We start from the raw sequence: 72089 nt of genomic DNA on the forward strand, positions 1-72089 counted from the left end.
AATGTAATTGGAAATATATAATTTGGGAAGGTTTGTGTTGTCTTAAATTTTTGTAATAAATGATGACATATTTTATTAAGGTTCTGAGTTCTAAAAACAAGGGTCTTTGCAACGGTTTGTCAAAGCAGTGATTGATGTACAACTGAATATATGGGGTATGGTATATAATGGACTGTTACAGTAAAATTCATCTAATTATATCAACATTTTTTGTGTTTTCTTTTTCATGAGATGTTTATTAATTGATTAAAAGCAATTTTACTTGCATTTCTTAGATAAATTTTAAAGGCAGGAGCTAGCTTAATATTAGTAAAACAATCAAATAATACAAATTTATATTTAATGGTTACATGTATAATATCAATAAAAAAACAAAACAATCCACTTCGGTGGCATAACAGTATTTTATGAACTCTCTCTCTCAGATATATTTAATACTCCATTTTCCCACTGAGTAAAACAATTATATATCTTCATACAGGATATAAATTGTCTTTGATATAACAATAAACCAACAACAAACAAAATAAAACAATCGAAAAATAAAACAGAGTAAAATAGCATAATACTAACAAAATGGTGCCAAATATATGCAAGTGACATTTAACAATCCGCATTCGCGAGTTCTTGTGTTGTTTTAACCAGACCAACAATTAAAACAATTGTTAAAACACACACTGTGCCTATAGTAGTACACTGAAAAAACATTTGTGTCCCTAGTTTGATATTATTTTTTAAACGTCATTCCCAACAAAAAATGATTGCGTTTTCACATATCTAAAAATATGTGATAATAGAAACCTTACATGATAGTGTTAGTACTAAATTATATATGACCCTTTTTTATATATAACTTGATTATATTAAAATAGCCACGATCAAGCATGTATACAATGTATGTGATATATACTATAATAAAATTACACGGTTAACCGACTTTGAGGGATTTTCAGATAATAAAAAACGTTTAACAGAAGATTTATTAAAAAATAAAAGATTCCTAATTAAATATACATTAAACCAACACATAAAGATATGAATATTATATACATATTTACTCTTTCGCTAGATACAACGCAAGATAATTGAATTTAACCATTTAAGCCATTTTCAAACACGTATTTTAGATAAAGAATGTTTACATGTACTTGAGACAATGTGTGGCGACGATCAGGAGAACAGCTGCATTGGTTAGGGGCCTTTGAACAACATTCACCCCTGAAAAAAGGGAAATGTATATTTTGCATGTGTTATGATAAACATGTATTAATATGTGATGCTGATGACAACAACTTTGATCGGAATTCTTTCCTTTAATTGTATCAAAAGAAAACTCGTAACAAAAATCAGCTATTTTTGTTTGTTAAATATGATTGCGTCTTTATTCTAATGCTACTGTGTTTTACGGATATAATATAAAGAAGATATTTATTCATAGAGCATTTGGTCAGTTATTCTCAAAAGTTTATATATGCCTCCAATATAAGACTAGAGTATAATGCGAACAAGCTCAACATCTAAGCGATTAGTACAAACAAAGAAAGCATACCGCTGCTCCTGTAGGTTTCTTTCGCTGGAGTTGTGCTTTTTATGTTTCCATGTGGTGTTTCAAAGCGTTTTCTGGTCGACGTGGCGATACTCTGTATTGTTGGATTACTTTTAGTTGTTGTAATTTTGACAAGGAGTGTTTGGTTATTAGTTGTCGTGCCTCTTTGGGATGTTACAGGCATATGTGTCGTTGTTATGATATCTTGTGACGTTGTCGGTGACTGTGTTGTTGTTGCTATGATATTTTGTGACGTTGTCGGGGACTGTGTTGTTGTTGTGATGATATCATGTGACGTTGTCAGGGACTGTGTTTTTGTTGTTGAAATATCCTGAGAAGTTGTCAAGGACTTTGTTGTTATGATATTTTGTGGCGTTGTCGGGGACTGTGTTGTTGTTGTTATTGGAGCGTTTTGTGAGGTTGCTGAGCTTTCGGGGGATGTTGTTAAGCTTTCTTTTGAGTTACTTGTGGGCGTTGTTGAAGTTATCAATGGTGTTGTGCTGAAATGCTGTGTTGTTAAATTTTGCAGCAGTGTTGTTGTGATTCCAGGTGGCGTCATACTTTGTACAGGGATATCATAAATCGCGCCATCTAATATACACTGCAGTTCTTCACCAGGAGTGTACGTTATATTGCACTCTATTCCATTTGGTATCCCTGTAACATTCATTGTGTTATACTATTAATGACCAGTGCTGTTGTATTCGTTGTTGTTAACATTTGATTGTTATAAAATTACGTATGGTTTAGCAATTTTGACATCAGTAGATTTGAAAGATTGTTATGGTAATTTTGTTTTAAAAATAACAAACTGTAGTTTCCAAATTTTTTTCCCGAAAAATTTACGAATTCAAATGTACCTTAATTTCTTAAATAAACGCCGTTTTAGTCTAATATTCTTTGAAAACAAAAGAGAATTTGTGAAGCGTCTACACTCTAATTTTATTTTCTGATTATTATTTCATACTTGCGCAGCCGTTACAGCTGTATCTTGAGCATGCGCCGTAGTCGTTTCCCCCTTTTACTTTAATTCGTATTGTTGAACTGGTGTAATTGAATGATGAATGCTGACATCTAGCGTTGATGAAAGATTCATTATGAAAGGTCACATTTACAGTGAATTCTGAAACTAGAGAATTGCATTTTATGAGAACCCTGTCATAGATGATTTTTTTTTTACTGAATATTTCAGTCTGTAATCTATAGTACAATCTCTAATACACCATAAATTATCAAGACCATATGAAATTCCCATGAACTATTTATGATTTTGACTACATGTATTGTCTTCATTTCCGTATCAATAACATGCCTCTGTTACAACTTTTTATTTTTTAATTTAATCTCAAAATAACCAGAGTGGTAAATGATCCCAACTTATCAATAAAATAATATGTTATTATATTATAACCTTAGAAATAAATAGCAATTTAAAAAATGCTGTTTATTATTCAGCGGAAGACCCTTCTTTTATTCTATTGTTTCTTTTTCACTTTTCTTTATTATTCTTTTTTTTTCTTACCGATTTTGTGCAGACGATATCTCGGAGATTACTGGATCGATTTCGCTCAAAATTTCAATATTAACGTGTTTTTATCTAAAGCTGATAATTTTCTTTTTTATTTTTAAAAATACACTTCCGGTCAGAAGTTATCGTCCGTTTAAGATTTTAAAAAGTCAATTTTGTCTGTCACGTTTCTCAAAAACGAGTAAAGATAAAAGGCTGAAATTTTCAGAAATGATAGATCTACTGTTTTTCTGGTGCACCTTGGTCAAATGAATGTCCGCCGTCACTTCCGGTCGCAACCGGACGCAAATTTGGAAAATTGAATTTTTCGACTTTTTTATTTTTTAATATTATTTTTTGAAATTTTAACACCTTATAGTGACTCTTTTACTGATTCAGGATATGTAATTTGTTTTAAAATCGATCAAGGCATTCTCGAGAAATTAAGCGTCAAAGTTCTGAAGCGAGAGTCCGAGTAGCTCAGTCGATAGAGTCGTGGACATGGCCCAGGCGACCCGGGTTCAAGCCTCGAGTGCTGCAAATTTGTTTTTACTTTTTTTCGTTTAGATCTTCGGTTCTTTCTTTGAATCGATAAGTTTGATCTAATCTATTCAAAAATCGGACGGAAGACCCACTCGTTGCTCGCAACGAGATCGTGTCTAGTTACTTATATTTACGTTTGAAAAAGAAAAATCGTCCAGAACGAACTGAAGTTTATTGTGACGTTATGAAGAAGTTCATACAGAATTGAACGTTTTGGCTGTTCAAAAGGTTCATAGACGGACGCAAATTTGCAAATGTAAATATACAGATATAACACAAAAAATATAAGAGGAACTTACTTATTGTGATAATAAGAACAACTTTAAAACAGCGCACGAGTATTTGTCAATATACAATGAAGTATCGAAAATTGTACATAAAATATACAATACCATCTATTGGTTTTAGGGTTGATATCAATGCGGATCCTCCTGACGTTTGCGTTCCTGGTAAAGTAGTCATCACGGTATTTCGTTTTGATGTTGAAAAAATACTAGATGACGTAAGCATGACATTTGGTGACGTTTTAATTTCACTCGGGGAGGTTGTCGTAATAATTGGCGACGTCGATGAAATATCAGGCGTTGATGGTGTTATATTTCTTGATGTTAGTGAGTTTTGTGACTCTGTTGTCCTAAAAATATGTTCAGTTGTTAAGTCTGTAAGCCCGGTTGTTAAACTCTGTTCTGTTGATAATCTCGCAGGCGAAGTAAATGTTTGTGTTGTTGAGCTTTCCCGTATTTTTGATGTCATACTTGTGGTCAAAGAAGAGTGATATTCTGAAATCGCCGTGGTCCTCTCTGATGTTGTTGTGGTCCCTGGTAAGGTTGTTTGGGTAACTTGATTTGCTGGGATGCTTATGTTGTAGACTGTACCATCAAATATGCACTGTAATATCTTACCAGGAGTATATGGCACTATGCATTGTATACCTTCTGGTAACCCTAAAACAGTGTATGTAAACAATGCTGGGAAGTTTAAACACCACTTTTAGATCTATATATTTCACTGAAGACATATTATTCTACAACAAAAATCTCTGAAAACTAAGAAGAGCAGTATAGTCCATGAACATGATTAAAACGGACTGGTAGTGCGAGTTATTTGACTGTTATAAATGTAATTCGTTATATTCGTTGACAACGCAGTATGTTGAAAACCAACGGAAAACAAACATTGCTGAAATAACAGCGTCAATTCATTAAAAGCGTGTTCACTAGTAGCGTGTTTTACAGTATATATGAAGTAAAATATGCTTTTACACAAAACATATTTCTTTAACTATCAAATACATGTATAATATCATTTACAATAAACTCCTTTGTGTTGAACAGTTTTTTTAAATAGATAGGTCGTTAGTTGTAAAATTGATGATAACTAAAATGACGGACTGTTTTTCAAACTTTAGTTTTTGCAAGTTGAGATCGAGTCGGCAAAAGTTTTAAACAACAGTTTAGCATTTAAGTCAAGTCATATAAACTGGTTTTTTTTTTATGAAAAGGATAAAACCCTTAGAAAAATTATTCCTTCTTACTTTGGATACATATCGGAAAACTATATCTGTTGTTTCCACTGTGTTTGTTTTTCAATTAAGTAACAAAATGTTCTTACTTTTACAACCGTTACACATGGTTTTGAAACATGACCCGTAGTCGTCCCCTCCCTCTGATTTGATTCTGATCACAGAGCTGGAATAGTTGAACGAAGTATGTTGACAATTAATGATGACAGAAGTATCGTTGAAGAAGGACGACTGTACATTAAATTCTGAAACTGAAAAAAAATATCAAATTTAGGCGTTTTAAAACAAAAAAAACTATGACAATAATCAAGTTTAAAATTATACTTTATAAGGAGTCAACAAATCGTAAGGAATGTATATGTACGAACATTTCTCTCAATTTCATAGGTTTATAATTAAAAGTTCAGTGACATAATTTGAATCATCAAGTTCATACACAGCTAATTGTGCCACATACGTTTCACAAATGTTTGAACTTAACACATGTGCAACATACGTTAAACATATGTAACACACATGTGAAGTCAAACCATACGTTACACATATGTTGAGAAACGCATGGTTAACATACGTGTGATAACATACGTTCATCATCACATATGTTTAACATACGTAAGATTTTACATATGTTAAACGTATGTGAACCATATGTTTTACATATGTAGATCTCAACCACATGTTACACATATGTTAATAAACACATGGTTAACATGAGTTCTAAAAACCATATGTTACACGTGCGTTAATAATATATGTTTTACATATGTGTGAAAGCATGCATTTGAATAACTTGACATAAAAATTATCTGTATGCGCGGATCAAAGGGGGGGGGGGCTGTGCCCGGAGGGGTCCCAACCCCTCGGAAAATGAAGTTAATGAAATTTACACAGTAAAATTATTGCAGATATGCCTCTGACCCCCCCCCCCCCCCTCCTCGGGCAAACACAATTATCCTTCGGACCCCCCCCCCCCCGGAAGAAATTTTCTGGATCCGCGCATGATCTGCATGTTGCTTTATCATTCATGTCTCTGAAATGAATGCATGTGAACATGCATGTATGAAAAAAGCCTTGCTATTGTGCATGTTTATTGGTTTAAACTTTATATGTAGTTATGCATAAATAAAGTTGTTTCACAGAAGCCAAGTGTCTTCTTATAATTAATTCGATAACGAATCCGGAATTAATACGAAATCGGTTTTAGTTTTGTCGATGACAAAATATACGTCACATTTTTACGTCACGGAGGCAGAAGATCGAACTGCACTGCAGGATGAATTTAGCAGAGGTAATGATTGTCAAGCATTCGTTTTTATTTACTTGCATTTGAAAATTATATCGTACAATTACCAATGGCAAAAGAGTAAACATGTAGCACGGAGCTGTAACTGTGTTCTCCGGGAAAATTTGGGTTGAATTAATGACGATAAAAATGATGTTTCCCCGGAGAGCTCCTACTAAGCTATTTGGTTTAGTTAATTAAGAAGAATCGATACTTATTGAAAACTATAAAATATATGTCGATCTTGGATAAGACGCATTTGAAAAAACTGAAATATTGAAAGAAGAGAAAAACTAAAGCAAAGCCTTTTCAAAGTAACGAGTAGGTCTTCCATTGCAACTAAGTGAAATGATTACAGAATTTTCTCTATTAAGTTGTATTCTTATTGCATGGTAATTGAAACATTTTTATAGGCATGCATTGGCTGCTTGACATATCCCTGGAAGAGGACATAAACTAGCTATAGCACAGTCAATGACAGATGTCTCTTTGAATTGCTAAAACCATAATGTAAATACACATACCATTGCATTTCACAATTTAAACATCTTTTAAGGGTCATCTGTTGCATGAAACCTACATTTGTATTTCTTAGAAAGTAAGTGTAAAATTTTGATATATCTATTTATCTAATGCATGTATTATATTGTGTAGCAAATGGATATAATACAGAAGTTTCAAAGATCTGTTTTGATGTAGCCTGAAGATTTTGTAATGAATGATCCAGGATTGAAAAGTTCTTCGCGGAGTTCAAAGACAATTGCAATGTGGTTGCTAATTTAGTAACAGATTAAGGTAATTCAATTTAGATAAGGATTAATACAGGCATGTATCCAGTCACCCCCCCCCCCCACCAACCCCATCCCCCCCCCCCATTTTTTTGTTGCAGAATGTGTAAGTGTACTTTAGAAATCATTTCACCCTAATGATTCAAGCGTATTTGCATAGAAAAATATTTACCTGTATACGTTGTTTTCCCCTTACATGTATAAATTATATTTTTATCATGTATTTAAAAAACTCTAATGATTGTATGTACTTAAGATTGTATTAATATTTTAGAAAAAAGTTTGAACAAGCATTGTCATGGGAAAACAGTAAAAAGGAAGAAGTTGGAGGTGGACAAAAATCAGGATGAAGATACTAGAGGTAAAAAATTATTTTGTCAAATTAATATTTGTGATTGACCTTCTATTTTGCCCCCCCCCCTCTCTCTCTCTCTCACTCTCTCTGAGAGCTTGCAAATAAAAGACAAAATTATTATCAATTGTAAACTTTCTTCATGTTGTATTTGCAATAAAATCTAAATGGATCCTGTTATTCTTTAACACTATTGTTAAATAAAAACGCAACTGAGGCATTTGTAAATTTTACTTTATCATAAAATGAAATTTAATGTTAAATTCTACATATTTTTTTTCAGAAACTATTAAAGCACAGAAAAATGACAACAAAATAAATCTTAATGTAATCATTCAAGGAATTAAATTCATTTTTAATCTCAAACCTGTCTTTTTTCTGTAACTCTAATTTTAGATTAACAAGTAGCTGGAAATGCAAAATGGATGTTTCCAAACTTCAAGTGAAGTTACTGGGTAATAAATTGAAGTGATTTAAGCAGCAAGATATCAAGAATGAACTGAAAAATTAAAAAATGTTCAAGTAATTTAATTTTAAGCAATTTACATGTCACACGTATGTAATTCATATGAAAAACGTACGTTTGATCCACATACGTAAAACGTATGGAATGTATTGCGTAGTCTAACACACGTGTAACATATTTTTCACATAAGTTCATTAACGTACGTTAAACACACGTGGTACTTAAATCACGTTAAACAAACGTGAGGTCACATACGTATCACACATGTTTGACGTATGTGGCACACTTTGCTGTGTATCCCCAGTTAAATGTGATTTATCTAAATGTTTTAGTTAAAATGCTGTTCATCGGAAGCAAGGCTTTGTTAAACGAAATGTTTTAAACAATGAAATTGCTATCCTTGTTTTCCTTCTAGTGCCAAAATCAAATGAGTCACAGTCGTAAACATATATAATGTCATTTTAAATAAACAATTCCCCTTTTGTAAGTAGCAAACATATATAAACTATCCTTCGCATATTGGGCATTTACTCATTAAATCATCAATCACAAACAAAAAGTTGTATTTCGCTGTGCCAAAAAAAATATCATAGTTTAGGCATTTCTAAATTTAAAAGGAAATCACACACACACACACACATATATATATATATATATATATATATATATATATATATATATATATATATATACACACAAATGTATATTCTATATAATATAAATGGCATTTATTTGTATTGATTATCCTAACAACCATTTGCCGTTGCCAATCATTTATTGACATTTTCATTAAGGTCATAAGTTAAATATAGTATCACCAACTTGTGCAAATGCCATGTCTTATAAATTTTTTTACCTTAAATATGTACAATTTTCTTTCTTTTTAAAGATCCTTATAAATGAATGATTTCTTCTAAATATTCAGCAGAATCATGAAACTATTATACATATATACATATTATACATATATTTGTATATTAGTCGTAAAGGATAAAACATTGTGATTTATAATCTGAAAGTGATATAACATCGTCATGCTGTTTTGAAGATGCTTTTAGTGTCGGCAAAGCGTCTGACAGCGACCAAATTTTGTAAGTTGCTATAAACAATAATATTTCTGCCTAGTAGAAAAACATCAACAGTTACTGCTTGAATTTTGCAACAAGCGTTATAAATTCAATCCCCATTTCTTCAATGCGAAGCAAAGTAGTTCATGGAAATTCATGCGCATTATATTTGTCCAAAATGCATAGATTTGTTTTTAAAACACGTAATTAATTAGAATTAATTAATTAATTAATTAGAAAACTAAAAAGACAATTCTCTCGAAATTAAAAATAAAACAAACAAAAGAACTAACACTTTTGACAAATCTTGCCTCTTTGTGTAACTATTTGGTATAGCGGAAGCTTTTACTTTGACGCTGTTTGGTTTTTGTGTTTACTTTTGAAGTAGTGCTATTCATAGTAACATTGGCGATTTGCCTGCCTACAGCCAGGACTCTGTTTTCAGCAGAGCCCATCTAATAAAAAAAATCAATGTTTTACTAAGCTAACAAGAGGCATATGGGCCACATCGCTCTCCTGGACAAGTTCCTTGTAACATTCTATTTCATGGCATATGCTATCTATTTTAAACTTTGAAACCCCTTTATGGGGCCTAAGTATTGGTCGGTGTTTTAAAGTTAGCTTTAACAATTTCTTAGGATGCTTACATAGTAATCTCTTAAACTGTAGCTTTGTAGTTCTCGAAACAAAATTAAACATTATCAATGATATATCCTTATTTTTATGTTAAATTTGAAACCCTCTTTGGTCCCCAGTATTAGCCCAGTGGTCACAGCTTGAGTGATTTTGAATATACATTATTTAAAGTTGCGTGCATAGTAATCTCACTAATTGAAGCATTATACTTCCTGAGAAGAATACTTTTTAAAAAAATTCCTTTTACATATATTAAAAAAAAATTCAACCCCATCGCCGGCCCAATTTTTGTCCGAAGGCCACGATTGTTTCACTTTATAAACAAGGTTTTGTGTAAACATTGGCATTTCTGGTGCAGAAATTCTGGAGAAGAAATTTTTTAAACATTTTTATGTGTAAATCTATATTAAACTTTGAACCCTATCCTGAGCCCCAATTTTCGTCTGTGTGTTACGATTTTTTTTTTTTTTTTTTTTTTTTTTTTTTTTTTATAATTTATTGTTTTAGTTCCATACATACTAGTACTAATGTTGACATTATTAAATTCAGTTTTTATAAATTTTATACACATGCATACTCACTCACACACAAGTATAATTACATACATTTTTCAATATTAGTGGTAAATGGTTACTTTGCTTCCAAAAAAAGAGAAAAAACCAAAAAAAAATAAAAAACCAAAAAATAAATAACAAATAATAATACGAATAGTAATAATCATAATATCATAAACTAATCTAAAATGTTTTTCCATGTAAGCCACAATTTTTCAAAATTGCGCAGCTTTTGATTTTGGATAGCAGCATATCTTTCTACATGGTATTTTATTCTTAAATGACTGAGTAATCCAAGAAAATTTGGCATTTTGTTTTGCATTAAGGATATAAAAATATAATGTTTAACATATAGAATTATGAAGTTTATAACCCTGTTATTGTTTGACAATGGTAGATCACCGAGAATAACATTCGAAACATTGAAACCAACTCTTTCAGAGGTTTTTCTGTATATATGAAGACTTAAATCACTCCAGAGTGTTTGTACTTTATCACAAGCAATGAAAACATGTATTATTGTTTCAACATTTTCCATACAAAAACCACAACAATCAGAAGTTTTAATGTTAATTTTCTTAAGGTATTTTCCAACAGGAACAATTCTATGTAAGATTCGAAATTGTAACCACTGGGCAGAAGAATCACTAGTGGTTTTATAACAAATTTTAAAAACATCTTGCACTGATATTGTGTCTACTCCATATGGCCTAAGCTCTGCCTCCCACTTGCTGATTGAGGTTGGAATAGCCTCATTTTTATTCAAGAAATTATAAAAGATTTTTGAGCATTTTTCAGAAGATATGAGAGGTTCAAAAAATAAAGGTACATATGGATTAGGAAGTCTTTTGAAAGAAGACCTATCTATTGATTTCAAATATTTTGAAATAGCTGTAACAATGCTATTGTATTGCATCACACAACTATCAGATAGATTGTATGTGTTTTTAAGAACTCCAAAGTCTAAAAGATTACAATCATCATCAAAAAAATCTTGCACAACCTTTATTCCCTTTTCATACCAGGATTTAAAAAAAACTGGTTTGTTGTTAACTTTTATATTAGAGTTATACCACACTGGAATATAATGAAATTTGTTTTTAAAGTGCGGAGAGTAAGTAAAAGATTTCATATAACATGACCAAGCAATCAAAACATCTTTCCAAAAGGCGTTATTTTCTTTTAACAAACAATCAAACACAAAACTATCTCCAAAATCATACAATTTCTGTAAAATATCATCTCCATTGAGAGCATAGAAAATATCCATCCATGGTTTATGTGAGCAAGTTAACCTTTTAATCCATGTACATTTAAGTGATGTAATAAAACTTCTAACATCTACCATTTTCATACCACCTGACAAGTAGTCTTGTGTTATAAGAGACCTTTTAACTTTGTCTGTTTTGGATTTCCATAGAAACTCAAAAAAGGCTTTGCATATAAATGCTACAATCTCCTTTTTGGGAGTAGGAAGCGATATAAATAAATGATTTAGTTTTGGAATTAACAAACTCTTAATGACAGTGACACGACCAATTGGAGTAAGAATTCTTCTTTTCCATTGTTCCATAAGTGCAATGATTTTTGGAATTACGGTGTTACGATTTTACAATTAAGAAACTCTATAACACTATATATACACTTTTTGTGTAAATAGTAGCATTTCTGGTGCAGTGGTTCTTAAGAAGAAGATTTTTAAAGACACACTGCATTCACTGTTATATTCACTGTTTCGCGATTACCTCCCTTTTAAAAAGTGTTATGCCCTTTATTTTAACGATTTAAAATCCCTTTTTCATAGGAATACTGTGTATCAAGTTTAGTCGAATTTGGCTCAGTGGTTTTAGAGAAGAAGTTAAAAAAATGTAAAAAGTTTATAGACGGAAAGACGGACGGACGGACAACAAGTGATCAGAAAAGCTCACTTTTACCTTAGGTTCAGGTGAGCTAAAACATTACAAGATCTTTCCGTGGTCAATGAAAGCAGCTGTTATTGGTTTTTTATTATATATGCATGCAATACGATTCATAAATATTAAAATTTGAACCTGTTTAACGTTTTCTTTCATTTCTTAAAAGTTGCTGTCTATAAAAAGTATGAATTGGTTTGAATCAGAGATATAAGGATTTTTTTTGTAAACAATGCAGGAGTCATTGGCTTTGAAATGAATCTGAATGGCAATTTTTATCTACCATATACATGTTTACTCATTATGAAAAAAAAATTTCTTATACAAATATGCTTTCAATATGCCTTGAGAAGATGGTGTGTTATTTCTAAATCTTCATCACAAAATAAATTTATCTTCGAATAACGTCAAGCATATTTGGTGTAGTTGAAATTAAACCTAGTATCCAATACATTACTAGATTCGTTGTACTTTCCGGTCACAAAACCATCATCATAACACTTCCACATAATGTCACTGAACCTCGAACATGTCAAAAGATTATTCGCGTAAGGGCCATTTACACTTGCTACCAGAGACAGTTCAACAAATGCACAACCATTTAATTTGCATCCAAGACATTACTGTATCTCTACTTCGTTTAGATGACATAATCCTCGATCGAAGTCATTTTTGTTGATTATCGTGATTGTTGCACCGTAGATAACGACAAATAAAAAAAAAATCAACAAACATGATAAGCTAGAGTATTGTAATTAAATACCTGATCTTAAAGACAGTCTTAATTCACATACATTGTATATTACATTTTAAAAATGAAATTTAAAAAAACAACAACATTTTTTACAAAAAACAATAACCCATACCCCAAATATTTAGCTGTTCTCAGGTAGGTGCATGCACTTCAGTGCTTGCTTCATAAACATTATTATCATTCCAAAGGCAAACAAAAAATAGTTTGAATTATCCGTACTTTTTACAGTTTGATAACAAAAGTATTATTCTTACCATCTCTTGGAGCTGTTGTTATAGTTTTCGTTGATTGTATTGACGTTGATTCAAAATGTGGCGCACTGGTTGTACTTTCAACGTTTTCTCGTGACGTCGATGAACTTTCTATGTCGTCCTGTGACGTAGAAATCTCTCCAGGTCCTGTGCTCTCTGTTGTTAAATGGTCTTTGGAAAACGTAGCTTGGCTATTATCTATTAACGTCAAATTAAACGTTTCAACAATTGTGCCTTCCGATGATGTTTTTGTAAATAAGGTGTATGCTGTTGATCCCTCACTTGACGTAAGAAGTCTATGTGACGTTGTTGATGAGCTATCTGTAGAAGACAATACGCTTTTTTCTGACACTGTTGTGTTTTCTGATGCCGTTGTTACCGTTTGTGAAGAAGACACGTTTCGTGGCGTTGTTGTTGGAATTTCTGGCTGCGTTGTTGGTAGACTTATGTTATAGATTGCACCGTCCAACACACACTGGTATATACTTTCAGGGTCATACAATACATAACATTGTATACCATCTCGTAATCCTGTAATACGAATAGGAACATACAAGGATAGTTACAGTCAGTTTAAGCATATCTTTTACTACATACAGCATAGCATAGTATTGCATTGCATTTAAATATTATAGCATTGAAATCCCATACAATAGCATTTGAGTCTCATACCATAGCATGCAATCTCATAGCATCACATTCGTCATAGCATATTATACAACATGATTTAAAAAAAAAAATGTTCACATTGCAGATACCAAACTTTGGCTTCTCGTCATTTTACTTCGAAATATGTGGAACTCTTCTGTGTATGAAAGTGTTTTGTTCGAATCTCGTACCATACCATAGCATATCATAGCATACCATATCATTAGGTCCTTTATGTCAATTTCTTATTGCATAGCATACAAATCTTATAGCATTGCATTTAAATGTCACAGCATATCATTAAAATCGCATACTAGTACCATAGCATAGCATGGCATTGTAAAATATATGCATGAAATGACTGTATGTGTATTTACAAAGGCCGAATTAAGACTTTTTTAAATAGAAAACACGACTTATATAATAAAGTTTTCAGTGTGTTATAAAAAGAATACCGTTGACTTTTTCATTCTGTTTTTGGCTTTCGCATTTTCAGAATAACATCTAATCTGTCACTTAACTGTGATATAAAACTATCAGTCTGTATCTGTTTACCTTTGTATATCATAATATTTGTTGGAGTTATGAAAGAATATGAACTTGGAAAATGTCTTTTGTGTTTACATCTATATTTCTATATTTTTTTGATATGTTTCGTACTTTTGCAACTATTACAGCTGATTTTGGAACATGCCCCAAGGTCGTTGCCTCCCTTTAATTTGATTCTGATCGGAGAGCTGGAGTCGTTGAATGACGTATGCTGACAAATGATGACAAATGAAGTGGCATTGTAGAAGGTAGCATTAACTGTAAATCCTGAAACTGAACAGTTTACAACAAATAAAGGTTAATATACCTTGTGTTGGTACATAACTTGAACACGTTTTTCAAATGTGATTTTTCTTCTTGAAAAATCTAATTTTGCTTTCTATTTCAAAACATTTATTATATCAGCTTTAAAATAAGTAAAAATGAATCGTTATTTAGTTCAACAACCTTACCCAGTACATAGACTAGACCAAAATATTGAATGATTGAGCATTAAACTTGGTTCATATCTCGTTGTTCAAGCAAGCAATAGTTGAATTAAAAAATACCAATCTTGATTAGTAATGCTGTTGAATATCATATAATTTATATGTAAACAAGCAACAAAGAGTTTTTTAAACTTACAACATGGTATAAGATGAATATGCTTCGATTCTTGGTTTCCATCACATGAAGATGTCAGCCTTACATAATATCCTGCATGGATCGTGAAATTGAATTTAAAATTTATATCTAATATACCACTAGATGAATTGAGTTTCCCTGTCATAATATCAAATCTGGGACAATTCCACGTGCTGTCATTAGACCTCATGCAGGTCAAGATGGTGTTTGGGTTGGTTTCATATTTGCTTGTCACTATAGCCACAGTAATGGTGGCAGAGAAAGGTATGCCGCAGTTAATGTACAACTGAATGTTGACGTCCTGTTTATGGCAGAATCCTTGATCGATTATGTTCTGATTGATTATCGTAATTGCTCCTTCAGCATAAAAAAAAATTATAATGAAATAAAATCATTGACAAAAACTTATGAAAAGGTTACTTATTCGAGTGTTTATATTAATTGAAATATTTCAAATCAAGTTTATATTCTATAGGTACTTTAGAACAATTTAGACTGGAAAAAATACACCTAGGACTGTTTTATTTTATTTATCGAAGACGATAATGAAAATAAATTTATACCATTTGATGAAGCGTTTGTTGGCTTTACAGTCGTTTCTAAATACTCAGTTGTCGTTTCTTCGTTAACTCTTCTGCTTCCGATTGTTTCCACAGAGATTTTTGAATCTTCTGTGGACGTGACGATTCTTTGTTCTGTTGGCAAACTATTCGTAGACTCTGTTGTCATATTTAAGGATCCTGTCAAGTTATCTGTTGATGTAATACTATTAGAGGTTGATTGACCTTCTGTGAACATAGCGATATCTTGTTCAGTTGACAAACTTATCGGATACTCTGTTGTTATATTTGAGGATCCTGGCAAGTTATCTGTTGATTTTATACTTTTAGAGGTTGATGGACCTTCTGAGAAAGAAACGGTATCTTGTTCAGTTAACAAACTATTCGGATACTCTGTTGTTATATTTAAGGATCCTGGCAAGTTATCTGTTGTTATTATACTTTTAGAGGTTGATGAACCTTTTGTCAACGGTGTTGTTACATTCTGTTCACGTGACATGGAAGAATTTTCAACCGTTGTCGTGATTATTTTACTAGATGTCGCTGAGCTTTCTGGTATGGTTGTCACATTTTGCAAATTTGTTGACTTTTCGGTTGACGTAACTCTACCTATATCTAAATTTTTAGTTGATGTTGTTGGTAATTCGATTTCTGGTGACGTATATGAGGTGTCTTGTGTCATGTATGTGGTATCTTTTGAGGTGCCTTGCAGCGTTGTACTTATAGTTTCTGTTGTTTCTGAAGTTAAGGCTGTTGTTGCAATATCTGGAGCCCTAATATTGTAGACTGCCCCATCTAATATACACTGTATTGCTTTTCCTGGAATATACGGCACCATGCATTGTATGCCATCTGGGAGCCCTATAACAACACAAATAATTCGTTTTGTATTGCTTATAAATGTACCCATATCATAGATAAAGTAAATGTTTAACATGTGGCAATACGTGTTATTATTCAGGTTTTCTACATATTTTATAATAAAACAGAAATAAAATAGGGCAAAAAGTCTTTTAATGTTTTAAGCAATATAATTTGGTATACACATTTCAATTACCCTCTAGGTATCATATTTGATGATATATAATATATAATATAAACCACATTTGATGGTACATAGTGCATTAATTGTTTTTTATTTATTTGCAAGTAAACATAAACAAATAGATACCAAAAGTATTGTTTAACCTGATTACTGCAGATTTGCGTTCATACTACATCCCTTCGACATATAGAGTTAAATTTTGCTAGTTTCCTACCTGTATTTATAAGGAGTCTGAAGGGGCCAAAGCTGTGATGTTGTAAACAGCTTCATTTTTTTGTTTCAACACTTCTTTTATAAAATCTTTATTTAACTGTGTTTACATGTCAGTGCACTCGCAATGCTCTCTAAAATCGATTCATATATTACATACTCGGTGACTGGTGACTGGCCTTACATGGCTGACCAATTCAACCTAATTGATCTTTCATAGCTGATTGTATAAGTTAAATGTATATATTTAAATGAAGCAGCTAACATGAGTAAGTTCATCAGAGGAAATTTAGTGTTTGTGATTGTTTTTACACCTTTTATACCTGTATACACCAAAACACTTTTCTTAAATAATTGTTGTTAAAACTAAACTGTGTTCTTACTTTTGCATCCGAAGCAGCTCATTTTTGAGCAAGCGCCAAATTCTGTTCCGTCTTCAATCTTTATTCTTATTGGGGAATTGGAATAATTGAAGGACGAATGCTGACAACTAACAGTAATGAGAGACTCATTATAGAAGCTGGCGTTTGTTGTAAATTCTGAAACTAAAAAATATCAATATAACAAAGCATGAAAGAACAACTGAACAATTGCGGATATATGTTTTGCTTATATTCTTACAGTCATTTGGTCAAATACTGTATCCAAAGTGTTAAACCAAGAAATGTTACAATTTACTACTGAATTTTTTGAACATATGTTCTACTTTCTACTTGTGAGAAACTATAAACAACATCGTATGTTTACACATACAGCCAACTGTGTAGCTTCCAATATTATATATCTTAAAATAATGTAAGAGTCAATATTATCCAATGAAATATTACTTACAGCAAGGTTTCAGTAGGATTTGTTGATTTTCTTGACTGCCGTTTCGTTCACGTATTATCCTTAAGTAACGGCCACCATGAATTGAATGATTGAATATAAATCCTATCTCTAGTGTATCACTAGTTGTATTGTAGGTTTCTGTCATAGAGCCAGAACAAATCCATTGAGGTGTCACACAGAATAACTGATAGGCCCCATTGGGGTCGTTTTCACCTGCCACTATTGTAACTGCAATATAGTCTGGAACACCGGATCCACAATAAACGCAGAATGTTACGTTAAGTTTTTGTTCATGACAGAAACCATGGTCATCGATGTTTCCTTTAATTATTGAGATTGCTGCCAGAAAGAGAAAAACAATTATAAAAGAAATTGCATATTTATTTTGACCTTGATATTAGCGCATCTTCTAAACGTTAAAGTGTTATAATTCCGAATTATTATTTGTAAGCACCTAGTTAAGATATGAGTAGTTTTGTATGTAGCTAGTTTGGAGTTTAAAAAAAACACCTTAGAACTTAATATAACCTTAAAAATCACATTGTATTGAAGGTAAAATAGTAAAAAAAATGATCAATGTTTTTCGTTTGGTGCCGCATAACGTAAAAAAAAAAATAAAACTCAACATATGTACATATATTTTATAACTGTAACAACTACACTAATCACTGGTATGCAATTATATCACTCAGAAGATCGAGTAACATATATTAAATCATTGCCAGCAAAACCATACATATGTCCTGAAAGCAGATATGAAAGCGAGAAACACGTTCAATATCAGGAACAAGAGAACGGTTGTTAATGTAACAGCAAACCGGTTTTTTGTGTAAAAAGTATCTATGATCCATTTGTCTACCCTGATCTGATAAACACTACATATCAAGATATATATAGGGTACCGTAAGTTCAACAGGTGGCATTTTTGGAAATACATTCAGTAATCAAAATAGAAAAAAAAGAAATGTGCACATCTTAGATATAAATATAGTTGATCAGAAAAACAACAACTTCGTGTCTTAAGAAATGTAGGATGAGTCATCAGTAAAAAGAAGTACTCTATATGCAAAATATTGCGAAAAATATAACTAAGTTGGAGTGGTGTTATTACTCTTTATACCCGCACTTTCTAAAAAAAAGTTCGGGTATAGTGTTGTTACCCTGCTCGTGGGTCCGTCTGCCACATTTTATTTTCTCAAACCGCTCTTGCATCTTATAAACCAGCAAACTCAACTCTGGGAGTTTGATTTGGGGTGTAGTGTTGTTTTGTAAAAAGGTTTCAAAAATTCTTTTCTGGTGGTCAAATAATTGTTACAATGACGTTTTGTCGCAAAAAATCTTCTTTTTCGAACCCCTCCAACAATATTCAACAATAGACAAATCATCTAGCGGAATATGTTTTGTGATATCTTATAGATGCGCAATAAGGTTTCGGAAATTTCAATTTTGCCCAGGGGTCATTTGGTAGCTGAAAAATTGCTTCCTATTTTTGTTTCCAAAAACTTTGGTTACAAAAACGTCAACATATTTTGCAGTAGCAAAATGATCTTCTAGAATATGATTTGAGGTGTCATTCTTCAGTGTGATCATGTTTCAGAATTGGTTTTTTTTTATAACGGGGATCGATGGGCAACAAAATTTTTTTTATTGCATAACAAATGTTCCTAAAACTCCTCTTTTACCTTTTGGAGCATCATTGTCATCTTTAGGAATAAGATTGGGGCTGTCGTGTAATTGTGGAAAGTTTTAAAAAATCTCAATGTCATCCAGGGAGTCAAATAATAGCAGAAAATTGACGTTTACCACTCCTAAAAAACCATAGATTCCAGAACTCCTCTGATGATTTAATGAATAGACACACCACAACTTGGGATATAATAAGGGCTGTTCTATGGATATGCAATTAGGTTTTAAAAATTTAAATTTCATCTAGGGAGTCAAAATAAAAGCAGAAAAAACGTCGTTTATTACTCAAATAAAAATAGATCTCAGAACTCCTTTTGATTTAATAAATAGACACATGATATCTAGTGATATAAATGGGTCTGTCCTATAGATAAGCAATCAGGTTTTAGAAATTTTAAATTTTATCCACATAGTCAAATAATAGCACATACTTGACGTGTATATCTCCAAAACAAAACCTAGATTCTAGGACTCCTCTTATGATTTAATGTATAGACTCATTATCTTGGGATATGGAACGGACAGTCCTAAAGATGTGCAAAAAGGTTTTGAAAAATTTAATTTATTCTTGGTAGTCAAAAAGTAGCAGAAAATTAACATTTATCCTAGGCACGGATATGGAGGGAGGGGGGGGGGGGGGTCAGGGAAGGGTAGTCAAGATATCCTCTCCGAAATTCAAAATGGAAAGTTACATGACATTTTGTATCAAAATATACTGAATTCCAAATTCAGAGTGTGGGGGGGGGGGATCCGGAGGGGGTGGATGGGGGTTATTTAAAGACAACTCCTGGGGGTCATGAACTTAGATGAGATAAGATAAGATGTTTATTTGGTACTTAAAGGCCGTTGCCCACTGTGCCTCTAGGCATCATATTTATATGCAACATAAACATGTTATATATATAATGCATATACATAGAGAATTTGTAAAAATACTGTATGTTTTAACATAGATTGTCATAGAGTTAGCTTTTTTTGTCTTATTGACAGACCTTTTTTTATAAAAATTGCTGTTAAAAAGATGATCAATACAAATTGGAATATATTTTCTTTCTGATGGACAGTGAAATAAAATGAAAGAATTTCTTTTTAAGTCTTCTAACATTGGACAGTGAAATAGAAAATGTACTTCATTTTCAATTTGTCTTAAATTACAAAGTTGACATAATCTATCCGCACTATCAATTCCCTCAATTCTATCCTCTTCAATACGTAATTTATGTAAGGAACACCTGAGAGAGGCTAATGCCTGTTTTAAGGGGTAGCTTAGAAAGGACTAAAACAATAAAATGGACAAGATGAAATCCCATTCAATTTTTACAAGTATTCCAACAAAGAAGTAGGAAACCTACTAAGGAAACTTTTTAACCAAATATTTAATTCAGGACAGTTTCCAGAGTTTTGGTTCAAAAGTGTGATTATTTCTCTCTTTAAAAAAGGAGACAGAGAAGACCCTATTAACTATAGGAGAATCTTACTATTTGATTCCTTTAGCAAAATATTCACAACAGTTCTGAAAAAGAGACTCAATTTATGGTCTGAGACCATAGGTCGTATTCCCGAGGAACAAGTAGGATTTTGTCATGGATATTCCACAACTGACAATATTTGTGTTTTACAATCTATAGTGCAGAAATACATTACAGAAAAACGAGGGAAGATCTTTTGTGTCTTTATAGACTTCTCCAAAGCATTTGACTCTATCGATCGTAAAAAACTATTTTATTGTCTTATCAATAAAGGTATACGTGGTAAGATGATCACAATATTACAGTCTATTTATCACCGTGTGTTAAGTTGTGTTAAAATTGGATACAAAATTACTGAATATTTTACATGTAATGTCGGTGTTCGTCAAGGATGTCTTTTAAGCCCATGGCTTTTCTCGATGTACATAAATGAATTTACTGAGATGTTACGTAACTCTCAGTGTGAAGGAATCCATATTACAGAACAAATATCGCATATAACAGCCCTCCTGTTTGCTGACGATCTTCTTATGATATCAGACACTGTAAATGGACTACAAAAGAAACTAAACGTACTACAAATAGACAAATCAAAAGTAGTGGTTTTCAAGAGAGGTGGAGTAATTGCAGGCAAAGAACAACGGATGTTCAACGGGAAGCCTATGGATGTTGAGTCTTACTACAAGTAACTTGGTACCACATTTTCCTGTCGACTGAAATGCTGTAAGTCACTGGCACTACAGGCACGAAAAGCATTACATATGTTAAAACATTCTTTGAAAATCCTGAATAACCGTGATCCCAAGGTGTGTTTTAAACGTTTTGACAGTATTATCGTTCCTATTCTAACATATGGAGCAGAAGTCTGGTGAACTGATATCAACGAAGAGATTGAAGCTGTGCAGAATAAATTTTGCAAATGGATATTGTGAATAAGCAAAAAAGCCACCAATATAATGGCTAGAAGAGAATGTGGAAGACTACCCCTTTATGTTATATACATGGATAAAACCAGTGAAATACTGGCTGAAAATACAAAAAATGGAAACTTCAAGATATCCAAGACAATGTTTCGAGATGATTTATAATTTGGATTTGTGCAGCAATCGTTCAACTCCGAACTGGGTATCTATATTGAAATCAGTCTTAAATAACTACGGCTTTGGGGTCATGTACTTTGATGCATCATAATGACATTAGAAACAAGAATATATATGGTTTGTTGGTGGGAATCTCAACAGTTTTCAAAATATTTGTTATTTTCCTGTTTCATGGGGTCAGAACAATCCCATTGCGTCATGACCTATATTATATTTGATGCATTAAAATATGTTAAGAAAAAAAGATATCTTCCTTCCTATTATAACTCATATAAGTCTCTACTCTTACTAATACACACAATTAAAACAAAATGTCAAAGGGTCAATATGGGGTCAACTCAACAGTGTAAGTCTGACAAATGAAAATTTAACGTTTCCAATTAAAATGACAGAAACTGTACATGTGTACAAAAGCAAGAGGATAAGCAGCGATAAGTTTATTTAAATATAAAAAGATGATGATACAGTATGCTAGCAAAGGGAGATTACTTATTTAGAAAGTGAAAGTAAAACTTACTTATATCAATGTCTCATAATGTTGTGTTACTACATGTATAAACTGTTTTGCTTACCACTATTTGTCAAAATCATTATGAAATCCAATAAGATCACACTAAGAATCCCTTTAGCTGATCATCACAAACAAAACGTTTATGCATGTAAATAAATCCTATTCTGCTTATAAAAACACATACCGGTATGTACATCACGTGAAAGCAATCTCATCGAAAAGTTGGGTAAAACTAGTACATGAACCACCTAATGCGAATGAATGATAATCCAATTCAAGCACAATAATGAATTCCTTTAGCTGATCTTAACTAATCCTTTTCTGTATATGGAAAACACATACATGTATGTAAAACTGTATGTATACACGTGAAACCACCTAATCGAAGAGCTGGGTAAAATTATTACCCGTTAATGAGATCTGCAAACCTGTGTTTGGTACGTAACAAAGACAAAGATCAGTTATTTGTAACATGCATGTACTTTTATGACCTATTTTTCAAAACCCTTGCACTATTTTATTAGGTAAATAACAGCATTATAAGGTGGTGCAGGACACCTGTATATTGCGATGTATACTTCCTATTGAGATAATAAAGTATAGATATTAATTAAATATTTATCCCCCAAATAATGTTACCTAACATTGAAGTGCAATGGGTTAGAGCTTTTACATGTCTGTTAGAGCATTGGGGGTATTTTTGGTAATTACTATTGATATAAATAAATTTCCATGGGGGGGGGGGGGTCTTGACCCCTCACTCCTACCCCTTCTTTTAATCTGTGCACACGATGATGTACTTGTAGGCACACAGAAGCAAATCTAAAACCGACAACCGCCACGGGGAGGGGGCATAATTTGATTTTTAATTTTGTTTGTAATAATAATATAGACCATTATACTTTCTATGACATTAGTTGTTAAGATTATTGATTAACTGATAATTCACTGCAAATAGTTCAACCCCAAATTGCAGATAAAGTGCTGCTCATATTATATTAAATATATTACCGGAGATTGCATGTGGCCTTCATTTTTAATTAAACTGATACATAACAGTGTTATTTAGGGGCAAACACTGGGTGCGGGTATTACTGTCTAATGACAGCATCTAGTTTCAAATTGTCGAAAATCAAATTCTAGGTAATATGATTGATGTACATGTGTATTAATGTGCAAAAAACCCCAACTTCCTTGAAACTTGCAGGAGGAGTTAATGTACAATAGAGGTACCCCTTTGGCAGTTGCCCGCGATTTTGTCAATTTCAATAACTGGTTTATTTCCTTTAAAAACCCCTTTTTAAAAGTGTACCGAAAACATTTAAAAAGCTATTCATTGACCGATTGAGTAATCTCGCAAAGGACACGAAAAATTGGCATTGTATACAATACATTTGTTTCGATTTCTTTCAAATTATTCTTCAGATCCCAATAATTTTCATAGCTTGGTATGCGAACGGTACACAAATCGAATATATCTCTTTCTAGCTAGATACTATTTTATATAAACAAATATTTTAATCATTAACTAGATGGTTTTTTTTTATTTTCAATAGATATACAGGTATAATATATATCAGCTAATATGCTTTTACACCTACCTACTGCATTTGAATAAATATAGATGATATTTCTTTTCTTTGATTGTGACTTGAATTAGTTAATAATTAAAAAAAACACCCTGTTTAAAGAAAAGGAAAGGTAATAAAATCGATATAAATCTATAGCTCATAAGTTTTACGCTATCAAACAATATTGTCAGAGTATCCGTGGTTCTAGAATTTCCGTTGATTGTGAAAGTACATAAAGGTCATACGTCATACAGAAAACATATAAAAGTATGAGATTTATTAATTATTATATTATCAAATCTTATTAAAACATGTAATGTAAACAATGTGAACTGTATGTACGTGTATATGTAAATGTTTAATTTCTAAAATTGTCATGGACAAAGAAAATGATACTGCACATTAAAAATGTTATAATTATAAAAACAATAATTATCAAAAATAAAACAAAACTATTACCTTGTGAAAACAGAAAGAATCTTAGAATTACAAGAGCATGCATCGGAGATTCAGCTTTCCGTAATATTTGGTTTCATCCGTACATCAAATTCTTCCCGGATGTAGAGTTTCTACATGATTACACACAGGTATGCAACGACTAAAAATAGGTAAACATATGTATACCACAAGTCACAATGTTGAACGGTCTTTCCTGATTAATTTCCACAAAAAAGGCGTGCCCGATTCACTTCGATATTTCCTGTCAAATTATTATTCAGCACTGCAGATACAAAATGTAAACATTTAGATAAAACAAGCCTGTTGAATAGATTAACCTATTATCCAAAAACATTTAGTCACCTAGCATTTCTCTACCCTCTGCTGCCCTTTAGGTATGCTGGGTAGAAAACATATATTGATTAACACTTTACCTAATTAACTCTGTTTACAACACTATTTACAATAACTTAGATAGATTTACATCTCTGGCAGTTAAGGAAAGCGATACGAAATCAACACCATGATTACCATGTCTTTCATTAATATATGAACCATTCAATAATTCTCTTTTTTAAAATCTTTTTATTGAATATCCCACACAGTCATGAAATGCATTGTGTACACGTCTAAAAGACTAACCTTTAACATGGAGGGTGATTTAAATCCCTCCATAACTAACAGGCCGTATATTCGATGTATAAATCGATCGATTCACGTCCTAGTTTTAACAAAAGCTTTATATAGAATCATTTTCTGAGTTGAATGTTTTGTGTAAGAGTGAAAATCTGGAATATTCTTTTACATGTATTGTTCGTTCGCTGGATTGAGTAATACAGATTAGATGATATTTTTGTTGCTGTAAAGAAAAAACAAATAGACCTTTGATTACGTTTGAAATAAAAAGGCGTCGTCAATCATATAATCTTCCGTAATTGTTTAATAAATTTTCTAGCCTTATGATGGCCAGCGTTATTTAATATTTCATTTCATAATATTTCAACGACATATATTAATGATGATACAAACATTAATTATAAAACATTTCTTTAAGACATGAATGTACTTTCCATGTCATCGTCCAAATTTCATTCCCAAAAAATCCTGACTATTATGCGCATTTCATACGGGACATGTCAATTTTAACTTAACCAATAACAGACAATGTTTAAAGCATCTAATACAATACAATCAGTAAACAACTCATGTAGGTTTTCTCTCTATTTTATTAGAACATAAATATCTAAACTTTCGGTTAACTATTCCTCAACCGTACTCATTTCCGGTTATACATACATTTAAATGATTGTCTATAAAGTGAAATTGTCAACCCGGTTTATTTGTTTGTGACTAAAACATGTTTGAAATAAGATGCAATAAATGTAATACAATATCAAAATAGCTAGGAAACATTAGAATTCACATGACAATTAGATTTTTACACTTATGAATATAATAATATTAATAAAGACTGATAATCGTAAGAGGTTAAACACCTTTATCAATACAGATCAGCATACTAGATGTACAAAAAGTAAAAAAGTGGCATATCAAATCCGGTATATGTAATATGTATCTTAAAAAACACTAAATGTAAAATTGCATTTGTATTGCAATAATATGTGGAATGATATTTTCCATCTACAAAACAACATCACATATAAGGTCTATACAAGAATGTTTGGCAAAAATTTAATTTGGCAATTCAACCATATCTTAAATATTAACAGAATGTAGTGAAATCAAAGCTGACAGAAAAACAAACTATAGAAACAAATATTTAACAAATCTTTCCACCACGCGCAAATTTAGGTATGAATAAATACACACGGTTTACTCAAATGGTACATTGAGATTCTATTACAGTAAAAAAAATCTGCACATCGTTCTTAATATAAAATTATTAACTGGGGCATGTGGTGCTACAACACCGACCACTGAAGTCCTGATCGAATCCCATGGGGACCTCCGTCTCTTTGCTCGTATCGTCGTCATACTTGTGACACGTGGTAAATGGCGGCGAGTAGAGATGTAGCGTCACGGCTCTGTCCACGTGACTTCTGTTTCCAACTCTGTGCACGCCATCTTTGTCTGTAGAGGATAATTAAATTAACAAAATAAATCAAGTTCGAATTTAAGTTTCCTAATAACCAATAACCAATGAAATAATTGCAATAGTTGATAATGACAATTGCATGAAAAACGAAGTATTACCAGTTATTAAGGCCACGTCATTTACTGCATAGTCCCTGTCTCCAATCTTCTCCATCTTGCATCCGCATGAACATTGACACGACGTCATATCCGGTTTCCTGTAGAGCTCCTCGTGGACCACACCCTCTAGTGTTTTCATGAAGCAGTGTGAGTTGGGGTGGTTGTGTATGGGGCTCTCCTGTCCAACGTTCCAGCACAGAATCATCAGATTATAATGGCCGTTACCTTTGTCCAGCAAAGTCCTTGTGTACCTGAAGGAAAAATCCGCAGGTAAACAATCAACTAGTTTCGGATTCAATTTAACTGAACTTTATAATACGACATTGCAATAATAAAAGCAAATCATTTAATCGATCAGCACATTAAATTTAAATGCAGTTAAAATATCACTGTTTTCTTGAACAGAAATATAGCATGAAGTATCAATGGTTCCCTTTCTAAGAATTACTATACTGTTTCATAGAATGGATTAAACATATGTTTGTTTTTTTAAATCATATCTTTTCAACGTATTCAACACTGAGTTAAAAATGGATTGAATTATTTATTCTCAAGCTCAATTTACATACACAAAAAGGCATGTATTCTTTTTCAAACAAGCAAGTGTTTCAAAACTTGTATGGCAAACATGTTATTGTAAAACGAAAGCTACCTTTACCAGTCTAGACGGACTCCCATAACGGAGTCAACGGAAGTGAATTTCTGCAAGCATTTTGGACTCCGTTTTGGGAGTCTACGCATGCGCACTGGTACAAAATATGGCGATTTCTCAATGAAAACATGGAGTCAATAAGAAATCGTCTTGCAAAGTGCTGCATGTGTTGGCAGACTTCTAACATGTTTTAAAAGACCCAGGATATAATTTACTATCGATCGTATTTGCACGAAATAGGGGTTTATTTGCACTTAAGAAAGTTATTTCTCTTCGAAGTTGGACGTTTGGACGATGCTTAAAAAATGATATTTTGTGTTTTTCATGGAATTTAATTGTTAATAAAAGGTAAATTGCATTTAATTTTACTTCTTTCGTATTGTGTTACAATTTAAAATCACCAAACATACAAATTGATAAGTGCGTAAACGAAAAAAGCTTCGAATACTAACAAAAACTGGTTGCTTTAGCAATGATTAAAAAAAGTATTTTTGGTATCTTAAAAATAGGATTGGTTGTTTGAAAGCCCAGAAAATAAAACAAATTGTCACTCTAGATTCAATAACTCTTTAAATTGAACTGATAATTATCATCAAAACAATGATAATCACTCGCGGCATTTGCGATGTTAGGAAACCATGTTAAATACATAATTATTCAAGATAATTGGATAATTTAGCATGAAAAAGATTAAAATGAGACTATACTCTTAACAAACAATGATAAATAAACATATCCAAGCGTTACATTTATTTCAAAACAGTTATAATTGTGCGTGATCGAAGTTTTGGGTGAATTTTTCATTTTAAAAATTAATCTTACGTAATACAAGTAAACAGTTATGAACATATGGCATTAACATGACACATAAACGTTCAGAAATGTTTTTGAAAGATTAGAATTAATTTTTGTCGTGTTTTTGGCCCATTTTAGAGATTTATTTAGAACTAAGGGGCATAACTCGGACGTTGTTTACATTAGAAACGCCATTTTACCGCAATGCATGATGGAGCCAAAGATTCCGTTTTGCGAGTTAACTCCGTTTTGGGAGTCCCGTCTAGACTGTTTACATGTACTATAAATTATTATTATATATACCTAAAAAACCATAAATATTTATATGCATCCAGCATTACATTTACCAGTTTCCTACACGTACACGCTAATACATAATATACGACCACCTTTGTATAAAGAAATCACCTACTTGATATCGCTCCATTTCTCCATGTCCTTCCAATCCCGGGGGTCACTTTTATAACGAGACATCAGATCCTTCACCGACTCAACATTCTCTCCTGTTAGGCCATTCACAAGCTCGATCCTCAAGTCTGACTGTAGGTTTTCTAAATTGTACCCCTCCATTTTGTGTAGGCAACCAGTTGTCGTTTTTTTTTTTCAAATTGGTTCTATTTCTACAACAGTTTACCTAGCCTTCTAATGGTCCAATCATTGACACGAGTTTATATAGTGATGTTCAGGTGAAACTAGCAATATTTTTTGTGAGTCAATCATATTTTAAGATAATTTTTTTCACACCCAAACTTTCTGTCCTGGCCTGGGATTGCTCCAGGACATTCAGTTAGCTGGGACCTAAACATATATCGGAATCCAAAATATCAATGTAGAACGGTTTCCTCTATTCTCAAATTTTGCATAAGATATAAACATGCTGTCATATTTCAAACGCATTTCTATTTCTAATGATGACGTTATGTTTTTTTAAACTATGTTTTTCTTTTCATAGAAAAAAGTTTCGATTGACATAATTATTATGTTTTCTGATATTGAATACGTTATTTGTGATCCTAATTGTTTCACATTGTTTAAAGTGCAGCATTATTATCAGTAAGAAAAACCCACGAATAAAATCTAACGGAATGTAAGTCATCTGATTAGTTTCACTATTTGTTGTCTAGTGCGATTAGCTGTTCCCATAATTATGATCATCGAGTGTGTATTGAATGTTTAGATTTTTAAAGCCACCATGAAACTTTGCCATAGAACTTGTTATTTAAAATGAAACGAAAGAAGGATTTTAAACCATATACACACACAAATATATATGGTATCTTTCGACGCAAATTTGATTTTAACGCTGTATTAATCTGCAAGTTTTATGTAAAAAGCTTCCACCTGTTAGCTATCCCCTTATTGGTTAATTTTTTATTGACATTTGTTAACATACTGCAAAACATTATCCAACAAGTAGTTTATCTTCTATATATTCATAGATTGTCTATTTTTCTACTTATTCATTACCTAAACAAGTGAACTTTCGTTTTCGGTACCAGAGGCGGGTCAAATTGGTTGAATTTCTACACCAGAGTACCTAGCCTACTAATCGGCAAAAAATGTACACGAGTTTAGGTGAAACTAGCGATTTGTTTGTGAGTCAATCATTTTCTAAGATAATTTTTTTTCACAACAAAATTTCTATTCTGGCCAGGGATTGATCCAAGACATTTAGTTACAATATAGCTGGGACTGAAATATATCCAAAACATTGAAGTAGAACTGTTTCCTCTATTCTTAAATTTTGCATTTGATATAACCATGCTGTTACATTGTAAACGTTTTTTTTCTATTTCTAATGAAGACGTAACATTTTTTTTAAACAATGTCTTTTTTTCATAGAAAAAAGTTTCGATTGACATAACTATCATGTTTTCTGATATTGAATAGGTTATGTGTGATCCTAATTGTTTCACATTGTTTTTAGTGCAGCATTATTATCAGTAACAAAAACCAACGAATAAAATCTAACGGAATGTAAGTGATTTGATTAGTTTCACTAGTTGTTGTCTGGTGCGATTAGCTGTTTCCATAATTATGATAATCGAGTGTGTATTGAATGTTTACATTTCTAAAGCCATCATGAAACTTTGCCATAGAATTTGTTATTGAAAAATAAATGAAAGAAGGGTTTTAAATCAATATATGTGGTATCTATCGACGCAGATTTGATTATTACGCTATATTAATATGCAAGATTAAAGTAAAAGCTTCTACCGGTTATCTCTTCCCATTATGGGTCATTCTTTATTGACATTTGTAAGCATACTGCTGAAGAATTATCCATAAAGTAGTCTATTTGTATATGTTCAAAGATTGTTTATTTTTACAGTTATTCATTACTGAAACCGATGAACTTTCGTTTTCAAATGGCGGTCTTTAAAAATTTGCTGTATTCTAGAATAATTAACTTTCGTTTTCGTATCTTTATTGAATGTGTGTGTGGGGGGGGGGGGGGGGTTAAAGCTATTGGCATTAAGTAACTCTGCCATAAAGTATGTTTGATGTAGAATTAAATTAAAGATTAAGCTTTTGGTAAATTATCGGATCATGAATTTTAGGCAAATTAAATACAAATAGTATTCCTCTAAGCATTTTCTATGCACTCATATTTTAGCACAGACGCAAGTACCGGTTTAAAGAGTAATCATCGTAGACAAGTGTTTAACACGAATAAAACTTCCTCAATTGTTCAAGGTTACCTGGATGTCCTTAAGGTCTTAATTCTCCGTATGGGGTGCAGAAAAATAACCTCGTAGAATACTGAATCAACATTGTACATACTCTATATTCACTAGTTTTGGGTGAAATATTTTTTTTCCCGGGGGGGGGGGGGGGGGGAGGTGGCGTTGTTACAGGGAATCGGTGCGAGGTTCCATACTGCCTACACTGAGAATAAAAAATTTTCACTACCCTAAAGTTTTGCAACAACAAAAAAACCCGTACCCTAGGTATAAACTACATGTTCGTTTGAACACGTTTTTAACGGATTATTAAATCGAATATAGAAAGTTTCACTAGGTTAAATTGGGGTGGTTGAAACTGATTGATGATGGTACGTATGTTTACATTGTTGATCTAAATAAGTAGTAAAAAGCCATCCCCCTATCTGTCTACCAAAACTTATTCCTGGATATTAACTGGGGAAGATAAACGATATTTATCAGGGAAGCTATCGCAATGACGGATTTAATATTCACAATGAGTCAGCAAAAGTACATCATATGAGCGGTTCCGGAGATAGATTCCCCGGAGGGGGTTAAGGTTGGGGGTGGGAGGAAGACTAACATACATAGGAAATTTTCATATTAATCAATGCATTTTCTTGTATTTCGTCTTCTCGAATCTCTAAACCAGCCATATTGTTGATAATTCAAAAATCACCTGACTTGTTTAGCTGGAGCTAATTATATATTATTCCGCTCAGTTTAGTGTAAACTATATTCAAAATGGTGATCATTAAAATACGCCTCATATACCTTTTGTACATATTTTGTACAGGTAAAGATACAGACAGGTAGTAAAGGGGGAATAGCTTGTGTAAATAGCTATGTGAATGTAGTTAATGAATTTCTGATAAATATAGACATTATCACATATCCTAAACATCTTTCAAAATTAAAGCCCACACCATTCTAGTTTACCAACACCAACATTTGCATTCGTTACATCTGTTAGGCACTTAGACTTCAAAAGCGATTTTATTATCTGTTATGTAGTCCTATGTTTTACGGTTTTTATTTCCGTGTTTGACGTGTATGCATATGTTGAAAAGATATGATTTAAAAAAAAAATGCATTTGATAAAACATCGGCCGACTGCCAGTGGCAATGAAATACCTCTGTTGCCAAGGGTTAGGCATGAAAATCGATTCACTTCGAATGGTAAAAAATCAGCGGCTTATATAGAGGCTCTAAAAATAGCAACCAGGAAAGACAACAAAAGCTGACGATGCCTTTTATTGATCGTTTTAATTTGAACTATTAATATACCTAAATGTGTGAAAGCCTAATACGTACTCGATTGAAAAAAAATACAATAGACTCCTTGAAAGCGCTACATGTACATAATATAATGTTTAACATATAAAACAATCCCATGAACATTTTTTTTTGCTTTAATGTCGAGATTGATACAAGTTAACATGACGCATCACAACTAATTTTGGGACTAACTGGTCCGGATCCAAAAGATGCAGTGTAAACTGTTAATATAAAACATGTGTTGATTTCACAGGGTTCTGCAAGAACTAGATGCAAGTGCGCAGAATAATAAAGAAACATGTGCAGTATGGACCCTGTTTCGTGTAAAAATGAATGCGAGAGACTGACAGGGGGATGCATCGGAGACTGTCTGGTCGACCAATAAAACCAGTATAGTGACAAAAGTGCGATGTAGAATGTGGAAAACGAATGCAAAAGAACACTGGAATTTTTGATAATTTTGGCCTAAAAAGGATGCGACGAAGGTTTTCTACAACGAACGATCAGATTCCATACTTGAACAACTCACAACCGTTAAAAAATAATTATTAGGCTGTATTTAACACTTTATGTTTTTTACATAAGGAAATCTTAATTGAAAAAAAATATTGATATTAAAAAAAATAATACGTACACATAAAATTCATTTGGAAACTTCTATCAGTGTTTCTCGTTTAGACTACCATTATGATAAATACATAGTTATCTATTACAAAGTTATTTATTACAGATATCCGTCATTTTATCCACCGAAAAACAGCTAAATGATTTGCACTTTTTAAAAACCAAACTAATTTTGTGTGCAGGGGTTGTGGTTCTTTGCATCAGTCGTCATAAATGGCGCTACAATAACCAGGGGTCCGTTTCACAAAGCTATCTTATGACAAATATCTGTCTTAAGACCAAAATTTGTCATAAGTTTTTATCATAGCTGTTTCACAAAAGTGTCTTAACTTATGATAATCTTAAGATTGTTCAAAATCTTAAGACACCCATATACTTCTCTTAAGTCAATTTTAAACATGGCTGCGGCCTATGTTTTGATAAGAAATAAGCAACCTAAAAGGCGTGAGCGTGTATTCAGGGACAGAATCAACCCATTGATTCTATGGACGGTTGTGATATCTTAGACAAGTTTGCCACGACATGTTATCTTTGACTTATGTAATGAGCTTAATGATCGTTTAGAGCACCCAACCAAAAGATTACATGCCCTTCCAGCATCATTGCGAGTCATGGTTGCGCTTAGCTTTTATGCAAGTGAAGTTTTCAAGCTGTATGTGCAGATCTTTATGGTATAAGTAAAGCAAGTTTGTCCAGAATTGTTTACGCTGTTACATCTACTCTAGTTGCCTTAAGTCCTGTCTACATTAAATTTCCTTCTACTGACAGAGATATAAACAATACTATACTGGACTTCGCTCATATACTAGTATGTTATTTCCCAAATATGATAATAGACGGAAGACATATTCCTATTCAGGCACCTTCAACTCATGAGTATTTGTTTGTTAACAGAAAAAAAACTTTCTATTCAATAAATGTGATGGCAGTTTTCAATTCCACTTTGAAATTTTTGAATTTGGTAGCAAAGTGGCCTGGATCATCTCATGACGCATTTGTGTTCTCAGATTCTGTTTGTGTCAAATGTTTAATTTGAGAATTGCAACATTAACAGAGGTTGTCTAGTTGGTGACAGTGCGTACCCGTTAAAGAATCACTTACAAACACCCGTCTTGAACCCAATCAACCCCCATGAGGAGGCATACGATGATGCAAACACTCAAACCAGGGCCCCCCATTGAGCGAGCGTTTGGTGTCCTTAAAATGAGGTTCCGATGCATCGATCGCTCCGGAGGGACTCTACTTTTTCGGCCCGAGAAAGCTTGTGATATCGTGACTGCTTGTGTGGTGCTACATAACATTTGCTTAAAAAACAACGTTCATGTGCCCCGAAACATAAATAATTATCCTGTTTTTCAACAACCAGACAATGTTATATACCAAGGAGTAAACAATGACGGTGCTGAGATTCTGAGAACTAAGTAATTGCCATCTTTCCTTTGAATATTGTGTTCATTCAAATTTTATTAAAATTTCAACATTGTTTCTGTTGCTTTATATACGGGTAATGATAAAGTAATATAAAGATATTTCATCATTTTAATGCGAGACATGCATTTGTATACAGGTATTTAGGAGCACTGTCACCAACTGGACAACCTCTGTTAATGTTCCCATTCTCAAACATTGGACACAAAACAGAATTTGAGAACACAACTGCGTCATGAGATGATCCAGGCCACTTTGCCTTCAAATTCAAAAATTTCAAATTGGAATTGCAAACTGCCATCACATTTATTGAATGAAAGTATTTTCTGTTAACAAACAAATACTCATGAGTTGAAGGTGCCTGAATATGAATATGTGTCCCGTCTATTGCCGCTATCACATTTGGGAAATTACATATATGAGCGAAGTCCAGTATAGTATTGTTTATATCTCTGTCAGTAGAAGGAAATTTAATGTAGACAGGACTTAAGGCAACTAGAGTAGATGTAACAGCGTAAACAATTCTGATCACACTTGCTTTACTTATACCATGAAGATCTGCGCATACAGCTTGAAAACTTCAACTTGCATAAAAGCGAAGCGCAACAATGACTTGCAATGATGTTGGAAGGGTATGTTATTTTTTGGTTTGGTACTCTAAACGATCATTAAGCTCATTACATAAGTCAAAGATAACATGTTGTGGCAAACGGAACTTCTCTAACATGTCACAATCGTCCATATAATCTAATGGGTTGATTCTGTCCCTGAATACACGCTCGCGCCTTTTAAGTTGCCTATTTCTTATCAAAACATAGGCTGCCGCCATGTTTAAAATTGACTTAAGGGAAGTATCTGGGTGTCTTAAGATTTTGAACAATCTTAAGATTATCACAAGTTAAGACACTTTTGTGAAACAGCTATGATAAAAACTTATGACAAATTTTAGTCTTAAGACAGATATTTGTCATAACGTACGATAAAAAAAATCAAATGTAATCTTCTAAAAGAGTTATTTTTCAGTAATATGTTGTGCGTTAGTCTCCATCATCCTCATGCTTTACTAAAAGATGTTTAAATTTCACATTTTTGACAAAGATATATAATTTTGGGTTACATGTTTTTTATTTATTCATCGAATTCTATATGACTGTAAGATCGTTATAACCAGTAAAGGAGTAACATCGCCAGGCAAAGACAATCATTTGATCTTTTCGAATAGTTTATCGATTCCCGCTTTGTTTTTTTTTTCTTTTATTCTGATTAAAAAGAAAACACGTTTTTTATACATGAATGACGTTTGTTAATGCACAAACTATAGATAAACACAATTTATGAGAATTAATTCGTATAAGTTTCAATAAACGGAACATTTCGATAAGGATTCTTAATCAACAATTTACATTTGTGGATTTGTTTAAATAAAACATTCTAAACGGAAAAAATGCATTCATTATTTATCCAAAACAATTGAAAATTAGAAAAACACATTTGGAATTGTGCGTCACTGAAATCACAGACTCAAGTAACTCTAAGTTCCTGGTAACCTTCGTTGTCTTCTCCTATCTTATATAAAACAGGGTCTGTTGAAAAGGCATTACTTGATGTCTGGTTGAGAACTGTTACGTCTTTCTTCTGCCCTTCGCCTCTGCACATTTTATTTCTAAAACTACTAAATAACGAATTTCAATAAGTTAAAAAATAAATACATGTATACAGATATATAAACAAATAAATAAATACGCATAAATACAAATAAAATATCGTTTATTCATATATAATATCAAACAATCCAATCCGACTTACCAAATGACAAAAGTGATGTTAAAAACGAGGCTAAAGCAGAGGGCCGATATAACGCCATATAAAATGGATTGATCACATTACTGGTCGTGAAATTGCCTTGAAAGCTCTGGTTGTTTGGCTGTTAATCGGAAAGAAATGTACAACAATTATAATCTTCGAAAATAAAAGTATTTGTCGTTAAGAGTTATGCAGATTTTCCACCGAAACAGGTCCGTAGACATCAATATATCCAATAAATGGTTCTTCCAAAAGAGATAAATATATATATCCGTATACCTAATGGGTAACTTTTAAATGAATGTAAATAATTAGGACATGTATCCTGTAGTAATTGTATTATTGGGTTTAATAATAAATTGATCTTTTGATTGAATAGTCTGCTCTGAACAAGCCAAACTTTACACACGTCTTAAAATGTATTTGTTCAAATGTCAACATACCACACTTGCTGTTTTCAATGTCACACTCTTGACACCCTTCACAACATTTGCAATAATCGCCATATTGACCAACTTCGCAACCTAAATTTTAAAGAAATAATTTGAACTGTTGTGTGCAACTCTGGTAACTTTTCATACGTTTTACTAATTCTCTAGAACCACTAGGGCGAATTCGGCGAAAAGCGTAATAATAGAAAGGACTTTAATGTTCAAATAAAAGACAACACATTTGCATAGGAAAAAAAATTACAAGACATTAAAAATAAGGTGCGTGTCTTAATACATTATTTTCTTAAGAATCAGAGACACCATTATTTACCCCGAATTTTGTTAATATATAGTGGAAATCAAAAAATGTTAAAATTATGACTGAATGATTTATTACGAATAATTAACTGGGGCTCCAACAGGATTGTAAAAAAGAAATATTCCACAAATTGTTTACAAATCGAAAAAAAACTATAATTGCCGAAATTCCTTAGGAAACACCTTTTGAAAACGTTCAAAAGGTCTTCCAATTAACTACTTAGCTATAACTAGCGTTTGGAACATTACTATGAATTTATTTTCAGGAAGTATAGATTCAGACTTGTTAAGTGACATAAACCTGCACATTTTGTTCACACAAGTGACATCCATTCTTTATCATTGTCCAGATATAAAATTCCACTGTGTGAGCCTCTTCATGATTTAAGCAATATTGTGCAAAATCTAATCACGGAGCTTCCAACATACATTGTAGACCACAAGGTGCAAGTTGATTTTGAGAAGTTTGCTAATGTCACAATAGGAAACAAGAATCAGTTAAAGGCATCAGATGCCAGGTTATTTGCTGTAAACCTGGCCAAATTTGCACATCAAAAGTTTACAGAAAATGGCATTCCCAAAGAAATCCTCCTCCTCTGCACATCACTTGTGGAAATGATATCCGTTTGTCACAGCCATCAACATCAAAGGACTCCAAAGACAATGTTAAGACTCTATAATCAAAGCTTTCTTTCAGCGTTCTCTGCAAAACAGTAATTGGAACTCCAAAGAAGATGACAACGAGAAAATGTTATGGGTGACATTTCCACAGCATGACAGTCCATGCACCCAAGACTTTCAGAATCTTCTGTCTACGATCTCTGATTCCAGACCAGGAGGAGTGATCATTTTGAGATATGCGCAGGATCTTACAAAACACATCAACAGTAAGTGCGGAAAAATCATTGACAACGCAATAGTGGGGTTTAACGCACAACAACAAAATGACAGGGGAGAAAACTACAGCAGACAAGAATCAGCTATCAGTCAGCAGGCAAGATTTCTTCCAACAGGTGAAGATACAAGATTTCCAGTTGAGATGCTGCGGACCCGATCATATTTATTTAGTTATACATCATTTCTATCAACCTATAGGTCTTCTTGCACAAAACCAAGCTCAGTGTCTCCTCACAGGAAAATCTGGACAACGGGTAGATGAGGACCACGAGTTAGAGATGGAGGAAGAATCAGTCGATTCACAGATGCAGTTGGTCTCAGGTATAAGCCTACAAAGTGAAACATAATTTGAGGGGCACTTACTATAAATTTTTAGCACTTAAACCAACAAAAATTTAACTAAAAGATGTCAAATGATGATAACTTAATCATTATCTCAGATTCAATTAATAAATAGTCAGAATAAATTTGTACATTAATTGTAGTAAATACATATGTGCAAGTGTATTTCTCTATTGTTAGTATATAAAAGCACATCATATTCTATCAACCTACAGATCTTGAACAAAACCAAGCTGAGGGGCCCCTCACAGGAAAATCTGGGCAACGGGCAGATTAGGACCACGAGTCAGAGAGGGAGGAAGAATCAGCTGATTCAGAAGTGCAGTTGGTCTCAGGTATAAGCCTACACAGTTAAACATAATTTGAAGCACACATACCATAAATTTTTATCACTTACACTTACAACAGTATAAATTAAAATGTCATATGATGATAAATATATTTCCCGTATTGAAAATCTTTTTCGATAAAAGACAACCCTATGTGCAAAGAATCAGCTTCCAATGTTTATTCAAAGTTCTTGCAAACAATATTGAACACAAAAGTGGGTCATATCGATGTTGGTTTTTTTTTTGCTTGTCAAGATATTTTTTATGAATCTCTCCCCCCTCCCCACTTTCAAAAACTGACTTCTTATTTCCTTTTTAAGAGAGTCTTAAGCCTGTTACCTAGACATTAAATTTATCTGAAGTTATATGGGAAAGACATTTAGAAAACCAGCCCCCACCCCAGACCTTAGATCAGCCCATGTGGTTCTCTGTTCTGGTGCATTGAGGAATTTATATCTCCATTCTGTTTAAACTGGACAAAAAATATTGAATGGGTAAAATTCCTGTGTAGTTTACGAATTGAAAGGTTCAAAAGGTTAATGAAATGTGCAGAGTAGGAATAATCAACGATAAACGATGTAAATATTTAAATTTTCCGAGCTTCACAACGTAAGATTATCTGCCCTTGATCGTCAGTGCGTTTGAAAATTGGCTCATTGCACAAAACCATATATACCTGTCTAAAATTGCTAAAGTTCAACGATAACCCGTCAATTTTAAGGATTGTGTTGAACCTTTTTTATTTTCATTAAATACCAGTGATTGTAAAAGTGCTGGGAGCAGGTTGTGGCTTGACAGAAAACATTTTTGTTAAACGTGAATTTACTCATTTATCGACAAAATTTCTAATACTTGAACGATCAATGCAAAAATTAAGCATGTTGCTGGTAGTGCTATAGTTGCTCCAAGCACTTTTTTAGTTTTAGATTAAGCATTAATTTTCTTTAAACCGACACAAACAACAATTTAATCTTTTATTCGTATATCGTTGAACTTTTGCGATAAATGAAGCCATATGTAGCTTCCATATTTTTAGCGTATTACGTGTTAAACAGCTGATGCAGTGGCATATTCCGGTGAAAAATGTAAGGTAGATTTATAGTAACATAACGATGTATATTTACACTTGCAGAATCAGTCTTCTTTCAAAGTTAAACTTTTCTTTATAGGCATACAAAACAACCCCAATCTTGGGATAGTAAGGGAATCGTTTGGTTTCGTCCCCTGAATGTTTCGGCTTATTCAACCCACCAATCATGCATGTAACATATAACTGATCTTTGTCTGGCGTTACGGACACAACACAGGTCTACAGGTCTCAATAGCGTGTACTAGTTTTACCCAGCTCTTCGATTTGATGGATTCACGTGGTGTATACACACATGTATGTGTTTTTCATATGCAGAAAAGGATGAGTTAACATGCATAAACATTTCTTTTGTGATGATCAGCTAAAGGGATTCATATTGTGCTCTAATTGGATTATCATTAAAATGTTGACCAATATAGGTAAGCATATTAAATGTATAGTGAGTATTATAGTAGCACACTATTATGAGACACCAGTATGTTCATATGTACTTTCACTTTGTAATTAAGTGATCTCTCTTTGCTAACATACTGTATCATCATCTTTTCATATTTAAATAAGCCTATCATCGTTACCTTACCTATTGCATTTGTAAAATTTCTGTCATTTTAATTGCAAAATTTATTTTTTTTCATTTGTCAGACTTACACAATTGAGTTGACCACATATTGACCCTGTAGCAATTTTGTATTAAACTTGTATTACATGTATAAGTAAGTGTAGAGACTTCTCATTTTTATATGAGTTATAATAGGAAGGAAGGGGTCTTTCTTTCTTAATGTATTATAATGCATCAAATACAATGTAGGCCATGACCCTATGGGATTGTTCTTACCCCATGAAACAGGAAAATACAAAATATCTTTTATGTAATTTGGATGCATCAAGTGGTGTAAAGTACATGACCCCCAGGTGTTGTCTTTAACCCCCCCCCCCTATGAAATAGGAAATGATACACTGTATATTTTAATAACTTTTGAGATCCTCATTCCTAAAGTAAACCGCATAATTTATTCCTGCCCTTTGTGTCATTGCGCATCAAATTGTATATAGGTTATGCCCCTTTGGAGACACCCTGACATTCAAGAACTAGAAATAATAAAGTATTTTATCTTATTCATACGTAATGTTTAATCCATGTGGGTAATTACTAGCCTAATGATGACACTGCTTTGATTAGGAGACTTTACAATTGCCCCAAATAGGTGAATACACATACATATAACATTTTGTTTATATATCTAAAATTAAATTAAGCAATTTCAAAAATGTTAATGTGCATTAGAAGAGAAAAAGCAATCAAGAAATGATTTAAAATTTGCAACTGTACACATGTACATGTAAGAATGTAAGAAGACTGAATCCTTAGAACCAGGTTTTACTGGGGGGGGGGGGGGGTCTGAATGTGGAGGATAAACATTTTTAATTTGAATCATTTATTGTTAGTAATTTTAACTTGTCGATGAATATTAGTTATTGATCCCAAGGTATAAATATGACTTCTGATTATATCTCAATAGATAATTTGTCAATTATGCAAGGTGTAATGTGATTTTATTTTAATAATAACATTTTGTACCAGTTTATAAAACTTTTTAGACCCAAAATTATATTTTGATTTTATTAGATCATTCGACAATGAAGAAAAGTGTAAATGTAAGGTTATTTTCATTTTAAGGATAAATAAATGCTAGTTTTTAACTCTCAATGTATCTATAGTTTGAGGAGGAATACATGCTCGGATCCAGAAAATTTTCCAGGGGGGGGGGGGCAGTTTATATTTGAGTTTGTTTGGGGGTGGGGTTTCCAAGTCATATATTTGACAATTTTTTGATGTAATTTAAAATAAGAGCATACTACAGTCATTAACATAAATAGCATAGATCAAAAAACGATATATATATATATATATATATATATATATATATATATATATATATATATATATATATATATATATATATATATATAATGTTCAAACTCAAATGTCAAAGTATTTCTTTTCTCAATTTAGCCAGTATCGGGTTTTTTTAGCTGTATTTTATTATCTCCGGGACATTTTAACATTGCTGCATGGTGCTTTTTTTTGGAAGGGGGTGGGGGGGGGTAAGACGACGTAATCATTCCGTATTACTTACAAATGCACAATGCAACCATACATCCAATAGGCACTCAGACTTAAACTATCCACTTATTCAATGAAAACGATGAGTGTAGATACAATTACTGCTGATATGTGATAGTTTTTTTATTCATTGTAAAATTTCAACACCCGCTTGGTTCTTTTCAACAAATTTTGATTTAAATAAGTTTATGTGAAAAAATAACAATACTAGTTTGTTAAAAAGCATAAAGAGTTTTTAGTTGTAATTTTTTAAATATAAGATCACAAACCTAACAATGATTTATGTTATCCTTGTTATCACAGTTGCAGCAGATATTCCCATCCAAGTTGTTGAGCAGAAATAATCAATTAACCATTCATTATAGATTAGAACAATTCCATTCAAATCGCTTTTCTCTGCATTACAACAAGAGTTTCAGTGACGTCATTATAAATATTTATGAGATTGAAGCGTAATGTTATATAATAACACATAGTTTATGTTATTATTACACGTTTGTTTTATTTCAATTTTTATATTTTAGATTTACAAAACCCAATGTCTTACCCTTTTTTCGTTCGATACCGGCGTACTAGAAGTCCTACAATAAACTTAGTTTATCCCGTGTTTTTCGCGGACTATTTCATGCCAGCAATTTTTTTTTCGTTAATTTTATAATTATGTAAATTGTTGATTTATTCAAATTGATTCCTTAGCAAACAACCCTGACGTACAATGTGAACACATTTTGTAATTATGCAAATTGATTTTTTTTTTCAACAAATTTTGATTTAAATAAGTTTATGTGAAAAAATAACAATACTAGTTTGTTAAAAAGCATAGAGTTTTTAGTTGTAATTTTTTAAATATAAGATCACAAACCTAACAATGATTTAACCTAGATACAAATTTGTTAAAACTGTTTTTATTTGAATTCCAAAGACCATGGACAGAGTGCATTTTCCCTCATGACAGGTAGGGTGTATCAACATTTATACCCGCACTTTCTAAAACTGTTCGGGTATTTGCTGTGTTATTATTCTGTACGTCTGTCTGTCATAGTTTTTTCTTATGATGCACTCACATTTTACAAATTTGACTCCAAGAATATGTTTTTTGCGATTTGTCATAAGCTTTAAGAAATTTTATTTATATCATATGGGTCAATAAGTGGCTAAAACCCCGTTGTTAAAACGAAAACACGCTTCTTACAACTTATCCTACTACATTTTACACAGTATACAACATTAAAATATCAATAAGGATGTATTGTAATGTCGTTTCGGAATTTTGTTTTTCATTCTGGGGGTCAAATTAAATACGGACAAATGACGATTGTTCTACAAGAAATAAGACATGGTTCCGAAAACGTATAATCAAAATCAAATCCTGGTATTTGATTACATGTAGACATGTCCTGTTTATGTTATACGTATTTTTGTTTATTTGGATTTGGGGGTGGGGGGTGTTGTTTTCTTTTTTCTTTTTTTTGGAAATTTCATTTTACTTTCGAGGGTGAATAAGTAGCAAAACAGGAACATTTTTTTCACAGAAAATATTCTACCATTCCTCCAACAACTCATCTAAATCATTTATGCCCAATATTTTGAATATGATTTAGGTGTCATGTAGATGCGCTATAAACTTTTGGGAATGTAGGTTTTCTTCAGTGAGTCAACTTGTGTTGTCTATTGTTAAATTTTAAAATTCTTCAGAAATATTTTTGTACAGGTTAACCACTCTGAGGTTATTATATCCGGTAATCTTTTTTGGTACAAGTTAACTATATCTGGTCAATCACTCACGTCCTGTCAGCCTTACTGACCGGTCCGGTCTCACTTTGTCTATCGTCTTCAATCTTGTTAGATGCGTGCCTCGAGCCACTAAGTAAGTCTTTTTTATTGAAGTTATTGCTTAAATCTGTCAGTATTTCATTGTATTTTTGAAGTTTAATTACAGATGGAAATTTTATTATGCAGATAAAACATTCTCAAAAGTATGGCACGCCATTACGATCTTTAAAGTAATTTACATATTTTTTTTCTATATATGAAGTAAGGTTCTATAGTTTCCTATTTAGTAATTTGTTATTACTATTTGTTGTAGATGTTTACCAATATTATTCACGACGGCAACGTTTTCCCCACACAATAAACTATGAAATCTGTGTGACTTTTGTTTGCGTTGTGCTTTGTGCAAGGTTAGCTATCTGCCTGCACCAGGCAGAATACAACTAGTCGGTAAGAAATGACGTATGTTTCTCCAAACTAAAAGTGGTCCCCAAAACTCCTCATAATTTTTAAATACCCAAATCATCTTTTGAAATATAGATACGGACACCCTGTTGTTGCGCAATAAAGTTGCAGAAATTGAATTTTCTTCCAAAGGGGAAATTAGATGCTAAATTTGCCTAATCAAAGCAGCGTATTTCTTGGGCTAGGGATGACCTACAACATTACGTAAAAATAAGAATAAAATTGTTGATATTTTCAGTTTTTGAAAGTCAAGATATCTAAAAGGAGGCGTAACATTTATCACATTTGTATTGTATTGAATTGTATCTCAGCAGTTATCATTTCCTAGTTTAGAGGAGGGCTGGTTTAAATATAACTCCTGAGGCTTATGAACATTATGAATATAAAATCTGAATTACATGTTATTCCTCGACATAACAAACCGTTCAACCTATTGAAATATTGAAACAAAAAGACGTAGGTCAAATAGTTGTAATGAATACCAGAAAAAAGGTTTTGTCATATATTAGATTACATTAAGTAGAATACCACATTAATGACGTCTAGTTGATTGCTGTGTAAGTTTGATCGGAAAGCATTGTAAACAGGTCCAAAACACAAGAAATTTAAAACCCTTAGTACTAGATAACTTTGAAGTGATTTGTTGACTACGGAACAAAAGAATACTGAAACAGATGTAATCTTTATCAAATATGAGTTAAACTGGATGTACTATGCTTTTATTCCACGGCCAGGCTTTCCTCAGATTTCCATATACCTAAAAAAAAAATTACAATAACAAACCGTCAACTATCTCAAAAATTCATAAAACGAATACAATTCAAAGCAGAGCAACACAGTTCTCCAAATAGATTGTGGTAAGATCAGGTGACTAGGAGGAGTGAGAATCTTCTGCTGACAAGTCACACCCGCCGTGTGTTCTTTGTCGTAATCGGGGAAAAACGGAAAAGTAACTCTTAGTATGAAAAACGTCGGTCAACATGCGACCAAGTAGGAGATTATATTTGCTGACAGGGTCGTTGATCGACTATAGAACTTACGAAAAGATGACTTCAAACGAGACTGTTGATAGTCCTGTTTTATAAACTTGTTTGGCACTAGCTTGCCTCGCCTTAGAAACTGTTCATACGACGAGCATGCCCTTGCATATCGAAATAACTGAGAGACAAAAACACCATATGCGGGTGATGAAGGTATATTGCTACACTAGTAAGGAAATTTGACTATAGAAAATTGAAGTCATCGCGTTTATCATAAAGTTGTGTTGTTAGGTTACCATCAATGTCCATTTCCAGTAAAATATCCGAATATAAACAAGATGACACAGACTCTGTGGTATCTTTTATTTCAAGTTCACTGGGATATATCGAGTCGACGTAAGTATGGAGATAACAATTGTTAATTGATAATACGTCGTCTATATATCTGATTGTTGAGTGGAAGGCCACATCGAGTGATTTATTTTTTTCACGTACGATTTTTTCAATAAATTCTGCTTCATGAATACAAAATGAGTCTGCTAACAATGGGGCACAATTGGTACCTATGGGAATTCAACATCTTGTTGGGATACTTGATTTCTAAAAACTACATAGATGTTGTCTATCAGAAACTCATACAGATTTGACCATTTTTATATAATTGTTTAAATATTTGTGATTGAATGGGGTCCATTAAAAGGGGTTGTTAACCATTGAAATACGTGTATTTATAATTAGACACCTAAAGAAGATCGTTTTATTTTGTGGGTTTTCCATCTGTATCCTTAACAATTTTACTTAAAATGCAAAAACGTAAACACTTTTTTGTAAAATAAAAAAAATAATCATAATTTAAATTTTTTGACCATAACTGACATGTTTATCTAAATGACAATTTGCACAATGTTCGAAACTATTGAGATAGTGTAAGCGTCTGCTTTTTAAAATTATTTGCCCAAATCTTGTAAAATTTCAAGTGCATTCTTGCATTATATATCGGCCAAGGCTGGAACGCTACACTTGTTTACTGAGAAGTATGAATACATCTATTGCTGGTAGGCCGATGAGTCATTTTAAAATATCAATAGCAACATCTTTTGAACGGCGCAATTGCCAGTAAAATATGAGCCGACTTAATAACACTGTAGACGCAACTTGGTGTCCTTGGTGACGAATTGCCCGAAAAACAATCATCGATTCAACACATGTTAACCTGGTTTCCTAGGAATATCAAAAAAGGTAGGAGAAAGATTGCTTATATTTTGATATTTTTTTTTCAAAAGCGTACAATTTAAAGATTGTTGGGTTTTTTTTCAGAAATTGCTGATAAAATTGTATCTGAGGTTTTTTTTTTTTAAAGTATTGGTTTGTCACAAGCTATTACAGGGAAAAAGCGCACAGCCTTATCAATGCGACAGTTATTCAAATTATTATCTTTAAAATTTAAGCTCGCCTTCCTAGCCTTCCTATCTTTGTGAAAATAAAAATGCATGTTTTATATAAAATAGTTTTTGCTACTATTTATAAAAAAATGTTGTTGTTTTTTAATAATACACGCGAAACAACACTATTCATTTTTCACATCATACACATTCGATTTACCCAACCTTACTTTTGAAGTAGAATTCTCAAACGATGCATGGTTAAATAAAGTGATTGCATTGTACTTGATCGAACAAGAATTTTGATAGGTGTTTTTTTTTATTAAAAGTTTGATATAAAGTTGGTGTATCTCGGGTATGCAGCAATTGAAAAAAACAACAACAATATTTGTTATTATGCAAAACAAATAAAATTCCATTGTAAAAGACCAAATCCCGATGCCTCTACTTTTCCTATACACGCAATACAATTCCGTTTCCAACGAAAGACCGTCTTGTTATTTTACGGTTTCTTTTTCTCATTTTCTTAATTAATTTTTTCCCTCAAATTCGTTTTTGCATTTAAAGCTGATGGCGTCACCATGTTTCTCATAAATTGACGTTTTTCTTATTTTTTCTTTGTGATAATGTCCGGATTTTATTTCGGAAAATGATAAAGCTCTGAGATTTACAAAAATAATAGATAATTTGTTTTTCTTAAGACACAAAAAGGCGCAAACTTTGAATATTTCTATACTTTATAAAAAAAATTGACAACCCATATCCCATTATCCAAAAAATGTTGAGTGATACCTAAACTTCTTATGTCATTGATTTTTTAAGTGTCATTTAAAAATGTTCCCATTTAGTTAAATCCTACCAGGATATAATAGATATAAATTCTATTTTAAACCAGGGAGTTGATGTGTAGTGCGTCGCATCTCTGTTCTAAATTTTGTTCTTAAGGCCAATTTTCACTAGATAATTCTTATCACTGTTCAAAATAAGAACTTATGACAAAAGAGATCAACTTCCCCGTTTGATGCATACATAATTTATTCATATAGACGTTAACACAATCTGTTCATGGTTCACAAATTAATTTATAAGGTTTACTACCAATCTGTTGTGATATGAAAATATATATAATTTATTTGTAACGTGTTTATTTGAATACCTTGAATACTTTGAACCAAAGATGTAAAGTATCTACCCGATGATTACATGTCTCGTCCTTCACTTTCGGCTATGGTGTTAGCTAGCCAACCCGCGGTTTTTTCATCACCCTGTTTTCTTGATTTGTGTCCATCAAAACTAAAATCGCGTCAAAATGGCACATTTTAGTTATTAAATTTTTTGTCTTAGATAATCATGTCTGACAAGGTATCTGCCAGCAATGCATGATTAAACTCATTGTACACTCTCCTCCATGGCGGTAATTAGAAAACCCGCATTCTTGGCTACCCTGTTCTGGAAAGTTGTATACTTCAAAATTAAAAATGCGCATTCAAGAAACAAATGAGCTCATTTTGTATTTCCTTTAACATTTTTTCAAATCTGTATGTACGCTCTTAATAAGTTAAACATATTAACTCTTTCCGTGTTCTTTCAACATTGCTTCATTGGAAGTATATATTTTAGTGTAAATCACACAAAAATCACACAAAATTGGATCTGCAACAGCGTGTCCATTACCTTTTAAAAATTTTTTTTTTTGCTATTTCGGGCTGATTTATCGAAAATGAAAGTAGTTTTAGAGGTGACATTCAATAATAGCTTACGGATATCATCTCACATGTGTTAAGGTGTAAGCAGTTACTCTGGTACATGCATTACGTAGTTTATTGGCATAATGACTTACCTTAATGTAATGGTAATTTAATGCATTTCTTCAATAAAAGTAATGGCAATTTATTGCCCAGATTTATGAAGTAATGGTAATGTATTGTATTACTATACAATAAAATTTGCCAAACGCCTGGTACATTGGAAATATTATCAATTTGAAGGATGGCCTTTTGTTTGTAACCGTAATCAGCATACGGTAAAAACCAATTCAATAGGTATGGTCCAAGATATTAGGTTGTTCGACCATGAAGGTGACCAGAAGATATAAACACAGTATCCTGGAAAAAAATACCACAGCCAATGTGACTTGCACCTAAACTAATTGTATAAGATGTGCTTTATCTGATGCAGCTTACTAACTGTCAAGTAAACAACACCATTCAAGTGGTCTGAAACTTGTAGCCTTGTAAACGTATCTTCAGGTAAGGATTTAGCAATTCTGATATGGGAAAAAAAGGTAAGCGCGACATTGTTAACATCGTTAAACATTTTATTTAATGCTCGGCTTCCTTGAATAGCCATACAAAGTAATAGCTTGCAAACAATTGTTTTTGACCGTGAGAACCGGATTTGTTTTCTTTTGGTAACCCAAATGCTGTTGTAAACAAAAATTTAAGTTCTTAAACCTTATCAACAGCGATGCATTTAAAAAACCCACAATTTCTAAACCATGGAATGCAAGAGTGAAGGGAGGCCCCAATGTTTTTATCTATTCAAGGGTTACTCTAGTTTTGAAAAAAAAAATACTGACCAGAGAACTGTCCACAAGACATTAAGTGTTTAATTTTTATCTGAATAGACCAACAAAGATAAACTCACCAAAGTAGTGGATACATATAAGAGTTGTATTTTAAGTTGAACTACCCATTCTAAGGTAAAAAAAGTTTCGACTAGTTGAATGCTATAAATACCCAGAAGGGAGATATTTGTCATTCGATACATACACAAATGAAAAGCTGTCAATGTAACAGTAAACCGGCTTTTTGTGTTAAAAATATTTATAATCCATTATGTAGCCCAGATTTAAAAAAAATAATAACTATGTTTAAAATTTGGTATTTTTGAAAAAAAGTTTTAAAAATCAAAATCCAAATAATACAATAAAATCTCCAATTCCGGGTCCCGTCAGATTGGTTCGTTAATATTTAGCAAAGTTGTACAATTTTTTTTTTATTCTATATACATATTGAAAGTACAGTTTGTGATCTATTAAACTGTCATTTCTTTTTTCAAAAGAGATTTCCAGGTAAAATATTAACAGAGGTATTTAAACAAGGCCTAGCTTCATTAGTTTCTCCATTTTCGGGTTATGTGACTTTAAGGTCTCTGTAATGTCGGAGAATCGTTTTGGAAAACGATTTTTGTTGATTTGTAGCATTAAAAAAATATTACCACTTAGGAAAAAAATATTTAAAACCACTGATACACAAGTAACAGGAACCAATTTCTAAATATAAATGAGGGCAGTGATTCAGAACGAAATAATCATTGTGTGACACTAAATATAATAAAAGCAAAGAAAAATAACAAACAAGATAAATTTGATGACAACAGAGTGGCATGGAATATTTTATTCAATTGATTTTTCGTCTCTCTTACATGTTATTGTTAGACCACAAAAAATATGTTTCAAGAAAACTGACCTGCAATTGGGGAAACTTCTTCAGTGTGATTTATCAATATCAAGTGTAAATTAATTGAGGACTTATTGTAATGAACAACCTCTGACGTATAACTGAATTCATGTGCAATATTACGCAGCTATTAATACTCGGCAACAACTTTCACATCAAACACACTGCAACGTAAATAACAAAAGAAGCATGTCGAAGATGAGTGAAAAACCTCGATCTCAAAGCGCTTGATTCCTAATTTCGTTTCTCGAATGGTCTGTACATGTTTTCCTTCAAATATTTTTTTCTGATCATATATAGAAAGACCAATAGTCCATGCTCAGTGGATTTATGAAGTTTTATTAGCTTCATTATAAACAATTTGACATGAAAATCATAGGAGTGACCCGGAAATGGAGACGACCCGGACGACTTCACTGTATACGCATATCTAATATGTGATCAGCAAAACAACAACTTACTATTTTAAAAACTGTAGAAGGAGTTGCCCGTTCAATAGGGGTACCTATAGGGGAACGCAATACTTTGTGAAATAAAACGATAAAGTTCAACAGCAGGTATATATATATTTTTTCTATCAATTATCATAATTCAATTAATATACACATGTTTGATATATATACAACTGATCTGCAGAACAACCATTTCCTTTCTTGAAAAATGTCAACAGTTTCGCAAAAGCCAAAATTGTATCCCTATTGTACGGATAACCTCTACAGTTTCCTAGTCCTTTTTCCGCATAGTATTGCAAAAAGGGTACCCCTTTTTTCGAATTACACCTCCTATAGTTTTCAGAGTTAGAAGTTCAATTGTACATATATCAGAAATGTGCATTTAACGTAGTTTTAGATTTTTGATATATAAAAAAAACCTGTTTACCATAGTTATTTTTCTTGGCAAAATATTGGATATGGAGTACTCCATTTCTCTGTATAGGCGGCGTTAATCGATTTTGGGTTAACATATGGAATTTGGATACTGTTCACAGTAAACCTTGTTTGCTGTCCAATTGACAGCTTTTTTGTTGTCTATAAAAATATTTTGGTAATATAACATAAGCAGCCAGGTATAAACAACACATTTTTGTCATATAAACAATGCGGAAAGATAGATTTTTAGGCGTTTTTTCTACCATCTGTATCATGTTTTGTTGTCTCGATAAAAAAAAGTGTTGAAACAAGAGCCGAGCTCGATGCAAGCCTTGAGGAGGTTTTCCGTCAAAGCTTTAAGTCAAGATAGTATTTTAAATCAGACTTCATAAAATCATCCCTCTCTTCTCTTTACACTTGTCAATATGATAATAATAAGTTACGAAAATCTAAATCAAAAACGAAGCCCACTTTCATACATGTAGTATTAGTTTCATACGAGGCGAATTATCCGTTTAACTTGCTTCACGATCATATCAATTTATAATAACTCACATCATAAATGTACATATATTTAATTACTCCACAAGAAAACAAAAACGATAAATACGTCTATGTTCACCTGATGACAGGATACAAACTAAGCCAATATTATAGTGTAATCAAAACAAAATCCACTGTGCTGATGCATGAAAAACAGTGTATTTATGTTTCATAAACATGTCCGTTCCCTGTACTCATGCTCACACATCTACCGCTAAGACATGGACTACTTTAAAGTAAAGTAAAGTGCAGTGTTAAAATATAATGATTTAACGAACACTTATTGTAAATAAACGAGGATGCCTTGTCCAACATGGTGGTGCGCTAAACGAGAGGTGCTCAGTAAAAGAGATACCTCTCCGTATAATGTTTGGCCATGTAGACCTCAGCATCATTTTTGAAAGGATGAACATATTTATTGGATATCTTGACAAGCAAATAAAGCCCCTTTCACAATTGGCGCACGAGCAGAAGCGACTAAATATTCGTGCGACCGATAAAATTAGATATGAATCGTAAATTGTTGCCGAAATAATCGCATTTGAAAAAAGTATTCGTACGAAATTCGCGAGCTAAGTAAGATGTTAACGCATTAAATCTTGCGATATATCTTGCGTCTTTTTTGCCGGTTGTACAAAGGAAGCGACTGTTGAAAGATAATGCGATAGGATCGCGCGAGAGATTAGGTGATCGGACGATTGAACGTGCGCCAATGCGATTGGACGTGCGATCATGCGTTCCATGGTACGAAAATTCGATTTTTTTTATTTTTTTAATTTTTTTTTTTTGGAAATTGTTACACCTAATAGTGAAACTCTTACTGATTCAGAATATGTAATTTGTTTTAAAATCGATCAAGGCATTCCCAAGAAATTAAGCGTCAAAGTTCTGAAGCGAGAGTCTGAGTAGCTTAGTCGATAGAGTCGTGGACATGGCCCAGGCGACCCAGGTTCGAGCCCCCCCCCCCCCCCCCCCCCCGAGTGCCGAATTTCCCCCCCCCCTCCCCTCCTTTTCTGCTTAGATCTGATTTTTTTTTATCTTTAAAATGATGGATTCTGTTATTTTTTACGTTTTGATTTTGTAAAAGAACTTACAATAATAGCGTTTTTCCCCGTATTTGAGTATTTAGATACATAGCTATGTATTCATACTGAAATAAAGTTAACATGTTGAAAAAAATCAAAAGTTACATCTTTAAAACAACGCTTATACAGCGTTTTAACTTATGCATTTTATTTAGAATTTGTGTAATGTGACATTTAGAATTTAATAGTCTGCGTTTAAAATAGAAGTCACCGACCGACCCCCCCCCCCCCCACACCCCCAACCCCATTTATAAAATCATTTAATTTTTCTGGCCCGATTTTACTTGATCTTTGTTCTTGGACCATAAATATCAACTTAGTACCATTCTAGATTACTGTACTACTTACAAGACCAATTCGTTCATTATTAACAAAGTTATGAACTTTTTGGCATTTGAGTTTCAAATCGTCGTGTTTGACATGTACTGTAGACAAACATTCTAGCTCCCAAGCCCTTCACTCAATTCTAATGAAATTTTGTGTAAATGTACCTCGGACCCCATTCTTATTGTCTGCTAAATATGCAGTGGATTGAACAATAAAGAAGAAATTCCTGATATCAAACGGCGCTTATTGCCTATACGCGGAAATGAAACTTAGCCAGTACACGAACCGACCCCCCCCCCCTCTCTACTATTCACAAAATCATTTTGTTTTTCTGGACTGATTTTACTGGATCTGTCATCTTGAACCTTTATTTTCAACCTAGTACCATTCTAGATTACTGTACCAATGACCAGACCAATACGTTCATTTTTAGGAGAGTTATGAATTTTTGGGCATTTGAGTTTCAATTGGCGTGCTTGACATATACTGTAGAAAAAAAATTATAACTCCCGAGCCTTTCACTCAATCCTAATGACATTTTGTGTAAATGTACCTCGGACCCCATTCGTATTGTCTGCCAAATATGCAGCGGATTGAACAATTAAGAAGAAATTCCTGAGATCAAATGGCGAGTATACCCTGTAAGGGGACGTAAAATTTACACAGTACACGGGATGCAAGCAACCGCGTAATATTTCTGTTGCATGTATATTTTTTGTTTTCCGTTTAGTCTGTATCAACGATAGCGTGTGAACTACATATGAATGTTACAACTGTGAAAATTACTGTCATCAAATTTTTACCGAATAAATTTACGTGTTACTGATTTCGTTATTTCTACATTTATAAAGATTTTATCAATCCTGTTGAAATAAAACAGTCAAACATAATAGTAAACGACACGAAAAAAAAATTCTGAACACTGAAATACATGGGTAAAATGCATCAGTCATTGTTTTAGGACTTCCCCTAATTGTTGTTAAACGAATCCGAGATCCACTTCTCAAAATTCTATTTTCGATTTATTTACGACGAAAATCAAGCTCGGGTCTTTTCACCCCCCCGCCCCCCTCCATACACAAACACGCATCAATATTTCAAATGACCTCGCACTGTTACCAAACATGAATAGTCAGACATCTTACATGTTGTTTTTCATCTCATACAAAAACTCAGCTCCTCTCCCATAAATTCAAAGACAAATTCGGGAATTATTTCGCGTCAGCCATGTTAATTTTGAGACACCTGCAAAGGCTGTGTGTTCAAATCTCACGGGAGCCAAGATTTGTTCCTTCACTCTACTTCTTTCTCTCCTTTTTATCTAATTTTCTAACTAAAATATTCAACATAAAAGGGTTGTTGGACTGTATTACAAGTTAAAACACTCTCCAATTAAGATTTAGACAAAAACAGTCTTTTATTATTAGGGTCTTCCGTCTTCAGTCTTCCGTTTACAAAGGAAGACCCTTTTTTGGTTCGGTTTCTTTTTATTACAGGTAATTAGACCTGTTACATGTATTAGGTCAAAAGACCTCTTATTTAATATGAAATAAAATGGGGCTGGTCCTTCAAATTAGGGATCCAACGGGGTGTATAATCCTTTATCCATCGCTCTTTTAGATCACATCTGCATTACCCTGATATGTTTCGTTGATGAAGAAACAGGCAAGGTCATTTCCTCTTCTAAAAATCGGACGGAAGACCTCCTCGTTGCTCGCAACGAGATCGTGTGTAGTTATTTAGGTCTTCTGTTTCCAACGGAAGACCTTATTGTTTTCGTACTGTTTCTTATTAAGGTCTTTCGTTTCCAACGGAATACCTTATTGTTATTGCTTTGTTTCTTTTCCTCTATTATTAAGGTCTTCCGTTTCCAACGGAAGACCTTGTTATTGCTTTGTTTCTTTTCCACTATTATTAAGATCTTCCGTTTCCAACGGAAGACCTTATAGTTTTCGTACTGTTTCTTATTAAGGTCTTACGTTTCCAACGGAAGACCTTATTGTTTTCGTACTGTTTCTTCTTATTATTTTTTTCCACAAATTTTGTGCACGCGATTTTTCAGAAACTTTTCAGCTGATTTTGACCATTTTTTCACAGATGATTGCCAGAGGTCATAATTCTAGACGTTGTTTGAAATTTTGAAATCGTCACTTCCGGTACCGAGTTTTGGCGGATTTTCTATTTTTCACGACCTATTTTGTGCAGAGCTGATCTCAGAAACTATTAAAGACATGAATACGAAATTTTCAGGATAGGTAGTCTATAGTTTGAAGTTGTGCACTATTATATTGTTTTACGCCAGTGGCGCCATTTCGTGGAGCTCGCCCAGGCACAAAAATTGGGTACGAAGACCTAATATTCAGTTCACTATAAGCGACCAATTGTTTTTAGATACCCTGCTCATGGAAATAAGAGGAAAAACTATCTCGTACTCAACTTATATTTAAAAAAAACTCTTGAAAGAGAAGATAAGCTTAAAAGGGAAATTTTAAATCTAGAACAGAATTCGACTCAGGATTAAGTCAACAACTTGAGGTAAAACACAATGAATTGGAAGAAATTAGGAATATTAGATTAAAAGGTCAATGTATACGATCAAAAGCAAATTGGATAGACCAGGGAGAAAAACCAACAAAATATTTTGCTAATCTAGAATCAAGAAACTATATCAGTAAACAAATATTGTTAAACGAGAAGGACGATGGATCAATAATAAGAAATCAACAAGAAATTCTAAGTGAAACAAAGACATTCTATGACAACCTTTATACAAGAAAGGACATAATTGAAACAGAAAATATACATGAAAAACTGAAAGACTTTAATATACCTAAACTAAATCAAGAGGAATCAGAAAATATCGAATGTCCTATTACAAACACAGAAGTTTTCAATTTTTTAAAAAACATGAAAAATGATAAAAGTCCAGGACCCGACGGATACACTAGTGAATTTTTCAAATTTTTTTAGAATAATATGGGAGCTTTTATTTCGAGAGCAATTAATAACTCAAACGAATTACTGCATTTTACAGAACCAAATAAGTTAGGAATCATAACGTGCTTGCCGAAAGCTGGAAAACAAAAACAGTTCCTAAAAAACTGGCGCCCAATAAAACTTCTAAATGTTGTTAATAAAATAGCATCAGGATGCATTGCTAATAGGATTAAGTCACTATTAGACAAATTAATAAATAAAGACCAAACTGGTTTTATCAAAGGAAGGTTTATTGGAGATAATATAAGACTCATATATGATTTAATGAATTATACCGAATACCAGGTTTATTAATGCTTATTGACTTCGAAAAAGCATTGGATACTATATATTGGAAATTTATTTTTTAAACACTGGATTTTTTTTAATTTGGACCATCTATAAAAAAATGGATAAAGACCTTTTACAATAGCACCAAATCATGTGTTTTGCAAAATGGATTCACTTCTGACTATATTTATCTTCAAAGGGGCTGTAGACAAGGTGACCCCATTTCTCCATATCTTTTTTTATTATGCGCTGAGATCTTAGGGATTTTAATTAGAAATAATAGGGATATTAGAGGAATTGTTATAGACGGAATAGAATATCAGCTTTCTCAATATGCTGATGACACCTCTCTTATGTTTTATGGTTCGCCTCAGTCTATGGATGGTATTTTAAGAGTTTTAGATTATTTTGCAGATCTTTCAGGACTAAAAATTAATTACACAAAAACTAAAATGGTTTGGATTGGGAGTAAGAAATTTTCAAGAGAAGTATTTCACCATACAAGATGGAAACTAAATTGGAATAACTCAACCTTTGATTTACTAGGAATAAAATTTTCTGTAACTCTAGATGAGATGTCCAGTATTAATTATGAGCCTAAACTGTCAGATATCAAAAGGATTTTAAACCAATGGACATTAAGAAAACTAACCCCAATTGGTAAAATCTCAGTAATAAAAACATTGATTCTGCCCAAATTAAATCATCTGGTGCTCTCTTTACCTAACCCAGACTCTGATTTTATAAAAAAAATTAAATAAGGAAATTTACCAATTTTTATGGGGAAGCAATATTCACAAAGTAAAAAGAAACACTTTTTTACATGAATACGGATATGGTGGTTTAAAAATGATAGATTTTACAGATTTTAGCTCTGCTCTAAAGTCTAGTTGGATAAGAAGAATGATTTTCGCAGACACAAAATGGATAAATCTCTTACAGGCAGAATTACAAACAAAAATTAAAAACCTATGGGTTAAAGGCATGGACTTTACAGCTAATTTATGTAAAAATACAACAAATATTTTTTGGAAAGAAGTTTTTAACAGCTGGATTTTAATCGTAAAAGCAACTAGACAAGAAGTTATGAATGTTCCATTTGAAAACATTTGGTTCAACCCAAAAATGAAAGTTAATAACCGTTCTTTTTTTCCTTAAACACTATTTTAATGCTGGTTTTATACATATACAAGATCTTTTTAATAATGAGGGTGTTTTTCTTAGTCTAGAAACAATAGAAAACCAAAATATAAAAACAAATTTTATTGAATATGCAAGCCTAAAGAGAGCAATATTTGAAAGATTAGATAAAGACAATATCAATGAAATCAAATACAAGTCTAGCCCAAGTATACCCAGTCACATAAATATCTTCTTCACCAATAAAAAAGGTTGCAAAGACATGTAAAACAAACTTATTAAGGAGAAAAGAGATCCAATTACATCTGTAAATAAATGGCTAGAAAGGGGCTTTATTTTTAACAACACAGACTGGAACAAAATATTTGAACTTCCGTTTAAAATTACTAAAGAGTCAAAACTACAATGGCTACAATTTCAAATGTTACACAGAATAATACCAACAAATGATTATCTTCACAAAATTAAGGATAAAGAATCCCCAGTCTGCTCCTTTTGTAAAAGAGTTAATGAGACTATTGAACACTTATTTGTAGATTGCTATTGTGTAAAAGAACTTTGGGAACTATGTGAGGAGTGGTTGTTAAGGAAATTGGAAATGCAAGTAACATTTGACAAAAACTCAATTTTATTTGGAAGATATAAAGAGAGAAATTTGTATAAAGTACATAATATTTTAATTCTAATAATAAAACAATACACATTTGTAAGTAGATATAAAGAAGTTCCAAAGTTGAATTTTGGTGCACTCGAAAATATAATGAAAAACAGAATATCCGTGGAGAAATATATTTTGCTTAAAAATTGTAGATTCTCAGAGTTTGAATGGCACTGGCAAAAAATATGTGACTTATTATTATGATATACTAGCTATATTTATCAGATTCAATAGGTTATATAATGTACTACCGACCCCCCCCCCCCCCACACACCTCGCACACAACCACTTTTCTTTCATCTTATTGTCACTTTGTAAAGAATTATATGCATAATATAAAGACCTACATTATGTTCTTTATCTTTAAGAGACAAGCTATTACATTGTGAAATATGTGTACTTGTATCCTTTGTATCTTTTTCTGCTGTCTTTGTCTTTGTCAAATAAATCATGAAAAAAAAGAAGTCATTTTTATTAAAGATGGTGTACTTTTTCCTTTTGTTTGTGCATGTCTTTATACTGGTACAAATCTGTTGCCTGTCTGGAATTAAGAAAAACCTCCGAAGTTTATACCCGTAACTATACAAACGAACGGGTGACTGCGACAAGATTTGAAAACTGACCACCCGTTAATGAGTGTTTGAACCTAAAAATAAACAGATGTAAAAAAAAAAAAAATCAATAGTTACATCTTTCAAACAACGCTTATACATTGTTTTTAACATATGTATTCTATTTAATACCACATATTGCAATATGTGATATTTAGAATTTAATATTCTACGTTTAATATAGAAGTCACCGACCGACCCCCCCTCCCTCCAAATTCATAAAATCATTTAGTTTTTAGGGCCCATTTTTACTTGATCTTTGATCTTCGACCTTTAATTTTAACTAATTACCATTCTAGATTACTGTACCAATTACCAGACCAATTCGTTCATTATTAACAGAGTTATGAAGCTTTTGGCATTTGAGTTTTAGTTGTTGTGTTTGACATATACTGTAAAAAAAAAATTCTAACTCCCAAGCCCTTCACTTAATCCTATTGAAAATTCGTGAAAATGAACCTCTGACCCCATTCTTATTGTCTGTGAAATATGCAGCGGATTGAACAATTAAGACGAAATTCCTGAGATTAAACGGCGCTTGTTGCCTATACGTGGAAATTAAATTTACACACTGTACACGCAACGACCCCCTCCCCTTCCTATTCACAAAATCATTTAGTTTTTCTGGCCTTATTTTACTGGATCGTTCATCTTGAGCCTTTATTTTCAACTAATTCAATTCTAGATTACTGTACTAATGACCAGACATATTCGTTCATTTTTAAGAGCGTTATACATTTTTGGGCATTTGAGTTTCGATTGGCGTGCTTGACATGACTGTAGAAAAAAACCTTGGACCCCATTCTTATTGTCTGCCAAATATGCAGCGGATTGAACAATTAAGAAGAAATTCATGAGATCAAACGGCGAGTATAGCTTGTACGTAGACTTAAAATTTACACAGTACAAGGGATGTAAGAAGCCGTGTAATATATTTCTGTTGCATGTCTATTTCTTGTTTTCCGTTTAGTCTGTATCTACGATAGCGTGTGAATTACTTATGAATGTTAGAACTGTGGAAATTACTGTCATCAATTTACCGAATAAATTTACGTGTTAATGATTTCATTATTTCTACATTTATCAAGCTTTTATCAATCCTGCTGAAATAAAACAGTCAAACATAATAGTAAACGACACGAAAAAAAAAACAGTGAAATACATGGGTAAAATGCATCAGTCATTGTTTAAGGACTTCCTATAATTGTTGTTAAACGAATCCGAGATCCACACCTCAAAATTCTATTTTCGATTTATTTACGACGAAAATCAAGCTCGGGTCTTTTTACCCCCCTCCAGACACAAACACGCATCAATATTTCAAAAGACCTCGCACTGTTACCAAACCTGAATAGTCAGACATCTTACACGTTGTTTTTCATCTCATACAAAAACTCCGTCCTCTCCCGGGCGGAAATGCCCCAAATTCAAAGACAAATTCGGGAATTATTTCGCCTCAGCCATGTTTTGAGACAACTGCAAACGCTGTGTGTTCTAATCTCGACGGAGCCAAGATTTGTTCTTTCTTTCTCTCCTTTTTATTTAATTTTTTAACTAAAACATTCAACATAAAAGGGTTGTTGGACTGTAGAACATGTTGAAAAACACTCTTCAATTAAGATTTAGACAAACGCGGTCTTTTATTATTAGGGTCTTCCGTCTTCAGCGGAAGATTGTTATTAGGGTCTTCCGTTTACAACGGAAGACCCTTTTTTTCTTCGGTTTCTTTTTATTACATGTCATTAGACCTGTTATTAGGTCAAAAGACCTCTTATAAATATGAAAGAAAATGGGTCTGGTCTTTCAAATTAGGGATGCAACGGGGTGTATAATCTTCATCCATCGCTTTTTAGATCACATCTGCATTTCCTGGTATGTTTCGTTGATGAAGATAAAAGGCAAGGTCATTTCCTCTTCTAAATATTGGATGGAAGACCTCCTTGTTGCTCGCAACGAGATCGTGTCTAGTTATTATTTTTTTTCCCAAATTTTGTGCACGCGATTTCTCAAAAAACTTTTCGGCCGATTACAGATATTTTTATACAGATGAGGAGTCATGATCGGAACTTTATATGTTTTTGACACTTTTGTTGTCATCACTTCCGGTACCGATTTATCGGCCATTTTGTAGTTTTTTACGACCTATTTTGCGCAGAGCTGATCTCAGGAACTATCAGAGATACGACTACATATATGAAATTTTCAGGATAGGTAGTCTATAGTCTGAAGTTGTGCACTATTATTTTATTTTACGCCAGTGGCGCCATTTCTTGGAGCTGGCTTAGGCACGAAAATTGGGTTCGAATTTTTATCCATAATTTTCATACGTTTTGATCTGTATCTTTTTATCAGTTGCTTTTTTGTTAAGACATATATAACAAAAGTGGTAGAGAATTCAAAGTTCTATTCAACGAAATCAAGAAAAAGGGGCTGGCCCCTTACATTAGGGGCCAATACACTCGTAAACTCTATTATAAATAACTTAAAAAGATACAGATTTAGTAATGCATTATAGAAGCAAAGTTGTTGATCGTAACAATATCTATCAGAAAAAATCAATGAAAAGCCTTTTTATTACGTAATTAGGGATTTTTAGGGGCCAAAGTACTTAAATTTTGACGCAATATATCTAGAGAAGGAGACATATTTTGTTAAGCATTGTAGAAAAAAAAAATATCTGTATTGATGATTCTAATCGATTCCACTAATCAAAACACCAATGTCTGTCCCCATTAAGGATCTAGAGGGCCGGCCCCTAAAATATTCAATCATTTGCATCTCGAAAACGATCAACAATTCTAGATAAGTTTAACAACAAAAAATGTTAAGTATTCGTGAGACCTTTCAAATTAACTCTTAAAAAAGGGGCTGGCCCCTTAAATTAGGGGCCAAGACACCCGTAAACTCTATTACACATACCTTAAAAACGATCAAGATTTTGTAATGCATTATAGAAACAAAGTTGTTGATCGTAACAATATCAGTTTGTAAAACTCATTTCAACACCCATTGATGACGTAATAAGGGATTTTAGGGTACTAAAATCTTAAATCTTTAATGTGCTGTTTGTGAAAAACCAAAACTCGTTGTTAAGCATTTAAAAGGATATTGACAATTGTATACATTATTTGAAAATGCTGAAGGGACTTCTGAAATGTCATTGTTATTTTCATCGTATCGTTTAAAAATTGAACAGAAGACCTATTCGTTACTCGTAACGAGATCGTATCTATTGTTTCTTTTTCACTTTTCTTATTATTCTTTTTTTTTTCTTCTTACAGATTTTGTGCAGGAGATTTCTCGGAGATGGCCCGCTCGATTTGGGTCAAATTTTCAGGGATGATGCTACGTCATCTGAATTTTTAAAAATTTACTTCCGGTCTCAAAAATGAGTAAAGAGTAACTTCTAAATATGAAATTTGTTTTAAAATCGATCCACGCATGCTTGAGATTTTGAACCCCAAAATCCTGAAGCGAAGGTCCGCGTAGCTCAGTCGTTAGAGTGTTGGACTTGTGTCCAGACGACCCGGGTTCAGTCCTTGAGTGCCGAATGTTTTTTTCTCTCTTATTTGTGTTTTGATTAATGATTTCGTCTTTAAAATGATGGATTTGAATGTTTTTCACCGCATTGGCGAGAGAGGGGGTAATATATGGATAATCTATGCATTCAACGTCACAACTAACAAAACTATTTTTATATACATACACTGATGCATATTCATCGGGGTGCATATATGTACATGTTTGTGTTTTACTAATGTCATTTATGAGTCTACAACACATATAAAATCGGCAAACTTTCCGTCCATGTTAGATATCCGATGTCGATGGCGATTCATCTATATGCTATATACATATATATGCGCACGTGTTCGATCGCTCTATATCATAACGTCAGGATACTGGGAAATGAATTTCGAAATACTATTGCCTAACATCTATTTATAACTTATATCGTTGTGTAGATGGCAGTATTTGCAAGTGCGACAAAATTAGTTACGATACAAGATAGATTATCTCTTTTTGTAGAGATAGCTATTGCAAAAAGTACGATAGCTTATCTAAACTTAGCAAGATAAAAAGTCTGTGTTTGACGACAAACCAGAAAGTTATCTTGACTTAACAAGATATGCTATGATGACAAAAATTATGTGGATGGCATTAATATGCCACCAAAATTTTACTTAGTGATATTTTGTTCATCTTTTAAGTTGTAATGAACATAAACATGTGTACATTTCCGATTGAAATCAACAATTTATGTCTATGTAATTAGTCTTTAGTTGAATATTTCCAACTTTAAATCTGACACCTAGCGACTAACCTAGCGGCCCGTTCAATAGACCTAGATATCTACGACCTTCAGGCTAGGCTAGGTGCTACGATCTTGAACGCAGCCCAGTTCATTAAAGAAAATACGGCAGATATCTCTCACTCAGTGCATTTATTTTAAAAAAAATCCCGAGAGTCCCGAATGTCAACATGGTGTGTAAATATTGAAGCGAGTAAAAAACGTTGGTGAAAAAGTGTTGAATTCTTCATAAATAAGAATTATTTTTTTAGATGAAAGGTATTTACAGCCTCAAAATGGTTTGCTATGAATATTTCGACTCTTATTGTCAACAACGCTTCATTAATTTTCTCCAAAATCGTTTCGGAGCGATTTTGCAATTTTTTGCTACATTGCGGGTATAATATTATGAGGGCCTTTAACAGTGGTGAAGACTTGTCTCGAAACACAGTTAGATTATTCTAACTTAGCAGAGTGTAGTAAAATTAATAGCATTAGTTTAGGCTTAAAGCTTGGTCTTGTAAATGTCAACAATACAGTGTGTCAATGTATCTCTTTCGCATGGTGGCATATTTATGCCATCCACTTATTTTTAATCAGCATAGCATACCACGTCAAGTCGAGATAACTATCTCGTCAAGTCAAGATAACTTTCTTGTTTCTCAAAAAATTTCGACTTCTATTTTGTCTAGTCAACATAAGCTATAACATTTTGTTGCGATAACTATCTCGGCAAGAAGAGATAACATATATTGTATCTTAACTAAAATTTGTTGCATTTGCAAATGCTGCCATCCACAAAACAATATAATACATGTACATGTATATAAGAGTTGTATTGTCGTATTTTGAAACTCATTACTCGATCCCCTTACGTTTGTAGAAAGGCACGTAATCAATATGAAATATACCTAATGGCCCCTCAATTAGTGACTTATTAATTACCATTTGATATTTAATCCTCAGGTGCAAATTCATATCTTAAGCTGTGTTTAACATTAATATAAAAATACATTGTATGCTTACTTATAAAGCTTTAGACACCATGGATAAAAAACGGATGACGCAAGGTTAATATTGAACTACATGTAAATTAGATTAAATGATACGATTAAAGATCAAAATAATAAGCAATATAAAAAAAACAAGAATTGATTATGTTTTAATTAGGAATGAAAACAAACACAGTTATTAAAATCAAATAGAATTCTCCAGAATAGGGCCAAAGTTCTAAGAGGAATTATTTTAATCCTTAGCATAACTCTTTCAATCGCATATAGTTTAATGTATTTAAGACAGTACAACTTTATAAATCTATACTACTATATTAAAATAATAGACTCGAATTTTTGGTCTTTAATACCGAGAAATCGGAAGAATACTGTCTTTTGTTATATAAATTTTAAACATCATTGGTACTTGAAAATTACCAATTTGTTTTTATGTTTTCTCAGTTAAGCTTCGCTAATAAATAATCAACGAAAAATCCTTTTAAAATCCCGGAAATCACCTGGATGTTTTGCATTTTACAATCTTGCGCTTGCGCAAAACATTCACGCTGGTTTATGTTTCACAATATCACATCTGCATGAATAAACTCAGAAATGATAATACAAGTACATGTACGGGTAAATTTGCATTGGAATTTTGTAATATAATCTGTTTATATTACATTAATGATTTCTTATGAGAGAAAGTATAAAATAACAATTATACATTTGAACTAAGTACTTAGATTATATATACTTTTGTCTTCGTGAGGACACAAAATATTTGATTACATGCAAAAAAGTTACATTAGAGAGGTTGAGATTTCAAAGGTGTACGTGTACGGGTACGTGAACTACGGGAATCACCTAAATTCTTCGCGTATTACGTCATCAGTTTTTGTGACAATATGGTTTCTACACGTTCTCTAAACTTATAGAGTGTCGTCTACAAGTAAGTTCAAACGTGTAGCTTTTTACAACAAATAAAATCTTATTGGTGAGTGAATGAATTCTTGTTATATAGTAGAGAGGTTGAGATTTTAAACGTGTACGGGTACGCGTAAGTGTGTTAAAACTACATGTACACGTTTTTGTAATTTATCAGTTGAGACATCTTAACTTGTAGGATATAAATTTGTACGTAAATCGACGCAGTTTTGTGACATGAAATTATTTAGGGTATAAGGGAGGCATTCTAACTGTGGTGAGGGCCTTCTCGAGACACGGTTAGATTATTTAAACTAAGGATAGTGTAGTGAAATTAACATTATTCTAGCCTTATAGCTTTGTTATGTAAATGTCAATAATAAGGTGTGCCGATGAACCTATTTCGTAAATGTCCGATATGCAATCTCAACCCGAGCACGCACGGGTCAAAGTCTAGTATGATATAATGACGCTTAACATATTGTGTTTCAAAAGGCAAAATTAAAATCAACATATTCATATGTTTTCGAGGACGGCTTTATAAGTTTCAGTAATTAACTTTTATGCAGATCAAAGGAATTCTTGATAATGAGTTCCAAACTTCTATAATCAAATATGTTTATAACTTATTTTGTTTTGTGGACGACAGTCTTTGCAAATAACACAAATTTTAGTCAAGATGCAAGATAAATTACCGAGATAGCTATCCCAACAAAAAAGTCAACTTCAACTATTGTCAACAAGTTTATTGGTTTAATGTAAATCAAATCAACAAACCAGTCTATTTATTACAGATATGTATAAACACGGTTTTACCGACTTGAAGTGATCACGTGATCATTGTGTTTTCTACGTGGAGTGACAGCGGCTCTTAAAGACAATTATAATACCAGATATCTTCTTAAAGGATACATACTTTGTTAAGCAGGAGTGACACCATTAATTAATGTAAGTTTCTTTCTTATCTATACTTATAAATTAAGGCATTTGGCAAATAAACTACACAATGCCTGCACCAGAGTTCTTGCTTACACCTTTGGTATTTCAACACATGTGAGATAATATGTAAGGTATAATTGAATTTTCACTGACAAGTTATTATTGTGATATTAATAAAAAAAAAATACTTTCATTTTCGATATACAAGCCCGAAATAGCAAAAATGAGAGTAAGGTGTTTGTCACGCTTTGGCGGATCCAAGTCTCGGATAGTCTCGATCAACATTTCTACTTACAATAACATAATATTGAATGATTACGTATAACGTGAATATATTTACTGTGAGCCTATTTAAAGAATATATAACAGTTAAGATTTGACAAATGTTAAATAAATAAAATAGGTCATTTGTTTCTTTGGTTGGCGATATATTTCTGATACTCATTCGCTTGCGAAGCACGACCTCTGGTGAGAGAATGGGATAGAACTTTCCAGAATGGAGTAACCAAGAACGCGGACTGACTAATTAACAAAAAGTGTAGGACGAGTTCATAATACATTGCGGGCAGATACTTTGGATCGGATTTCGATTAATACAAAAAGTTAATAAAAAAAAAGAATTGAACAACTAATACGATTTTAGTATCAATGGAAGAAAAAAAATAACCGATTCTCTTTAAAGCTAAGGTTTTTTAGGCGTTTTAAGAAAGATTACTTTTTTTAGTTTATGAATGCTGTATGTAGATTTGACATTGGAATTTAAATCCCTTTTACTCAAACAAGATGTTTAACACACAATAAAACGTGTTCCGACACCTAATACTAGGGGTGTGTTCAACAGAGCAGGTCCCGCGAACGCTCGCCAAAATTCCATATACCTGTAACAAAGATTGGCAAGCTTTCGGGAGCACTCGCTCTGCTGAACACGCCTCAGGTATCAATAGCTATTAAAAAAGAAGCGCGCATTCAAATACCGGTCTTGTTTAGGAAAAATTATCACGTTATCAACTTTTATATGACTATAGGAGTTTATGTGTCCCGATATTTCACACAACTTTTCAAGGTTAATGATTTTGTCTACTTTTTAAAAGGGGATATAAAGGGGATAAGTACAAATAAATTGTACGTTCTAAACAGTGAATTTATTAAGGTCTTCCGTTTCCAACGGAATACCTTATTGTTATTGCTTTGTTTCTTTTCCTCTATTATTAGGGTCTTCCGTCTTCAGCGGAAGACCCTTCTATTATTCTATTGTTTCTTTTTCACTTTTCTTATTAGGGTCTTCCGTCTTCAGCGGAAGACCCTTCTATTATTCTATTGTTTCTTTTTCACTTTTCTTATTAAGGTCTTCCGTTTCCAACGGAAGACCTTATTGTTTTCGTTCGGTTTCTTTTTCCCTATTCTTCTTATTATTATTTTTCTTTTTTTTTTCTTACAAATTTTGTGTACGCGATTTCTCGGAAACTGCTCGACCGATTTACACGAAACTTTTAGATTTGATAGATAGTGATCTGAACCTTATTGGAAATTTTTTTTACCGATGACGTCACTTCCGGTTTTGAGTTATTCACAATTTAACGATTTTCAAAGGGTCGGCTTGTCCAGGGGTAAACTCCTAAACGATTTAAGATATTGAGTTCAAAATTTCAGGGATTGTATAGAAAAGGTTGTAGATCTGACATGTGGTATTTATTTTTTCCTGTGACCAAAAGCGCCGAAGCTCGTCTGAGCTCCAAAATAACGGTTAAAAAAGCGTCGTGATTTTTCGTGGTTTTCTTTCAATATCTCTTTCCTCGATAGTATTTTGTTATAACATGTAGAACAAAAAATCTTTATAATGTCAAGGGCTTTCATTTGAAATCATGAAAAAGGGGCTGGCCATTCAAATAAGGGGCTGAGGGGGCTCTAAAGTCTTTTAATGATAACATTTTACTGTGAAATATTTTGTGATACGTTATAGAAGCAATTATGTTTATTCTAACGTTATTCACCTATACATGGCAATCATTTACTCCTATGTTACGTAATTAGGGGTTTTAAGGGGCCATAAGTCCAAAACTTTGATCCTCAATATCTCAAAATGGAGGAAAATTTTGATAAGCAATATTGAACAAAAGATGCTCAAAATATTGAGCTTAACAATGTACAACCATTTATTCTTTGTTATGCGGTCCTTAAAGGGAGTTACAGGGTCGGCCCCTAAAACGACCCTTTAAAGATATCTCAAGAACGGTACAAAATTTGTAATTACTTGTTGAACAAAATGTGTTTGAATTGACAAGAACTTTCATTTGAAATCAAGAAAAAGGGGCTGGCCCTTCAAATAAGGGGCTGATGGGGCTATAAAGTCTTTTCATGATAACTTTTTTCTGTGAAATATTTTTTGATGCATTATAGAAGCAATTATGTTCATTCTAATGTTATTTACCTATACATGGCAATCATTTACTCGTATGTTACATAATTAGGGATTTTAAGGGGCCAGAAGTCCAAAACTTTGATCCTCAATATCTCAAAATGGAGGAAAATTTTGAAAAGCAATATTGAACATAAGATGCTCAAAATATTGAGCTTACCAATCTGCAACCATCATTTCTTTGTTATGCAGTCCTTAAAGGGAGTTACAGGGTCGGCCCCTAAACTGACCCTTTAAAGATATCTCGAGAACGGTACAAAATTTGTAATTACTTTTTGAACAAAATGTGTTTAAATTGACAAGAACTTTCATTTGAAATCAAGAAAAAGGGGCTGGCCCTTCAAATAAGGGGCTGAGGGGGCTCTAAAGTCTTTTCATGATAACTTTTTACTGTGAAATATTTTGCGATACGTTATAGAAGCAATTTTGTTCATTATAAGGTTTTTGACATATACATGGCAATCATTTACTCCTATGTTATGTAATTAGGGATTTTAAGGGGCCAGAAGTCCATCACTTTGATCCTCAATATCTCGAAATAGAGAAAAGTTCTGGAAAGCAGTATTTAACAAAAGATGCTCAAAATAATGTGCTTAACAATGTACAACCATATATTGTTTGTTATCTGGATCCTAAAATAAATTTTAGGACTGGATATCAAAACGATTTTTCCCAGATATCTCAAAAACGGTAACCAATTTCTAAACACTTATTAGCGGTTCACAAAAATACCTTTTAACTTAAATGAATGTTATCTTAAATGAAAAGGAGCTGATCCTTCAAATAAGGGACACCAAAGGGATAGATAGTCTTTCATCCATTACTCTTAGATCCCGCCTCCTTTTCCTGATACGTTTCGTTGACGAAGATCAAGAGTAAGGTCATTCCTAAGGTCAAGACCTCCTCGTTGCTCGCAACGAGATCGTGTCTAGTTGTTATTATTAGGGTCTTCCGTTTCCAACGGAAGACCCTCTTGTTATTCTATTGTTTCTTTTTAGGGTCTTCCGTTTTTGAACGGAAGACCCTCTTGTTATTCTATTGTTTCTTTTTATTAGGGTCTTCCGTTTCCAACGGAAGACCCTCTTGTTATTCTTCGGTTTCTTTTTATTATTATTATACTTTTTCTTTTTTTTTCTGACTCTTTCTCGGCTTTATAACTCAAAAAGTTTAAAACCGATTTTGATGAAATTTTCAGAGGTTGTGTGCAACTATAATACCTCAAAGTTTGTGAAGTTTTTTTGAAAATGTCACTTCCGTTTCTACGTTACGTCATTTTTAAAATTTTCAAAAAGTCATTTTGTCCGCGGCGTTTCTCAAAAACGCTTTAAGATAGAGGCTTGAAATTTTCAATGGTTATGATTTAATCGATTTTCCTCTGTAATAAGGCTGGAAATGAAAATCTGTCACTTCCGGTCGAAACCGGAAGGGAATCAAATTTTTCGAAAAAATGAATTTTCTGATTCAATCAAAAATGAATATGTGTTTTATAGAGCTTATTTAGCTGAATCTAACACTGAAAGCCGTTTTAAAATCGGACGATGCATTACAGAGATATACGAGTTCAAAAAATGATTTTTCCGGAAATTTTGATTCCGTGTTTTTGGTTAAGAAAGTAGTATCAAGTTCTTGGTTAAATCAACTTGTACCTAAAAATTAATTGTTAAGTCGTACTGTAACACATTCGGATTTTTTTTGGTTAAGTCGTTCTTGAAATCGGAAAGGTTTTTGTTAAGTCCTACGTAAAATCATTCGGATTTTGTTAAGTCGTACCTGGAATAATTCGATTTTTTTTCATTTTTTATTTTAGTTACTCTTGTTATTAGTTTAAGAGCTCTGCTTCTTACAGGAACTTCCAGCTTTACTTCCACCATTAACGGAAGACCCACTCGTTGCTTTGCAACGAGCTTTGCTCTAGTTATTATTTTTTTTCTTTTTCTTTATTTTTCTGACTTTTTTAAAGCTTAATATCTCCAATAGTTTTCAACAGATTTACATGAAACTTTCAGGGATGATGTAGCATTATTGTGCCTCAAAGATGTTAAATTTTTATTCACAACATCACATCCGTTTTTACGTTACGTCAATTTTTAAATTTTAAAAAAGTGATTTTGTCCAGGGCGTTTTTCAAAAACGCTTAAAGATAAAGACTGGGAATTTTCTGTGTTGAAGCATTGATCGTTTTTATTTGGACATAAGGTTGGAATTTAGTTTCCGTCATTTCCGGTCCAAACCGGAAGCGTTTTAAAATTTTCGAATTTTCGAATTTTTCGTTTTAATTTCAAATGTTTACGAGGTTTGTAGAGCTGGTCATGCTGAATACGAAACTGAAATCCGTTTGAAAATCGGACGATGCATTACAGAGATATCGGGGTTTAAAAATTGATTTTTCCGGAAATTTTGATTCCGCGTCCATGGTTTAAAAAATAGCATAATGTTCAAAGTAAAATTAACTCGTACCAAAAATAATTGCTAAGTCGTACTTGAATACATTCGGATTTTTTTTGTTAAGTCGTTCTTGAAATCGGAAAGGTTTTTGTTAAGTCGTACTTAAAATCATTCGGATTTTGGTAATTCGTACCAGGAATGATTCGATATTTTTCATCTTTTTATTTTAGTTTCTCTTGTTATTGGTTTTAGAGGTCTGCTTCCAACAGGAACTTCCAGCTTTACTTCCGACATTAACGGAAGACCTACTCGTTGCTTTGCAACGAGCTTTGCTCTAGTTATTATTATTATTATTATTCTTTTTCTTTATTTTTCTGACTTTTTTAAAGCTTAATATCTCAAAAAGTTTTCAACGGATTTACATGAAACTTACAGGAATTATGGAACATCACTGTCCCTCAAAGATATTAAATTTTCAATAACAACGTCAATTCCGTTTTTACGTTACGTCAATTTTTAAGTTTTAAAAAAGTGATTTTGTCCAGGGCCTTTTTGAAAAACGCTTGAAGATAGAGACTTCAAATTTTCTGTGTTGAAGCATTGATCGTTTTTATTTGGACATAAGGCTGGAATTTAGTTTCCGTCACTTCCGGTCCAAACCGGAAGTGTTTTAAAATTTTCGAATTTTCGAATTTTTCGTTTCAATTTCAAATGTTTATGAAATTTGTAGAGTTAGTCATGCTGAATACGAAACTGAAATCCGTTTGAAAATCGGATGATGCATTACAGAGATATCGGGGTTTAAAAATTGATTTTTCCGGAAATTTTGATTCCGCGTCCTTGGTTTAAAAAATAGCGTAATGTTCAAAGTAAAATTAACTCGTACCAAAAATAATTGCTAAGTCGTACCTGAACACATTCGGATTTTTTTTGTTCAGTCGTTCTTAAAATCGGAAAGGTTTTTGTTAAGTCGTACTTAAAATCATTCGTATTTTGTTAAGTCGTACCAGGAATATTCGATTTTTTCATCTTTTTATTTTAGTTTCTCTTGTTATTGGTTTAAGAGCTCTGCTTCTTACAGGAACTTCCAGCTTTACTTCCAACATTAACGGAAGACCCACTCGTTGCTTTGCAACGAGCTTTGCTCTAGTTATTATTATTATTATTCTTTTTTCTTACCGATTTAGTGCAGACGATTTCTCGGAGATGGCTGGGTCGATTTCGCTCAAATTTTCAATATAAACGTGTTTTTATCTAAAGCTGATACGTTTTTTTTAATTTTTGAAAAAACACTTCCGGTCAGAAGTTATCGTTTATCTGGTGCACCTCGGTCAAGAGTCGATAGAGTCGTGGACATGGCTAAGGCGACCCGGGTTCAAGCCCCGAGTGCCGCAAATTTTTTTTTTTTACTTTTTTACGCTTAGATCTATGTTTTTATCTTTGAATTGATAAGTATGATCTAATATATTCAAAAATCGTACGGAAGACCCACTCGTTGCTCGCAATGAGATCGCATCTAGTTATTATTATTATTCTTTTTTTTTCTTACCGATTTTGTGCAGACGATTTCTCGGAGAAGGCTGGGTCGATTTCGCTCAAATTTTCAATATAAACGTGTTTTTATCTAAAGCTGATATATTTTTTTTCATTTTTGAAAAAACACTTCCGGTCAGAAGTTATCGTCCGTTTACGATTTTAAAAAGTCAATTTTGTATATCGGGTTTCTCAAAAACGAGAAAAGATATAGAGCTGAAATTTTCAGAGATGATAGATCTACCGTTTTTCTGGTGCACCTCGGTCATGAGAATGTCCGCCGTCACTTCCGGTCGTCACCGGAAGGAAATTTGAAAAATTGAATTTTTCGACTTTTTTATTTTTTAATATTTTTACAACTTATAGTGACTCTTTTACTGATTAAGAATATGTAATTAGTTTTAAAATCGATCAAGGCATTCTCGAGAAATGAAGCGTCAAAGTTCTGAAGCGGAGTCCGAGTAGCTCAGTCGTTATAGTCGTTGACATGGCCCAGGCGACCCGGGTTCAAGCCTCGAGTGCCGCAAATTTTTTTTCTCTTTTTTTCGCTTAGATCTACGATTTTATCTTTGAATTGATAAGTTTAATCTTATCTTT

At 32.7% G+C, this 72089-nt stretch overlaps 2 protein-coding genes across 2 annotated transcripts; both read right to left on the minus strand.

Moving 5' to 3' along the window:
• Positions 1 to 2487: 2487 nt before the first annotated feature.
• On the minus strand, positions 2488 to 24830 carry LOC128171331 (mucin-3A-like). The gene is made up of 10 exons (XM_052837102.1): positions 24610 to 24830; positions 17649 to 17987; positions 17201 to 17362; positions 15566 to 16423; positions 15003 to 15359; positions 14490 to 14651; positions 13185 to 13712; positions 5208 to 5369; positions 3989 to 4540; positions 2488 to 2675 (listed from the first exon to the last, which is right to left on the minus strand). Exons 2-10 carry the CDS (start codon positions 17791 to 17793, stop codon positions 2503 to 2505), a joined length of 3099 nt encoding a protein of 1032 aa, XP_052693062.1. The 5' UTR covers positions 17794 to 17987; positions 24610 to 24830; the 3' UTR covers positions 2488 to 2502.
• Positions 24831 to 25994: 1164 nt separating this feature from the next.
• LOC128171338 (cysteine dioxygenase type 1-like) lies at positions 25995 to 29059 on the minus strand. Its single transcript, XM_052837107.1, has 3 exons — positions 28497 to 29059; positions 26638 to 26888; positions 25995 to 26514 (listed from the first exon to the last, which is right to left on the minus strand). Exons 1-3 carry the CDS (start codon positions 28652 to 28654, stop codon positions 26327 to 26329), a joined length of 597 nt encoding a protein of 198 aa, XP_052693067.1. The 5' UTR covers positions 28655 to 29059; the 3' UTR covers positions 25995 to 26326.
• Between the last annotated feature and the right edge of the window lie 43030 nt (positions 29060 to 72089).

Source organism: Crassostrea angulata, chromosome 2, assembly GCF_025612915.1.
Source record: "Crassostrea angulata isolate pt1a10 chromosome 2, ASM2561291v2, whole genome shotgun sequence".
Lineage (NCBI taxonomy): Eukaryota > Metazoa > Mollusca > Bivalvia > Ostreida > Ostreidae > Magallana > Magallana angulata.

What these genes read in the sequence shown, in the direction of transcription:
- LOC128171331 (XM_052837102.1), bottom strand. Translation starts at nt 17,793, where the DNA reads ATGACAGAAACCTACAATACAACTAGTGATACACTAGAGATAGGATTT. An exon ending in AACAAACGCTTCATCAAATG is followed by an intron (nt 15,360 to 15,565) that starts GTATAAATTTAT and finishes TTTATGCTGAAG; the next exon opens with GAGCAATTACGATAATCAAT. An exon ending in AACAACAGCTCCAAGAGATG is followed by an intron (nt 5,370 to 13,184) that starts GTAAGAATAATA and finishes ATTTTTTTTCAG; the next exon opens with TTTCAGAATTTAATGTACAG.
- LOC128171338 (XM_052837107.1), bottom strand. Translation starts at nt 28,654, where the DNA reads ATGGAGGGGTACAATTTAGAAAACCTACAGTCAGACTTGAGGATCGAG. An exon ending in GAGAAATGGAGCGATATCAA is followed by an intron (nt 26,889 to 28,496) that starts GTAGGTGATTTC and finishes TTTTTCCTTCAG; the next exon opens with GTACACAAGGACTTTGCTGG. An exon ending in TGACGTGGCCTTAATAACTG is followed by an intron (nt 26,515 to 26,637) that starts GTAATACTTCGT and finishes TATCCTCTACAG; the next exon opens with ACAAAGATGGCGTGCACAGA.